This window comes from Lethenteron reissneri, chromosome 33, assembly GCF_015708825.2.
Source record: "Lethenteron reissneri isolate LAM-NWPU_2019-01 chromosome 33, ASM1570882v1, whole genome shotgun sequence".
NCBI lineage: Eukaryota > Metazoa > Chordata > Hyperoartia > Petromyzontiformes > Petromyzontidae > Lethenteron > Lethenteron reissneri.
This window is the reverse complement of record NC_083811.1, coordinates 11,755,722-11,827,810: the sequence shown is the minus strand read 5'-3', so window position 1 is coordinate 11,827,810 and position 72,089 is coordinate 11,755,722. Positions and strand designations below refer to the sequence as shown.

Here is a 72,089-nt window from a genome sequence, read left to right as displayed (position 1 = left end):
TTGCAGGGAATATAGCAGGCATGCTCGGAGTGTGGATAACACAAACGTCGAAAGTGATGTTATGCTTAAATGAGCATTGAGGCAGTACTTATCGATTGTTTACAGCCCTGAGTCAGTGTTGGAAATTCCACATTTATTTGGCAGATCGAGTATCTCGGTACAAAACTACTGTTTACCTCCCCACATATCGGTAGTGGGTTTATCGACCCAATATGGATGATTGGTCAAGTTAACCACCAACCAGGATTTCAACTCGTAACTTTCCTCCGGCAAGCCGCTCACTCACTCTACCGCTGAACCACTCGGGCAGCAGTGGCTCTATTAAGGTGACTTTAGAAGAAATTGTGGCATAATTTTCCTGGGCCACAAGGAGGTGCACTGCTAGCTGAGAATGCGTTTTCTTCTTCTTCGCGTCGTGAAATGACACCACTAACACAATTGCAATCCAACTGGAGGGAAGGCAGGAACCAATCAAATCAGTTTTGCCATGGGAATGTGACATTTCCATCTTCAGCTATGGGCAACCAAAGGAGGTTAGCACTGTCCTGTGCTCGATCGAGCAAGGGAAACACTTTGCTGAGGTCGTTGCCGGGTCCAGTGTCTGTCAATTCGATCAGCAGAGTGCGTTCCGTGTTGCTCTCCGTTGCGTGCAAAACTTGGCGACCAACATCCGAGAGAGACGGACAGCAGACAGGAATGAGACGACAGGGTTCAAATTGTGCCAAATGAAATCTTGCGACGATCCAAAGTCCTTGCCAAGACGTCAGTGTGAAGGCAGCTAGAATGAAGGCCTTCGGTGCTCGCTGCCAGCGCTGCTACTGTGCTGCCGTACGCTCCAGCCGTAGCTGCGATGTGGCCAGTTAACTGCAGGACACGTCAGCGCAAGAGAAATGCAACAACAAGGCAAAAGGATGCAGTTTGCTTTAACAAGTAGCAGGCGGATTACAAGGGACACCACGGTACGGCCAACAACTCGTTGGCCCTCGAGCGATGAGAACGGCGACAATGGCCAGTCTTATTCTTGGTTCTTTCGGTAAAGTCACGTAGAAGGGAAATAATAAAATAATAAAAATCAAACATAATAAAATAATTCTCACGACGTTTCGGCCACAACGCAAGCAGCCGTCCTCAGGTGAAGAACAGGTGAAGAACAGGTCTGTCTTTCCGACAGACCTGCTCTTCACCTGAGGACGGCTGCTTGCATTGTAGCCGAAACGTCGTGAGAATTATTTTATTATGTTTCATTTTTATTATTTTATTATTTCTCTTCTACGTGACTTTACCGAAAGAACCAAGAAGATGAATCCCTGCAGTCACGAAAGCTTTAAATCGAAATGGCCAGTCTTAATGACACGTTCATAGAGAGGCCAAAGAGATGGAGTGAGATAATAAGGTTGAAGACTGCAACATTGCCACCATAGGGCTTGATGACAATTAGGTAAAAAAAATTATGATGACAAGTTTTTTTAATTGGCATATGAATAGTTATATATTACAGTGGTAAGCGTCGAGTAACGGACAAACACAAGAATAAACAAAATAACACTGCTTGATAAACTCATTTATATGAAAAGTTATTTAAAAACATGTCATTCTCGTCAGGCCCCATGATGTTAATCGCTCTGTCCAACTCTCATTGTCTCAATTTAACACGTAGGCTTCCGCGACCAATATTATTCATGACAAAGGCTTTTGGGTTAGATTGCAGAAATTTAAATGCGTCGTTAACCTACCACGACCCGACAGCCAATTGGTAAGGTTTGTCACGTGAACAAAGCGCGTCTATTAGCTATTACTTCAGCACTTTGATGTGACAACGAGTAAGCCCACAACATTTACAATTGAATACGACGTTTTACTGGTGATTACAACCACCTTCATCATGCGATTTGCCAGAATTGTGAAGAAGTCTTCCTGCTTCCGGACTGAAATAAAACAAGATGACATGATCAATGTGAGCCTATCAGGTGCACAGATCCGGGGGGGTTTATTGTAATCATACAAATTGTTACGGATTGCATTCATCTAAAAATATGTAGTACATACTTCCAGATGTTTATCAATATACGATGCCTTGAATAGGCATGCGATTAAAAGGTGTTTTATTTAATGATAATATGATTTAATAATACACCTTAATAATGATCTTAAATCTCTCTCAACTTCCAATCTATGTGCTATGAAGAAGGGCTATGTCCTGCAATATGACCTGTTAGATCATTTATGTTTATGGTTACAGTGGTATTGATGCATTCGTTGAGGTTTTAATTTAAATATATAATCAATGTATGCATCAATATGGTTAGAATGAGTCAGAATTCCAAGATACAATTTCTATTCGGGGCAACTTTGCTCATAACCCCCCACATGTGTTGCAAAATGGGTACCACTTAGTGAGAAGTCAACAATCGTAAAATGTTCCACAAAGTCACGTGACTGGTTTCTATCATAGGAATGTGAAATTCCCACTGTTGGATTAGAGTCGCCAACAGAGATGAACAACCTCCCTCGTCTTCTTGGTTCTTTCGGTAAAGTCACGTAGAAGGGAAGTAATAAAATAATAAAAATAAAACATAACAAAACAATTCTCACGACGTTTCGGCCACAACGCAAGCAGCCGTCCTCAGGATGCGTTGTGGCCGAAACGTCGTGAGAATTGTTTTGAGAATTGTTTTGTTATCCTGAGGACGGCTGCTTGCGTTGTGGCCGAAACGTCGTGAGAATTGTTTTGTTATGTTTTATTTTTATTATTTTATTACTTCCCTTCTACGTGACTTTACCGAAAGAACCAAGAAGATGAATCCCTGCAGTCATGAAAGCTTTAAATCGAAATTTAACCTCCCTCGTGTTAATTTTATATGGGAGATACTTTGATGTGACTCGGTATGAGCAAGCGACGTTTGACCTGTGGCACACACCACGGGGAATGGGAGTCGAGTCAAGGATATACTGCATGGGGAACTAAAAAGGAACGGTCGAGGTAACAGAGGAGAGATAGATCGGGAAATGAGAGGAATGTGATGGAGAAAAGGGAGCAAAAGGGTCAGAAAAGATGAGGCTAGGGAGGAAGAGGCCGCATCAGGGCCTCGACGCGACAGCGTCTGTTCTCACAAGGGGAGGGCGGGGAAAGGGGAGGGATTGAGAGTGGGCGTGGCCACACCGAAGCCACGTGATGCACGGGAGAAATGGGAGCTGATCTAGATATATATCGAGAGAGATAAGTTCACGGCCAAAAGTGAAGGGATGTCTCATAAATTGTACCAAAGATCAAGAAGGAATGTAAACGGGTTGATCCACGGGAGACTTGGGAGTTTGTACGCAAACTTAAAATAAGTATAACCCGTAAAAACAAAGTTTTTCACTCTAAATCCTTTACATGCGTGGCGGCTAGAGTCCTCTCGTCCTCTGGCTTGAGATGGCTGCCACCTATGGGTCAGATGATTGTCTGCCAGTATTAAGCAATTGGTAATTAAATATTTAATTTGTTTTCCCTAAACAGTGTAAAATTTTGGAAACAAATTTTCACGAACATTAATTGTCTCGCACAACGAGTCTGTGTGCAAAATATCAACTCGATTGGATCACGGGAAGTGGGTTAAAAAACGACCGAAAGATTTGCACGGTCGTAAGCAAGCAAGCAAGCACGCAAGCAAGCAAGCAAGCGAACTTAATATAAAGGATTTAAAAAATAGTGGCGGGTTTGATTACAGGTGACGTCACCGAACAGAGCACATTTCTGTGAGTTATCTGCAATATGCGGCCCCCCTGCGACTTAGCTCAAAGGAAGGGCACAGACCAGCACAGCGTGACCAGTGTTTTAGTGACACAGACAGACGCAATCACACACACGCGTCGCACATCCTCCCTGTAGCCCTATAGACCAGGGGGGTAAGTGCTCTCAAACGACTGACCTCGTGAGGTTGCCATGTTACAGCACTACATCGGTGTGGACAGTACTGCGATGGCATGGCCATCTTTGTCACCGCAGTGTTGATGCTCATAAACAAACACTGCCGGGTACTGTTTTTCATTTTAATTAGGACTTGTAACGCGCACGGGATTCCCTTGCTCTCGGCGAGAGTGAATGAATCGTGGGAGTGTAGCAGCCAGGCGGTCATCCGGCTCCAACAATTGGCCAAGCTCTGCGGTCCTCTATATATGTCGATGTTTGCAGCTGATTGAGTGTGGATACGTGTGGGAGAAAACCGGGAGCACGTGCGTGCGTGCGAGGGGCAGATTACCGTCACCGCATCGCGCGCTTTCAGAATTGCTTCTGCGGCCGTCTGGAACGCTCTTCCTGCTGATATTAGGAAGCCACTTGAGCTATGCGCTTTTAAATCGTCTAGATTGGTTGGCTACGTATCGTGAGAATGAAGTTCAACATTCATAATAGCCAGGACTTTTCTGTACCGCCTTCTCCTGGCAAGCCAGGGTACGGCACCTCTACACCCAACGTAAGGGAGTTGTGCAACATTTGTGTGATCAACAAACCATCGTTTCCTCCACCGTGCGAGATTACAGACGTGCGCCGCCCGATCATTTACGGCTGAGTTAACCTAAAGGACATTGATTGACGGCAACGGCATGGGGAAACTTTCATCCACCAGTGGACAGACAGTATCTGATGATGATGATGAACCTATGGGAGGCGCAGAGCACGTTCAAATACCACGAATGGATAGGGGACGAACATTTGTTCTTGGGCTGAAATCCAACGCAATGTGCAACGCATTTCAAAGCTTCGTCGCTAAAGATGGGACATCACAGCCAGGGATCGAACCTGGAGAGGTTCTCTTCGGATGACGGCACAGAACGAGAATCACAACACCACAGCGACACACGCAGCACACGCATGCACACACACACACGTGCAACAACTGTTCACGCTCGCAGCAGTAACACATGTGCTCTTGCTGGGAGCGATCAAACGAATTCGGCCAGGAGGTGGTGGTGGGTGGGTGGGTGGAGGGAATCCTCCACGAGCATTAAACACAAAAAAAACCCTCAGAAAATGAGCCCCGACGCCGATTTGAAACTCGTATTAGTTCTCTCCAAGTCCCGGCAAAAACGAAAACAACAGTCACCATGGAGAGGCAACACAGAGAGAGAGAAAGGCGCAGAGGTTAAGAGCACTGTTTATTACCAACTCTTCTCTGCTCCTTCAGCGGGGAGGGTGGGAGACCCTGCAAGAGGGGAGCTTTTTAGGTGCCTTGGAGCGTGGCCATTTCGCGGTGTAAAAATGTTTCCATTTGTGCATCTCTCTGGGGGCTTTTGGCTGTATCTTTCATCGGAGAGGGAGAGAGAGAGAGAAAAAAATACTTCTGCCGACAGCTTCCTGGCATCCGAGCCCAAAGAATCCCCGGCACCGATAGACCTTCTTGCCACCAGACCACGCATCGCGCCCGAGCAGTCTCACATCGGTAGGAATCGCCTTGCTGCGTTTGATTACAAGTGTATTCATCCGAGATACGCAGTGATTCCTTAGGATGTGTGTGTATTTGTGTGTATTTGTGTGTGCAATTGTGTAGTGGGGAGCGGTAGTGTAGCGGTTAGCGCGCCGCGCTACGAACCCGGTGACCCGAGTTCGATTCCCGCTCACGGCCAACACCGGTGGCGATTATTTGAACCTTTCCTGGGCCTCTCCTAGGTCGACTCAGCCTAAAATGAGTACCTGGTGCGATGTGTAAACATCGCCACTCGGGAGACAAAGGCGGGTCGGGTGTGGTGTTCGCCCCCTGTTAAGGCTACACGGGGGATCTCTGTATTGTTTTGCGTGTGCAATTGTGTAGTGGGGAGCGGTAGTGCAGCGGTTAGCGCGCCGCGCTACGAGCCTGGTAAGCCGAGTTCGATGCCCGGCCCGTGGCTAACAATCTCTTTGGGCCTCAGCGAGGTCACCTCATCCCTGTAAACACCAGCACTGGGCCGGCAAAGGGAGCCTGTTGCACCACGAGTTCCAGCGAGCCGTGCTGGCGTCCATAGGTGCTCGCAAACAGCACCGAACTAATGAAACAAGGGGTGGTGCAGCTCACGTGACAATTTCCGACGAAGCCACAGACGCAGTTTTACCCGAATGAAGTTTGAAAACGAATTGCCATTCTGTAGAGCTTTGCGTTGTTGCTCACGCGGTGCAAAAAAAAAACCCCAGCGTGCCCCCTGGTCTTCAAGCGTGAGGCATCGTGACTCTTCAGTTGCGGTCGTAAAACACAGCGGTCGCAATTGTCATAGTCCCATGGAATATTCTCTACGTACCACTGCTCAGTGCCCACTTCTTACGAAGCAATCTAATCATGTCATTGATCCTCTCAATTTATTGGGCCGAGTCAAACCGGGGCTTCGATTTTAACTTCGATTTGAACTCGCAAACACCGATTTCACGAGTCAGGCCCCAACGCCACAGCTCCCCACGCGGTCAGGTTACACGGCACATTTTGAAATGCTTCTGCGTGGACATGCACCTATCCTGGCACAAGTGGCATCGTCACATCACTGGCCGCTGTTGCTTGCTGTTATTGTTGTTGATGTTGTTGCAGACCACGCATCATTGCATACTTCTTCTTCCTAGCGTTGTTCCCGCTGTGGCGCAGGGTCCGCTTTTCGGCATTGTCTTCTCCATTTGGCTCGGTCCAGGGCATCTTCAGGGGATGCGTTGACCGTCTTCATGTCTTCCTTTATTCGGTCCATCCATCGCTTCTTCGGACGTCCGCGTGGACGGCGGCCCTCTGGCTCAATACGCACGGCAGTCTTGGCCACTGATGACTCTTCACTTCGCATCACATGGCCGTACCACCGAAGCCTTGCCTCAAGCATCTTGTCCGCAATGGGGGCCACACCAAGTCGCTTCCGAACGTCTTCGTTCCTGACACAATCCCATCGAGTGAGCCCGAGGCTCCATCTGAGCATCCTCATCTCCATGGTGTGGAGAGCTTGTTCGTGTACAGTTGTGGCATCATTGCATACTATCTACAGTAATTAATGCGGAGTCAACTTAGGTTCGCCAGATTCAGCGAAAACTTGCCATTGGTATTCCTCGTGGCCAAGAATCAAACTTGGGTCACCAAAACGGTGGTCCAGTGCGCGAAGCACCATGCCACCGCTCCACATAAATACAAAGACACGGCTCCCCCGTGTAGCCTTGACAGACCGTTGGGGGCAAGGGCTGTTAGCGAGCACCTCTGAATGCCGGCAGGGGACACGAGGGGGTGGGTGGCCAACACCACGCGCGGCCGCCTTTGTCTCCCTAGCGGCGATGTTTACACATCGCACCAGGTACTCATTTGAGGCTGAGTCGACCTGGGAGAGGCACAGGACCGATTCAGATAACCATCACTGGTGTTGGCCATGAGTGGGAATTGAACTCGGGTCGCCGGGTTCGTAGTGCATCGCGCTAACCGCTACACTACCGCTCCCCACACACACACGCGCATGCATGCACAACCAATGCACTTTCAACCTATATTGAATGCAATAATAAGCGCATGCGATTGAATGGTGGAGCTAAGCAGAGCACTTTGACACCCGTAGCTTTTCATAAGAGCAACTCGACATCACATCAATCGCAATGTAGCATGTGTTTCTCTCTCTCTCGCTCGCTCGCCCTTCCACTCTCATTGTACAGTGCCGCTTCTTGACTCTTAGATGAGAAATATGGGCAGGTCTCAGCGGAGGTGTTGGTAGGTATGGGGCCCTGATTTTTTGACAGGAACAAGAGATGGCTGGGCGGCTGGAGCTGTATTTTCTCCAAAGAGGGGCATGTGTTCCTGCTTTCCAATTCCTCTGGCAATAGCACCGTAAAAGAGAGGAGATTTTTTTTCTTCCCCCCCCCCCCTCTTTCTCCCAAGGGCTGAGTAAGAACATTTTCTAAGAGCACATCAAAACGCTGCAATAATTATTTACGTGGCTTGCGCAGTGTAAAACTTTGCTCGCCTATTAACAGTACCATAAAATGCCAAATGCAGAATATTTTGCGAGAATTCTTTACCGTGCCTTTTATGTCTTTTTCTTAAAAAAAGAAAAAACTGTTGTTGATCACAACTGCAAAAGTACCAAAGTGTTGAAGATCCGCACTTTAAATAGCCCTGCAAATTGGTTCCCATGGCGCAAGATGCCGTGCGAACTAAACTGACTGAAGGAAGAGGAAGAGCCTTGCACTTGCTTGCTCACAACCCCTACCGACAGGCACGGCCTCTACCAGAGTGAGCCTCTGAAGAGCCTGGAGTACCACCACCCCTACACACGCACACACACGCGCGCTTGACCCCACCACACGCCGATAGACTAACTGTGGTGAGCGCATTTACACTGTTGGGTGAACAGAGGCACCCCAGGTATTTAATACACGTGCCGCCCATTGTCTCACTTTCCGTGCCGGAAGAACTAAACTAAGCCTAGCCGTAAACGCTTAATCGTTGACCATAGTTTATGTAACATAGCCGTTATATCTGTGCACAAAACGATCTATGAATGCAGCGACGGTCAGACAACAGCACATTCACATCCCGACGTAAATATGACAAGGACAAGGTCATGCAAATTCTCAAATATCTCAAATATCTCAAATATCTCAAATATGACTCACAGATGAGCAATGGCAGCACTCGGAAAAAAAGTGTAGGGCTCTAAGCAGCTTAAGCGGACCCACGATTCAAATACGGGTGCCCCAAACATCAGATAATTTTAAAATCTTTAAAAACATAAATCAATCAACGTAAAAAAAAGTCTGTATCTCTTCTCTCATCTCACCCCATCTGTTTCTTGTCGACGTTTTCCATCTTTAATACATTTTATCTCAACTATATAGGACTTGTCTTCTCTTCGATGCATTACACTTCTATCTTTCGTCCACGTGTCTCCCATCTCGCTACACCTCCATCTCGTGCCCATATCTTCTTTACCATCTCACTTGGAGTTGATACAATTTAAAGGGGGTAGGGGGGGGGTTCTGCTTCGAGACCCAAACGGGCCAACACAACCATCACTGAATACTAGCCTAAGAGGTACCACTTGCCAAATCCTTAAACCTGACCATATGCTCACCTCTTAAACACGAACATGATTCTTCAGTATGAATGGATGCAAAATCAGCCACAGATTTCTCAAGATATATACGCAACGGCATTCCACAGTTACGGGACAACAGACAAAAAACAAAGCATCCCGATGAAACAATAACAAGGATAGATACATTTAACCGCAGTAAATTAGCACGATGCTGCGGGGAGTCCGTGGTTGGTTGTCATTCGGATGGACTGGGCCCCGCCTCAGGAATGTGGAATTTCCAGTACATATCTTCGGGGCTGCAGGCACAGATTGCCGCTGCCCCGTGCAGTAGCAAACACAGTGTTGTGTTTCCTACTGCACGGGGGTTTCCGCGCCTGTGCTGCAGAGCGCACCACTCAGAAAACTGACTTTTTTTTGCCATCATAAATAGTCCACTTATTTTCACTCCATTGTCAAATATAATGACATTCTTAATTAAAGTTTGACATCAAAAGCAATTCCTAGCCGGCCATGGATATATACATATGTACGCACATGCATAGCGTGTGTGTGTCTGCGGGTGATTTTGAATGTTTTATCCAAAGTCCCCAATTCCAAACCCACCCCCCCCCCCCTTTCTGTCCGTTTTTTCACTTTTGAAAAAAACAAAACTCTGACTCGGAGTGCGCAGCAATTCGCTGTCTACAAAAGTCAGCGGACGGTTTTCTTTTTGCTCCCTCTTCTCCACAGGATTTTCTCTCCGCTGCTGCCGGAACGGGCCCAGCGACGCACGAGCCAAGAGCGAGCTAGAGAGAGGAGGAGGAGAGAGAGAGGTTCAACAGGAGGGGCCCAACGCATGGGGAACTCGAGCGAGCGGCTCACACCGCGCCGCTCGTTGCGCCGGACTGCGCCGTCACGTCGGGCTTGAAGCGAGGGCCGGAGGGCCGGCAGAAAGTGTCAAAAAACTAAAAAAAGCCCCACAGCGGGCTGAAAAACGACGCGCTTTTATGATGTGTCAGTACGCGCCGCGTTGGTATGTGCGCCTGTGGTATCTCAGGACGAGAGAGGTTTTTTTTTTTGGTTTTGCGAGGAGACTGCTGGGAAATATAATAATAATGTAAGAGCGATGTAGCGTTAACATAAGTGATGTGGCTCAGCGATGCCCACATTGGAGTGGAGGTCTCTGAGCTTTGGGGATGGAGGATCAGTGGCCTTCACCCTACGCCATAGCCCCAGCTCCAGCACTCACCCTGCCCATCAACGTCAACAGACGCCCAAGGCCAACTCCGGCCTTAGCGCCTCTCTCAAAAGAGTCTAAATTCAAAGTATCATCCTGCTCGTGCAAAAGTGTGGGGTGGTGCTCATCTCTTATTAGCTCGTGGTGTAGTAATTCCGCATTAGCATGGCAGAAGGCCGATTCTCTATAGGAGTTCCAATCTTGATTTGAAGCTTTCGTGACTGCAGGAATCCATACTCTTCGGTTCTTTCGGTAAAGTCACGTAGGTAGAAAATTTTTAATAGATCACGACGTTTCAATCGCCACACAAGCGATCGTCCTCGCGCTTGTGTGGCGATCGACACGTCGTGATCAATTATTATTTTTTTACGTGGCTTTACCGAAGGAACCAAAGAGTAGAGAGTTACAATGTTGACTTCCCACAGAGTGGAAGTTGTTTTAAACTCTCTGGATGGATGAGTGTCGACCCCTGACCAGGATTTTAATTCCAAGTCTTCGAAGTGGAAGTTGAGCATTAATGCCACATTGGCATCAGACCAAGTAACTGAAACTTTAGCCATAACCGTAACCCCAGTGCTAGCTGTTACACCAGTCAGAAATATAGACATGGCCATAACCCTAGCCGGTAGGGGAGGAATCGATGGATATCTATGATTAAGCTTACGATGTGAGTATCGAATATAATTTTAATAATTAATTATTTTTTTATCCATGAATGTTGAAGGCACTGGATTCGCATGCAATGGATTCTTGAATAGAATCGTCACCCTGAATCATGACAATGCATCACATTCGCTGGGGGTGGGGGGGTGGGTGGTGAACCGCTACATCTAAAATTCGCTCTAACGATGACCAGTGTGAACCCTGACACTGAGTGTAACCAACAATGGGCATGGCCACCAGCAGGAAACCCGGCGAGGAAGCAGCATCAGCAGCACCGTGGTTTGAGCACTCAACTCACAATTGATGGATGGTTCAATTAAATTCAGCATATCCCACACTTCTGGGGTTGATAAAGTGAGTACCTACTCTTAGGTTTTTTTGCTGTATCTAGTACTTGATACAGCAATCGTACTGTGACGGTTCCACCTGAAGACGGAAGCTTGTGTTGCCTCCGAAACGTCGTGATTTTTTTTATTTTACTTTTATTAATTTCTATTTTATTTATTACCTACGTGACTTTACCGAAAAAACCTAAGAGTATGAATCCTTGCAGTCACGAAAGCTTCAAATCTAGAATTAAAGTGAGTACCTCTCCACACGACTGCATTGGGAGTCATCCTTTGGAGAGAAAGGGCACTTCCATAGGAATGTGGAATTTCCCCCACTATTGTTGTGTTTAGTGGCCACCAATGCAGACGAGCACTGACACTGTCGTTTTTTATTTAAATCTAAGCAAACAGAAAACAAATTTCGATTTAAAGCTTTCGTGACTGCAGGGATTCATCTTCTTGGTTCTTTCGGTAAAGTCACGTAGAAGGGAAGTAATAAAATAATAAAAATAAAACATAATAAAATAATTATCACGACGTTTCGGCCACAACGCGAGCAGCCGTCACCTGAGGACGGCTGCTCGCGTTGTGGCCAAAACGCCGTGGGAATTATTTTATTATGTTTTATTTGTATTATTTTATTACTTCCCTTCTACGTGACTTTACCGAAAGAACCAAGAAGATGAAACAGAAAACAATCGTTGCAATTTCTTTTTCAGATACAATTGTTCCGAGTGATATATCGAGCTTGGGAGGCACTTTCACTTGACTTCATTTAACAACCAGAACGTAAATGTGAAGTGTCCGCGAGTCGATGGAAAAGTGATAAATGCCCGGAAGTGCATCGGAGGGCATTTTGACCACCGTTCCATTTTCAAAGACACACTGTCACTCTCAGCGCCACGTGCCACGACTGTGAGCGCTGTGGGCTTCGGCTGGGATGTGGCAACCGAAATGAGCCCTTTCGCAACGGAGTCTTCTAACTCACAGCACGGGCACAGACATTCATTACCAATGTGTGCGTCGTCCGTCGAAACTTGGGGCACATGGACCTGGGGGAGAAGACGGCAAAAGCGTAAATCTGCTCTCGAAAATAAAGATAAATGCACCCAGAATCCTAAATTCTCTTTTTGATGTTTGCCACTGCTCGTCCTTAAACAGGTTGCGCGTGAGTTGCGGTGTTTTTATTCATTCATTTGCAGTTCGGAGTGTTATTGTGAAGAGTGAAACTAAGAAAAAAAATCACTTGCAGTTAATACGAGAAAATATCAATGTACGAACGCGTTTATTTGGAAACCAGCTCAATGCACATGGGGGTGGCGCAGTGAATGCAGTGCTGAGTGGACTGAGGAATGCAGCTGGTGAACTCAGTTTGATTCCCAGCCATGGCGAACATCGAGTGGTAAATGATTCACGAACTGGTCTTGACACGCCCCATTCACCCTCCAGCCCCACATTATAAATAACTAACACTAATTACTATTTTTTTATTTTACCAGGTAAGGCCCACTGAGCCATTTAGCTCATTTTTAGAAGTGACTTGGCTATCACAAATGATAGCTCAAGGAAGTGGCTCATCACGTGGAAGTTTTTCGCAGCCAAATACAGCACTCTAAATGCACGTTTATAAACGTGGAGGGAAAAAAACGGAGGAACCAGATAAAAATCCATGCGACCACGGGAAGAGAGAGATCATGCCAACTCCAAATATACAAGAGGCGTTGGGATCATACCCACGACCTCCTGCATACCAGGCGAGGGACATGACATCTCTCCACTGCTGCCGCCCGAATATTCCCCCCCCCCCCTCTCCACACTTCACCAACACACACTGATCAGTGTGTTTGAGTACATCATGCGCTCTGAAATGTATAAGAGGACATTGGCAGTAATTGAAGTATTTGACTCCCCATTCAAACGAGGAATTGATGTGTTCATACATATACAAGGTGGCCCAAAAACCAGGACATATGGTTATTTCATTTATTTTTCCACGGACATTAACACATTTTAATAGTTTATTCTTCAAGTTATTATTTGTATTAATGTATATTTGTCTATTTTCTGCGGGATCACCTCAAATCCAAAGTCGATAAAGAGCCCCGAATTACTTAAGACAAAGCATCGTGGTTCAGTAAGTAAACCTGTAATCGTAAAAAAATATATAAATTCGTTTCAAAAGATAATTTATACATACATTCATATTATTGGAAGCCAACGTGAATGTGTTAATATAATTTAAACAACCGTGTGATTTGTTAAAATCAATATAATAACCCGATGTGTCCTGACCTGTGGGTTGCCGTGTATACAAAACATTACTGGTCGTGAGCAGATGAACCTTATGGCGGGACCCCGGGGTCCCGAATAAACGGAAGTCAAAATCGTAATTTTATATATTTTTTTTATTTTTGGCGACTCCGTCCCACCGCGCACATCAGCGCCGCGACCCGCCTGGCGCGGATCGGTCTGTTGTCGTGTCGTCCAAGCGCAGCAGCGAGGACGCATGCGCAGAAGAAACAAAACTTTGAAACTTTGATTAGCGCATCGTGCAGAGCTCGTCGAGAGGAATAGATCGCCGTATCGTTCGTCTTCAACAGACATACAATGACGTCGCAACGCAGTTTATGCGAGGGCCGGGGGGTGGGCTTATGGGACCCCGGGGTCCCGCCATATGGTTCGAATGGCGAACATTCTACACATCACATCGATTTGGGTCCGCTCCAGGGGCGGTTTCTTCATTAGGGCGATTGGGCGACGCACCACCAATGTCATTCAACCACAGAGTCACGCTAGCCGTCACTGCAGCCTCTGGATATAGTCCAATCAGCGTCATGTCACGTTCTGTGGAGTACCGCCTCTTTTGGGGCGATTTCACTACGGCTGAGAATCGCCCCGAGTGGTCCCATAGACTTACATTGAAAGATGTTTTTTTTCGAACGGGGGCGCTCCAATGCATTCTCTATGGCTTCCGGGAGGGCTTGCCCTAACGTGCTTACGTCATCATACGTGCTTACGTCATCAAACGTAAGCACGTTTCATCCAACAATATAATTTATCGCTACCTAGTGGAATCTTTAATAAAATAAACTTGAGTGGTTTGTTTTAATAGTGAGTATATAAACAAACAAGATTTATTGTAAGAGTCACTTTATTTTTCATTAATATTAAAGAAGTGAAGTTGCCTTTACATGCTTAAGCTGTTAATTTATCCATTGCATGGGTGGACCTTATCCTTATCAATCATCCAGACATTTGCCCCCCCTGAGAGATTTTGCAGGAGCCGCCACTGGTCCGCTCTCTCCATAACATAATCAGGGGTTGTGAACGCTCAAAGGGTGCTGCTTGCTCCAGCCGCCCGAACCACCTTGGCCAGACAAACGAGGCTGCACGCCTGCAGGGCCCACATGGAACTGAGCCAGTGGACCCTGCACGAGGATTCTAACCCGAGCAACTGGAACAAAGACGCCCACCGTATCGCGCGCTTTCAGATGAGCTGCCGTGGCCGTCTGGAACGCTCTCCCTCACGTTATTAGGAAACCGCCGGAGCTACGCACTTTTAAATCTAGATTGAGAACTAATTTCTTTACAACTGCGTTTCTTGTGTGTCTCTAGCTTATTGTCCTTCATCCCGCGCCTCCGACGAGCACGGTTTGGCTACGTGCGGTGTGAAAAGGAGTTCAACGCACGTACGCACTGGCTGCAGCGCGGGGGGAGCGGCAGAGTGAAGGAGCTATCGGGCGAGGTTTTGGGAGAAGACGCGGACATCGGCGCCCTCGCGGGAGTTGCGCGCGGAGTGACGGCAACGGCGCTCGCTGTGACCCCGCAAAACCGCGGTGCGGCGGTTGCTGTCAGCGCGGTGATTCCGAACGTAACCCTCCCCCCCACCCCCCGTCTCTCTCTCCCCTCTCCTGCACGCAACGCGGCCGCCGGTGTCAGCGTCAAGATTGGCTACGTCGGGTTACGGTACAGCCCGGGGGTTACGGCACATCCGTTCGGCTCGTGGAAAAGGAATAAGCAACGAGCACGCCCTGCAATGATTCACGGATGGACATCGACTCTTTCGCTCGTGCTACACGCATCGAGTCCCAGCTGCAGTGCCAGTGTCGGCTGCAGTGCCAGTGTCGGCTGCAGTGCCAGTGTCGGCTGCAGTGCCAGTGTCGGCTGCAGTGCCAGTGTCGCCTGCAGTGCCAGTGTCGGCTGCAGTGCCAGTGTCGGCTGCAGTGCCAGTGTCGGCTGCAGTGCCAGTGTCGGCTGCAGTGCCAGTATCGGCTGCAGTGCAAGTGTCGCCTGCAGTGCCAGTGTCGGCTGCAGTGCCAGTGTCGGCTGCAGTGCCAGTGTCGCCTGCAGTGCCAGTGTCGGCTGCAGTGCCAGTGTCGGCTGCAGTGCCAGTGTCGCCTGCAGTGCCAGTGTCGGCTGCAGTGCCAGTGTCGGCTGCAGTGCCAGTGTCGGCTGCAGTGCCAGTGTCAGCTGCAGTGCCAGTGTCGCCTGCAGTGCCAGTGTCGGCTGCAGTGCCAGTGTCGGCTGCAGTGCCAGTGTCGGCTGCAGTGCCAGTGTCGCCTGCAGTGCCAGTGTCGGCTGCAGTGCCAGTGTCGGCTGCAGTGCCAGTGTCGGCTGCAGTGCCAGTGTCAGCTGCAGTGCCAGTGTCGGCTGCAGTGCCAGTGTCAGCTGCAGTGCCAGTGTCGCCTGCAGTGCCAGTGTCGGCTGCAGTGCCAGTGTCGGCTGCAGTGCCAGTGTCAGCTGCAGTGCCAGTGTCGCCTGCAGTGCCAGTGTCGGCTGCAGTGCCAGTGTCGGCTGCAGTGCCAGTGTCGGCTGCAGGCTTTTACGATTCGTGTCGATGATGCACTCGTGTTCTCATTTTGGCTGTGAGTGAACAAGAAAGGGGTAGAGGTGCAGCCCTGAAATTGCTTGCTCACGCCACTGCTCTCGGATGGACCTCCACTTAGAGAGAGTTCAAGAGAGCCCCGATAGAGCAGCGTCATTTCGCGAATTTTCAGAGGGGGCACTTTCGCCGACAAGACATCTCTGGTGTGAGGGCTGCCACACATTTGAAACCATTGCGGGTGTGACAGCACGATGGGGGTGTGGTTACTCGTTGTGTATCGTCAGGGGCCGCGCTAAAGGCCACCAGGGGTGGCCAGTGGCCTTGCAATGACGAACACTTCTGTGGAAGGTATTAGAGCCAGTCCGTTATGTTGGCCAAGGTGTATTGGAACGCGGGAGAAGCCCCACGTTACCCCACCAACCCGCGAGAGGACGGGCAGATTGACTGACAGCTTCGTATCCAAAACACACTGCTGGGTGGACAGAGGCGAGCGAGGAGGGGGATTTTAAAAAAATCGCACAACTCGCGTTTCAATATTTTAACCGCCGCGCTCAGGGATCAAATCGAACCGGCTTGCAAGTCCGCTGCACCGAGGATTACACCAACACCACGGCTGCAAACCATGCGGACGAACAGGAAACTATGCAGGAAACGAGGAATGAAAACAAAACCAAGAATAATTATTCGCATTCTTGGTCTTGTTTTCATTCAATTCAAGCATAATCGATGCTGGAATTGAATCGTGACACTGTCTCATGGCAATTCCTGGGATTGCTGGGAGGGTGACTCGTTGCACTATATGAACAGAAGAAGACAAGAGTATTTTTTTCCAACATGAAAGAAATGTATATTTAACTCCATCAGCCTATGATCTTTCTGGACAAGTGGTTTCCATCAGCATGTGTTTAGCGATACTCTGGATTGCCTTTAACATCTTGTAAGTGAACAGCACCTCCCTCCTGTAACGGATAAGGGAGCATGTTATGTTGAACACCGATTAATTTATTTATATGGACAATTACTACCAACAAAGCTTTCACCCGGATGGAAATTTGGTGGTAAATCTCTTTTCTATTATTCCAACAAAAGTCTGCTCAAAGGAGCAGTAGGGGTTATGCTCACATCGGACGTGAGTTATGAACCAGTGGTGTAAATTCCACATTTTTATGGCAGAGGCCAGTCTTCCCATAAGACAAGAAAAAATCACGACTTGATTTGTATATTGTATAGTCAGTAACAACACTCGACGAACAATCAGAGCAGTGAGTTCTAATCCCGGTTCGGGGTGGATTCATCCTGTAATCCTCCGGTGCTGATAAATGATGTACCATTTTGTAGAAAGTAAATGTTATCCTCTGGAAAGCCTGGCCACTGCAACACCAATAGAATTGTTTTACTTCTGACTCTGGGTCACCAATTGAAATGAGGACAGCCAAACCCAAGCTGCAGCACGTTTTATTTCTTGATTGGTCTTAAACTAGTTAATTGTCTCCAAATCACTCACTAGTATGATAGAAAATGGTTCTGTTTTTCATTTGATTCGCTCAAATGAAGTGCGCACGAGGAAAGAGCAGTCTCAGGCACAGTTTAGAGTTTCACATTTGTCCATTTTCATTTGTTATACATATTGTCTAAACTGTACTCTATTGTAATTGTGCACTGCATTTGGTCGGCAATGCCTTCTTTGCTGAGTAATTATCTCAAATACCCCTTTGCTATGACGCCTCCAGATGGGGTGCATTGGCCACGCCATGTAATAAATGATGATGATGACAAGAGAAATTATTACACGTGAGATGTCACAATTGTAATATAAAGCAGGGACGCACCAAGACCAACAAGTTTAATCTCACTCACAAATGTGTTTGGTCTTATCTCTCTCTGTTGGCCATGGGTTCCCAGAGAGAAGGAAGATAATTACAAAACAAAACTCAGCCAATGCTGCTTGTGGCTCCAATTAGCCGGCTAAACCTAACCCAGGGTGCTAATTCCCACTAACACTCTAAGCTGGCTTAGGCTCCCTAACCCAACTCAGATGGGAGATGGAACTGCTAATGCTGACTCGGTCAATCCAGCCAGGGCCCCATTCATCGCTCTCCACCCCAGGAGGGGAGAGCTTGAGACAGATAAACCTTCGAGGTTTACATTCCCGAAAAGCCCCCCCCCCCTCCTCGCTTAAGGCGTCACTGCCGATCGGCCACTCACGATGATTTCACAACACCCCCTGCTGCACCGCTTCTGCGATTCCAACCCCTCCTCCGTTCCATCCGTCCTTTTTGTTGTTTTCGCTTGGCTTCGGTTTTCGCTACCAGTGGCCGAGCAGCGCAGCTGGACAGCGAGAGCCCCGCGGAGGGAGATGCGGTCTAAATTTGGAATGATGTCGAGGCGCCCTCGGTTCCGACCTCCTCAATAATTTCGGGCGGAGTCCTGCACGTGTTTTCCAGTTACAGAGCAGATAACCGTGTGTACTTAGCGCCCCTCGCTTAAGCGACCGCTTCCAATTGCTCATGCCCACGTGAGGGTGCGAGGGCGTGTCAGGCTGGCACGCGTGCTGTCGATTGTGTCCGAGTTTGAGAGAGTTGTGGAATGGCGTTAAAAAGTCGCAGCACACCTTGGGATTCATATTGCGTCTCATGCGACCATTTCTAAAGAAAGCCGTACAGGATCCGTGGGGGATTTTTATTTTCTAGAGAGAAAAAAACGGCAGCCGCAATTATAGGCAGAGCTCAAATAGGAGGGTCTTGATGCCACACTTGAACAGGGGCAGGGAGTCAACAGCACAGGAGGCTGGGGTAAGGACGTTCTGGACTGTGGGGACAGCAGAGTAGAATGAATGTCCTCTCACTCATGGGAGTGAATTTGTTTGTTAATCCATCGGATTGACAACGTACGATGAGCCATTGAAAAGGCTGGGCTCTGACACAGGAGTGGTTCTACTATAAATACCGGAAGTTGTGATCACGAACCATGGTTTTAAATAGGTATCAAATTTGATTTGCCATAGAATAACCACAAAATTGTTCTATGTTGTTTGAAATCATCTTGTTTGTTTACTGAAATATTCAGAGAACTGAATAATCCAAAATTTCATCCATAGAAATGTGGACAAAGTCAATACAGTACTTATTAAACATGATTTTTCCAGTGACTGCGCATTTTTTACACTTAAAAATAATAATTTGTGGGGAACACTTTTTTTCGAGTGATAATGAAGCGATTTTTGCCAGCGAACAAGCGGTGTGAGGAATACAACCTACGTCTAATCTGGTGGGCGCCACCGTGGCGAGATGTTAACTACCACGCCTGGTCTACAGAAGATCGTGGGTTCAATCCCGACCCTGACGCCTGCTGTATATTTAGAGTATGCATGTCCTCCCTGTGGTCGCGTGGACTTTTTTCCAGTTCCTCCGATTTTCCCCTACACATTTACAAACATGCGCTTAGATTATTTGGCTTGCTGTACATTTCCACGTGATGAGCCCGCTACGTTGAGCTATCATTTGTGGCCAGGTCGCTTCTGAAGAACAGCTATACAGCTGGGTTGGCCTTACCTGGTGAAATAAAAATAGTTTATAGTTTTTTTTATAGTTTGCAATCTCGCAGTGCCACTGCTATCGCATGTTGTGATGGGCAGTGCAACAGCACTTGAGGCACGTGGGCTGGAAGGGCCCAGGTGCCGGGGCTACAAAGGGGTTGTGTGGAAATCAGACGGGGAGGCCGCGTTTCATGCCATAGTTCATTGTCCATCTGCTGATGGATGAAAGCCTCCCCACGTGTCGCGCACCCCTCACCGACCTGTGGTACCACACTCCATCTCACTCCTGCACAGGAAGTGACCTCATCGCTCCATCTCCACGGTGGTCGTTCTGTCGGGAACTCCCTCTCATGTGGCCGCCGTTTTATCACTACACTTTTGTCCAATGACTCATAATTGATTCGTTGGGTCAGAGCGCGTGAGTGCAATGTGTGTTGTAAACCCTCCACCACCTGTCACAGCCGATTGATACAGTTGTCAGGTGAACGCGCGTTTAACAATTCGAAAAATGTTGTGGATTGCCCTCCAACACACCAATGTTTAGGTAAAGGTGCAGACCTGCAATGGTTTACTCAGTCCACTGCTGGTGGAAGGACCTCCACTTGGAGGCAGCTCTGGAGAGCCACTCTACAGGCAATCACCGGTCACTCCTCACAAATCACTACTCCATTATTCAACTAAACAATTGTTCTTCTATTTTACCAGGTAAGACCACTGAGCTATATTTTTGTCAGAAGAAACCTGGCCACAAATGACAGCTCAACGAACTGGCTTATAAAGTGGAAATTTAAGGTAAATGCTCAAAACCCGTTGATTCTAAATGTGGAGGGAAAAAACCAGAGGACCCAGAGAAATATAAACTCGACCACGGGGAGAGAGACACGCAAACTGAAAATATACACGCGTCAGGGTTGGGATCGAGCACCATGACCTCCTGTATACCAGGCGAGGTAGTTAACATCTCGCCACCATGGCGAGTAGCAATATATGTGTATGTATGTTGAACTTCTTTCACACCGTACGTAGCCAACCGTGCTGATCGGAGGTGCGGGGGGGTATACAACCAACCAAACTAAACGCTATTCTAACGAAACTAGTTTTCAATCCAGATGTAAAAGTGCATAGCTCCAGTGGCTTCCCAATATCGCACGAGCAGCGAGCGGTGTGCATAGCGAGCGTGCGCCGTGCGAAGAATGCCCTAATGGAGTTTGGTGACACCGCAGAGGATAAATGACTTCTCACAGATGCCGGGATTTTCAGCTACGAACGGCGGCGCTGGGTGCAGATTAATAATGTGGGAGACAGCTCTTTTATTTACTCTCCTCCCGCGTGCAGGTGTTCAATAATAAATCAAACTTTTTGAAAACATTTACATTTTTTCGTTATACATTTATTACGGGATCTACGATTCCCACATTTGCGCAGAAACCATCGACTCAACTGCAGCTATGATATTGTTTACATGCAACACGGTGAAATAAGGTAAAGGGGCAGCCCTGTAGTTGCTTGCTCACACCACTGCTGAAGAAAGGGTCTCTACTAGAGGCAACTCCGATCGGCACAGTTGGCTACGTACGGTGCGAAAGAAGTTCAACATACAAACATACGTAAATACATGATTTGGTGCTATTGCTGCAGCAGCTGCGTTGGTTGTGATGCACAATGACAAACAACAAAAAACTCAAAAACATGTGTCCGTAACTGTTTAAATAGATATATGTACTCGCTGACGTTTTGGACATTGGCCCTTCTTCATAGCACTTAAGTAGAGTGGCTAAGTGGATTACACGAATTGGAGACTGCCTTTACACCATGGAGCTTCGTGAGAATAAATAAAGCCAATGCTCTCTGATGGCGTATAAATAGTTACCTAATTAGTGGCTGCATAGTTCCGTAGGAGACAAAACCTTCAATATTGGTGCCGGCACGCGTTTTTATTTTTCCATAGCCAAGTGGTGAGAGTACAAAACGTGGCATTGGCCACATACAGAAAAACACAGCTGCCTACGCAGGGAAACAGCACCATCAACTGGGCAGGTAAAGCAGAGGAAAGTGGACGAGGATGGGAATGTGTCGTGGTCTGCGTTCACATGCACATGTAAGGCCCACTTGTGATTCCACTCCTGGATGAGGGCTTCGCTATGCCAGGGTGGCGAGATGTCACCGACCTCGCCTGGTCTACAAGAGGACGTGGGTTCGATTCCGACCCTGACACCTGCATATTTAGAGTTTGCTTGTTCTCCCCATGGCCACAGTGATTTTTCTCCGAGTCCTCCTGTTTTTACTTCCACATTAAGGAAAATGCGTTTGGAGTATGTATGTAGAACTTTCGCACCGTACAAGCTAATTGGACTACGTAGCCAACCATACTAATCGGAGGTGGCTGCTTTAAATATCCACGTAATAATCTTCTGATATCATTCGTGGCCAGGGCGCTTCTGAAAAAAAGCTAGAAAGCTCAAGTGGGCCTTACCTGGTAAAAAAAAATCGTTAACAAAAATGGTTTACTCTGCAGTCTAGGTCATGGGGATTCTACCATACTTCACCACACTGATCAATGGGGGGTGGTGGGTTGTCGAAAGGAGGACCCAGGACCGGTTCGGATATGTTAGTCCTCGTGGGTAATTGTGACTCAGGTTGTTAGATTCACAAACGCAGCATGCGAACAACTGCGCCACTGTTCAGCCTGAGTAGTTTCCCATGACAAAATGCTGTCCTGAGTGTCAAACAAGCCCTTGACACTGCCAGTGAATTTCCATTAGTTTTATTTCGGCAAAAAAATGTGGCTATAAAACGACTAATACATCAATGTATTTATTTGCACGAAACAAAATAAAACCCAGGCAGGTTAGAGATGCATGAACATAGAGGTATTCACTTTCACAGTCCCTGTTTGAAGCTCCAAGCCCTCAGGTTGCACGAGCCAATCAAGCCCAAAGCAGACCCAATGAATCCCTACTTCTGCTGGCTAACGTAATGCCCAGTGTTTTAAAAACACACTCCAACGTGCGTGGGGGTGCTGCCGCTGTATAATGGTCAGCACACTGGCCCAATTCGCGACGTAAATCTGCATGACATGTGATGAGAAAGTAGCTGGCTTGATCTCCCAGCCCTGGCAGTTGAATCAGTGGACACGTTTATAACATTCTAGATTTGAAGCTTTCGTGACTGCAAGGATTGATACTCTTTGGTTTTTTCGGTAAAGTCACGTAGGTAAAATAAATAAAATAAATGAAAACAACTACATTAAAATTAATTTAGTTGTTTTCATTTATTTGATTGTATTTTTTACCTACGTGACTTTACCGAAAAAACCAAAGAGTAAGTTTATAAAATGACCACACCTCATTCTGCCTAGCAGTATAAATGGGTGCGACAGTCGTTAAATCGGCAAGTGCCTTGTTGGTGGAGTAAAGTGTGGGTACTCTCGTCTTTTCCAAAGATCAGTTGAACACGTAGGCTTTCGCAACTAATTGTGTCCATAATAAAGGTGTATTTGGGGTTAGATCGTGTACATATAAAAGTTATCTGGCCAGCTTGGAAGAGTAGGCCAAATGCCCTCTAACGGGGGACTCAGGAGCCCACTCTAATGGAGGCCCTTGTGCCAGCAGTGGTGACAGCAAGACATTGCAGGCTGCACCTTCACCTTGAGTGTACACGGGTGTTGATTTTGCCCCCACACTCACACCCATGCCTACGGACTTTAGAATGCGTTCTTGTAGAAGTCTTTTCATTCTCAAGGTGACATGGATCGGGGTATTATTATATTGATTTCCCAACGTTGTGTTTTTCTGATCCACTTTCCATGCGCTGATGACCTCAGTCCTCATGGTATTTGAATTATATGGGCCACTTCAACACATCTTCTTTATAGCGCAGATGGTGGAGTCCGAATGGTACTTAAGTATAGTAAAATGTTAGGAGAGCAGTAAAACACTAAATACAGCTCGTAAATGTAAAATGATACATAACGCAGCATGTGAATGGCAAGATCATTGGAACCGCAATGGCGTTCTGTTTCGAATGTCCCATTCTCTAGTTGTGTACATGTCGGTCAACATTTTAAGAACAATGACTACAACATGTACCATCGGACTGGCATTTGAAAGCGTTTCTCTGAGTGCGCTATAAATAAGGCATTGTGAGGGATCATTGTTTAAATAAAGCCAACGTTTAGACATGTAACAAGTGTGCGCACGACTCACTCGGGATGGCGTATCGCTTTTGTCGATATTGCGAGAACATTGGGTGTCGGGTCAGAGTCGACACATTTTCACTCTGTCATTTAGGTGCTTGGAACAAACCACTGCGCTCATTATAACGCGCGTAGATCTCTCCGGGGCTTCAACGGGGAAACACGAGACGTCGTTTTTGTCCTGACATGCCATTAACAGCTGAGTGGGGATTCGTGCACGTGAAGTCTGCGTGTGAGACAGGCGGCAGAGCAAAGATGGTTTTGCTTCTCGCCCCTGAAGGCGGAAGAACGCCCCACGATATTCCGTACCAGTAAACGGCATATCGCTGTCAGTCGATGATTATTGAAGGTGGACGGGCTTTGCCTACTTTAACGTCGGTTTTAGTGGCACATTCTTACAAAAAGGTACCCGCAAAATAAAAATGTAGCTATTGGGAAGTATGATATCACAGTTGCTCTCAGCTCTTAAAAAAAACGTCTGAAGGTCAACCTTAAAAACCAAAGTAGTAAATAACAAACAAAAATTGAGTCTTCAACGTTTGTGCGGTGTGAGGGAGGGAGGTGTGGACGGTGCGGCAAATTTGAAAATCAGGCTTTTTTTTAAATCATGTTTTGTGTGTTGATTCAATAGCCTTACAAACCTCCAGATGCAACCTTCTGTCGGGCTCGGTCACGAAAATGTGCATTCAATGTTTAGGGGCCAAACAATCGGGAATTGTTAGTCAAACTTCAAAACCCGATGTCATCTTGGTTCAGTACCTTTGCAATCTGGGGTTGTGCGTAAATATCCTCGCTGCAAACTTACCCTTACCATCGAACAAAGACGGTCACCGCATCGTGCGCTTTCAGATGCGCTTTTGCGGCCGTCTGGAATGCTCTTCCTTCCGATATTAGGAAGCCACTGGAGCTATGCACTTTTAAATCTAGATCGAATACTCATTTATGTAGAACTGTATTTTGTGTTTAGTGTGTTGTCCTTCTCCCGCACCTCCAATTAGCATGGTTGGCTGCGTACGGTGTGAAATAAAGTCAACATACATATAGCAGACGCACCACCATCCGCTGGCGTGACACAGCCGATGCATCGACACCGAGTGCAACTTTTGCAAGTGCACAAGTTGCAATATCTTGCCCTCGCACGCATGGTCCGTGGTCCATCTCACGCGTGTAATAAAATGTCAGCGCGTCTCCTTTGCTTGAGCCTCTTGACCTTGGGGGTGGTGATCATCTCATTTTCTGGCACGGACTTTTGGCCATTCCCATGTAGGGAGACAGTCTTTGCATCAGAATTTTTTTTTTAATAAAAAAATTGACTTCCCACAGTGTGGTGTGCATTTTCTCAACTCTGGTGGGATGATGGGAAAAGTATAAACGCACAACATTCCGATTCGCACACCACATGGCTGGATTGACATTGAAGTGCCATGCCTCTTATCTGAACAGCTGTTTGTCATGCGCCTCCTATCACAGTACCTATACCCCCAAATAGGTCCAAGCATAAATTCATACGCAACTTTTTGGAGTGCTCTTGCCAATAACATCTGATAAGCCAGCAGCATTTTTTACTGACGGGTACCAAGATGCACGAAACTGGTGCAGGATTTACTTGCGTTAAACCAACGCTGCTTGTTAATATTAGTCCAGAAAGCCAAGAGGACACTGGGCCGAACACGCTCGTGTTTATATGTACGTATGTTGAACTTCTTTCGTGCATAGCCAACCTTGATAATCGTAGGCGTGTAGCCAACCGTGATAAAATGTGTAAACAGAACGACGTACTCCTCACATTTGGTTTTTGCAACACAAAACCTTAATATCGGTGCCTCAATTCTTCCCATTGTCCACGTTTAACCGTGGATGGGTCCATACTCTTTTGTTCTTTCGGTAAAGTCACGTAGGTAGAAATAAAATTAAATTAAACAAATCACGACGTTTCGATCGCAACACAGGCAATCTTTATCAGGTGGAACAACCAACAGCAAGAAAACTGCTGAAGTAGGCGAAAAAGCTGCCGTGGCAAGAGGTTATATAGGCAAGAAACGGGGGAGGCAAGGGGGGAGAGAGGATGGGTCATCTGACAAATAAAAGGAAGGTCCACTTTAAGCAACCACACTCAAATTAGAGGAATAAATGAGAGAAATCTCTCACGTATTTAAAATCCTCTAAGTCGATCTACATGTCGCGCTACACGCATGCCACACGAGGACCAGTCGGTGGTATCGAGATTGCGTGAGGAACGGTCCACTCCATACAACAGGAACCACTTGCTAATCGCCGACCCCACTGTTCATCTACCGGGCGAGGTCCTGCCGCACCAGCCACGGGGCCTGCTCTAGAGGTTCCACACCGGCCTGCAGGGACTGTGTGCAGGAAACCTCCATGCCCAGGGGCACACGTGACCACAGCCCACTGTGGATGTGGTCACGCCTGGACCGGCCAAAGGGCAGACCGGGCAAATGCATCGGTGGGCCGGTATATTCAGAAGACTGGTGGGCCGGTCTGTGTAAGTAAAAAAAAAAGTTATTTTTTAGTATTCAAATATTTGACTACCTCTAATGTGCACGCTTCATTGCTTATTTACGCTCTCAGTTGGCATTAAGTCCCATATTTGGCAACCTCAAATATTGCACCTGAACGTCCCATTTGTTTTTTTGGACCAAATTGGCCAATGAGATCGCAAGACAATTTGGGCCGGTTTGTTGACGAATGCCTGAGCCGATTTTTAGTCCCAGTCCGTCCACTGGATGTGGTCAGCGACAGGCCGTGTCACACATTGTCGACGAGTGGCCCCTGATTGGGCATGATGGTGGACTCCTCAGGTGGACTTCTCAGATGGACGACTCAGGGGTTCCTTCCTCCACACTGCTGATGAAGCGCCTATCATCTGGCTCCGAAAGCCACGCCTAAATATTCAAATTCTCTCCTCCCTCTGCAAACGTATGGAGCCATCGATTTATTTATAACTGCATTCAATTGTCCGTTGTGGAGAGGGGAATCAGAAATCAGTGGGGAAATATAGCCAAATAAGCACGTTGAGATATTTTCAAAAAGCCCAACATACTAAACATAGGCTCACTCAAACATGAACGAGTCGCGAATACTTAGCAGCGTTTTCCCGGCTACATTGGTGACAAATAATGTTTAGTGTCATTCGCTTATCAATGCGTTTGATGGATAATGCTGACTGTCGACCAATTTTAATACCCGTGCTAGTCCAATGAAAGAGAAACCCCCATTGCAACAGAAGGCAATGCGGGCTGCATACTTAATAGCACCCTGCAGAACAAAGTCCGCAATATTTGTTACCGAAATGCCACGGCGTGAGTGGAGACAGAGTGCCCCCCATTGGCCACAATTCTGTTCCACCGAACGGCGCGTGGAGAAGCCGCTGTGCGTGCATGAACCTTGCAGACGGTTGGGACCTATGAGGCCATGACCAGGGGTGGGCAATCAAACTAACAAGTAGAGACATTTATTTTTTCGAATTCGGTACGAACAAAAAAAAATCAAGGTGCTTCAAAAAAGTGTTAACGCTTCCGAAAATTTACAACGATGCCCACGGGAAATGTGCTGCCTTTGGGCTCTGGAGACCACCTGGAGAAGATTCCTGGCACGCGTTGACAACGACGGCGAACAAGTGGAGACTCATACTCTTAGGTTTTGTCGGTAAAGTCACGTAGGTAAAGAATACAGTAAATTTTGCTGTGACGGTCCCACCTGAAGACGGAGACTTGTGTTGCCTCCGAAACGTCGTGATTTATTATTTTATTTCTATTATAATTTTTATTATTATTTTTCCCTACGTGACTTTACCGAAAAAACCTGAGAGTATGAATCCTTGCAGTCACGAAAGCTTCAAATCTAGAATCAAGTGGAGACTCTTTGACTTTGAAAAGCTATTAGCATACATTTATCATGTTACAGTGTATTAGCCGTTCTTTTTGCATTAAAAACAATAGTCCCATATAAGTGTTAACATTCTTTTTTTAAGCACCCTGTTTATGTTTCAAAAGGCACCAATCCGCGTGAATACGCAACGGTGTTCCTTCATAAATAACGGAACGAAGCGGTCCTTAAAGAGCCGAATGCAGACACCCGATGCCGCAGGTTGCGTCAGTCCATGGCAATCAGTGTGGGCCCACGATTCTGGATTTTTATTTGACATTTCATGATTCTGCCCCACTGCGATTCGATTAATCTGTCACGAATCTGGGTCCCAATTCGATTGAAAAAATCATTTTGAGATCGAAAGCTTTCGGTACAGTCACGTAGCAGGGAAATAAAAAAAAATACAACATAATAATAGTACGCTGTCTTTCCGACAGCTCTGTTTCTTCACCTGCTTGCGTTGTGGCCGAAACGTCGTGAGAATTTTTATTACGTTTTATTTTAATTTCTTTCTTTTTTCCCTTCTACGTGACTTTACCGATAGAACCAATAATATGAAAAAAATCATACTTGTTAACAGAAAGTCACATTCGTCAACAACGATGTGACCAACAAATAAATATAGGTATATATTTACTTGGTGACGTTTCAGGCACTAGCCCTTGTTCACGGCATATAAAATCAAATGCCTGTGTATATTGCGGTGAAAATAGCGCCTCCAGTGACTGCAGCGATCACACGAGCCAATGTCCACGCAAGTCAAACACCTTTGGACCATTGATTCTCACATAATCCAGTGAACGTACAGTATGTCTGATTACGTGTCCACAGTTAAAGTAATGAAAGCAAACCTCAACACCACCGCCAGCGTACGTTCGTCAATAGCTACCCCACAAACGCGTCGCAATTCAACGCATTCAAAGACTATGAAGAGTAAGAAGAAAATGGAGACACGGGTAATCGTAATGTTTTAAGTGCACCTCTTCCTTTCATGTTAACAAAGCGCACATGTGCCGTGATGGACAACGCTGATGAATAATGCCACCTCACTCAGCGGCAGGCAGCACTGTGGTCAAAAATGCACCGCCCCCTGTAACATCCCACCTGTTTTCAAGTATTCTTTAATATCGCATTTTTTTCATACAATATCCAGACCATCCCCCGTGGTGATGAATTGTAAGCATGTGTGGCTCTCACAGTTTCGGTCCATGTGAATTTCATGATAAATGTACGACTTGAGTATTCAGACTTTTAAAGTTTTAGCAACATTAAAAAATATACTTTTCCAATTTTCCCTTACACCTTATTTTAAATCTTTAGATTCTTATTTTAATTCCGCGATTGGCATTACGTCATGAGATCGAATATCGATCTGGGACTCGATTTGGTGAACGACCCGCAGGACGAGAGATTACAGAATTTCTTTCGAAACCTCTTCCAGTGACCTCAAGTGCACACTCGGGGTGATGTACTTACCCACGCCTTGCTGTGGATATCTCTTGGTGACTACATTCACACACACACACACATTGATGACTGCGCTGCACTGATGGGTCTTAATGAGGATGAAACCGGACCAGTTGTATTTATCTGTCTCACTGCTGCCTGTGTTGATGGCGTTTGCACAATGCACGAATTCCGCCTGTTTACGTACGCGCTTTTGAGTTGTTTGAAACGTGTACAGATGTTTGTAGTTAAATTGTTTTTTTTTATTCTCAGCGCTGCATTTTTTGCGTGTGAAAAATTAATTGAACAGCCGCACTTTAATACAATTTCGCATAACTGTACACATTTATAGTGAGCTTAAGAATTATGTTTAATTCATGAATCGGTACATTGTTACATGTTTACTATTTCATGCAATTAAAGTCATCTTAAAAGTTAGCAATGACGGGAAGAGGGAAGGATCTGACGAATTGGCAATTAATTATGCATCGATTCAATGCATAAGCGATCGTCTTCCTGAAGCGATCGCTTGTGTTGTGATCGAAACGTCGTGGTTTTTATTTTTATTTTATTTTTATTCACTTTATTATTATTTTCCATCTACATGACTTAACCGAAAGAACCAAAGAATATGAATTCCTGCAGTCACGAAAGTTTTCAGTCAAAATTGAGGAAATCTATTGTTCGAAATTCTAATCATCAGCCATGGTCAACACCCCTCCTCCCGCCCTCCCAAAGACAATGCCACATCTCACGATTGTGCCACGTGGTAAAACACCTGCACACAACCGGATGGTGGCGTGGCATCTCCTCGGTGCACGTCCTCTCGGGAGCCTTCAAATACTTTGGCTGCCACTAACCATCATCCCGTTGTTTTGTGTCAATTTGTGAAATATACACACACACACTGCTTCGTCAATCTCTCTTGGCGCAAAGCCTGCCCGCGTAGTATCAGTCGTGCACGTTGTTTGTGCATACTTCACCACGCTGACCAATGGGTGTTGGTGAATGGGGTGGGCGTCCAGGACTGATTGAGATACCACTGAGGGGTGATGTTAGCCGTGGGCGGGAATCAAACTCAGGTAGTGATGAATATATAATCTCCACTTATGCACAATGGTGGACAAAAAAAACTGCGAAACAAAAGCGGAAGTTCACCAAAGCCAGCAGTGCAAAATTGTATTGGGTGCGTACACTGACCATGGCCTTTACAAAGCGCGTGTGTGTGTGTGCATTGCAGCAGGACCAATTGTCGTTTGTTGATAGGAACCCAACATTTCCCATAAATATGCTAAATTCCTCTTGATATGCAAATTCCTTTGTCAAGGCGCTCTTCCCCCTCCAACCCAGGTTAAATATACGCTGCCAAGCCTGGTGGTGTTCATTCAGACGCTGTCTTTCCGACAGACCTGTTCTTCACTCGAGGACGGCTGCTTGCGTTGTGGCCGAAACGTCGTGAGAATTGTATTTTATTATGTTTTATTTTTATTATTTTATTATTTCCCTTCCACGTGGCTTTACCGAAAGAACCAAGAAGAGGAACCCAACAATCGGTGACATTCGTGCCCAAAGACGACGTGGCCTGGTACCGCTCCGTTTATTGTAAATGTGGAAACCGAACTGACTTTCCACTGTTCGTTTTCCAAGACCAACACGATCAACTGCATGGAGCCCATTCACAATGTCGTGTCTGCTGACGGTTATTTATCTACTTGCCAACTTCGTCGTGGCCTCATAAAATAATTTATGGTTGGGTGGCCCTGCGGTTGTGGCATTTGGCTCACGCCTGGAAGCATGCAAGTTCATTCCCGGGTTGGAATTAAACTTGTTTCACCCCTTAAAACTCATCTCTTCTACCTAGACCATCCGACTGTCCCCTCTCCCAGCTACGACCGGGCCTACCCCTATAGCTACCACTAACCCTACCCTCTACCTAACTCTACCCCGATCTAGTCTCAAACGGTGTTAGACCAGAGGACGCCAAAAGGAGACCAGGCTCGAAAGAAAGCTGTCTCTGGTGTGGACCAATCCGTTTCAAAGACAATGCATCTATTATCAGAGGATGTTTTTGGTTTGCATTCTGACCACAGGTATTGTGGTTAATGCAGACATGATTCCTTGTAAAATGCTTCTGTTTGGCGTTTTAACATCTTAACACCTGTTTTGTTGACAAATAAAAAGGGGAATCCTATTTTCATATACGAATTCACTTTGCCATAGTTGCCATAGTTGGGGCCCCTATCTCTTCTATATACAATGACGTGGTAGCAGTGGTAGCAGTAGCAGTTTTATTGAACCCGAGGAGGGATGATGTGATGAGTCAACATCCAAGCAATATTTACTTTGTCATTGTGAGGCGAACGATGTGGAGTCAGATTTCCCATGAAAGGTTTTGTTTTTGTCGCAATTAAAATTGCCATTCCTGCCAATGACACTTGGCGGCACTCGTAGCTATCACAGCAGAAGGACTTGCATAAGAAACACATTGTCCTGCGGAGGGAGCTGGTAGGAACGTTGGGTTGCTCGGTCAATGGCCAGGATCAACGGCGGCGTGGTGTATTCCGCAAATATGCCCGACTGTGAGGGCGGGCACAAGCCGGCGTGAGTAGGTTAAACGTTGAGTTTTATAAGGGCACCACGGGGTGACCAGCCCCTCCCCACCCAGCCCCACCCCTCCCACCCCCCACCCAGCCCCATCCTCCCCACTCAGCCCCTCCCCACTTTCCCCACCCAGCCCCTCCCCACCCAGGCCCACCCTCCCCACCCAGCCCCTCCCCACCCTCCCCTCCCCACCCAGCCCCTCTCTCCCCACCCAGCCACTCCCTGCACGACGGACGGAAACAATAATCCCCTGTGGGCTGGTGTAACCAGGAGGTTCCTACCAGTATAATGTCCGACACTGATGGCGGAACAGCTCATGAGAAATAATTTTCACATCAGAACAATGGGCAGACACTACTGCGAGAATTGATCGTTTCGGCCCAGTAGAAATAAAATCAACGACAATTTGGGTTTCAGTTAATCGTCCATTTCCCAGCATTGAATATTAAATATGCAGATGTGATTATAATGCACAAAATTCCTTTGCAATGCGTTTCAGGGTGCAGTGAATGATATTTAAGGGATTAAAGAGATGAAATAACATGATGGCGTTTCTGGTTATGATAAAAAGGCGATGATGATTATGATGAAAATTAAGGCAATATTGATGCATGTGTGTTGAATGTATCTTTGGGTGTTTGTGTATATACGTTAAGTAGATATTACGCACATGTACCCACGGCTGTTGGCTCATTTCAGTACATATATAAGAAGTAAAAAGATCCCCCGTATAGCATTTAATAGACTATCGGGGTAAGTCCTGTTAGCCGGAACGGCACACGAGGAGGTGGGTGGCCAGCACCACGCGATGTTTAAACTTCGCACAAGATACTCATTTGAGGATGAGTCGACATAGGGAAGGCCCATGACCTGTTTTGATAAGCGTCACTGGTGTTGCCGTGATTGGGGATCGAAACCAGGGTCGTCGGGTTCAAAACGCTGCACGCTACCCACTGCACCATCGCTCCCCACGAACTAAAACGAGACTCATAGAAGGTGTAAATACGCGTGGATATATTTCGCCACAGGGTGGCAGAGTGTACGTACTGATATCGGCAAGAAAGGCCCTATGTTGTACGGAGTGCATACGCAGCCTGCACCGCCACGCGCTCTCTGCTGCCGCAGCTGGGAGATCAACGCCAAAGACGCTCCATCACGCAGGCCGCGGTGTGGCACGATGTGGTGTGCCGAGAGTGGACGCCGCAGCTTCGCGAAATGCAAACGGTGGAATCCGTATTCCATCCCGTGAATATCCTGGAATTAGCCAAACATTTGAATGAAGCTCTTGGGTGGTGTGAAGTTTTCCAAAAATCGCAGTTCAAATAATATTTTCTATATAATTCACGTCAAATTAAGTATCATTTTTACACGTTTACCAAATAATTAATATATTACTCGGAATATTTTTTTCCCCACGAAATGACCAATGGCTTACGTAAACCTCAAACTCGACCTTTGGCCCGCACCAATCAAAAATTACCAACTCATGCCAAAACTAGACATCTGCCCGAAGAGCATCATCTCCAGATGACGACAGCACACAACGAGCACTGGACATAACCTCCAAGACTGCACGACTGGAAGTCCATCGTCTCAAAATCCAGCATCGTCCGTCCTTTCTCGTATCCATCGCCTCGGCCGCGGCCTCCACCCCTACCGCGTAAGCTGCTTTGATTCAAGTCGTTTCGATATCCGTCGCGCCTTTCAGGAACGCATCCCACGATGTATTCACTCAGTCTGTCTTCTCGTCATTTAAAATATATATTCTTGGTTCTTTCGGTAAAGTCACGTAGATAAAAAATTATAATAATAAACATTTTAAAGTAAAAATAATAAAAGCTTTTATTATTTAAAATGTATTCTTTTTATTTAAAAAATAAAATGTATTTTAATTTATTATTTTCATTTGTTTTATTTATTTTCTATCTACGTGACTTTACCGAAAGAACCAAGAACATAAATTCCTGCAGTCACGAAAGTTTTAAGACGAAACTATATACAAACTGCTAAATTCACTCCCGTTCAAGTGTCAAACATGCACGTCATCATCCCAAGTAGCACGCGTGCTTCACAAGGCATGTACGTCTAAGTGTTTGCGTGCACGCGTTTGTCTTTGCCAAGTCGAAATACCCGGACGAAATGGATCCTTACTTAAGAGACTGCGTTTGCCAGCTTATTTATAGGTTCATAAAACAAAAGGTTTGCGTGGCAAAGAAAGACTCACGAATGGTAAAAAGAAGAGTCGACAAATTCTGGAGGGAATTCAAAGGATAATCAAAGCTGCATGAGCAGGGAACGGTTGCCACAATCATGAAAAATGTTGTCCTCCCATTACATAAGTAGGATAGTGGTATAATTTTTTTTTACTTTTTTTTGCAGTTCCCTGGAATGTAAGGTTGCACCAATTCCATTTGAGTGTTTGGCTTGTGGGGTGCTGCAGTGCCGATATGTTAACTGCCTTGCCTGGTGTACAGGTAGTCGTGGGTATACAGGAAATCAATCCCAACCCTGACGCCTGTATATTTGAAGTTTGCATGTTCTCCCCAAGGGCGCGTGGATTTTCCTTCCGTTCTCCGTTTGTTCCCTCCACATTTAGAAACTTGCGCTTAGTTTTAATAATTTAGTTTAGTACCAGAGAAAACCAGTTCACGTTACAGGATAACACTGAAAGTTTTGCAGAAATAGATTTAATCCATTTATGTCCGAGCATGCTATCCTGCTCCATATATACAGTACACGGTAGACATCTAATGATGCATCTATTCAGAATAAAAAACAATTATTATTATCTGCGGGATGTATTCGTCAATCGTTCAAATTCGTATCTGCACCGATATGAAGGGAATATCGATCCTGCATCCATCACATGTTCCCTCCATAGCATAATAATAATCGCATGTAGTTTTGGAAATTGGATGCTTATTTCGGTAATATCTTCATTCTACACGCGTGTTGCCCACCACGACCTGAGGATTGCATTCACACTTGCCATGTGTGTGTGCGTTTCAATCAGCGCATATTGATTTTGGTGTTTGCAAGGTAAACAACCACTGCTGACGTCTCTCAAAATGGAGCTGCTTTTATTGTCATAACGGACGAATTTTCTGCATTCTAATCGTATCTAACAGATCAAGCCTCCCGTAATTCAAGTGCCAATGTAGCGATCCCTCCCCTCTCCTTCCCCAATGAAAACAAGCTCCTTGCAGCTCACATCTGCTTGCTCCTCCCTCCCTCCCTCTCATCACCCTCTCATCACCGACTTCTTGGCCGAGTCATTCCTTCACCACCTCCGCCCCTTCCTGCACGGCGCTCCTCACGTATTCCCGCAGCCCGTCTTGTGAGACGTGCCCTCGGAATCTGTCTTGGACTTTCGTCCTTGAGTCCCTTGCGTTTTCCACTACTCTTGCCCGGTCCACCCATTCATTCTTTGCCATAATTTATAAATTCTTCACTTCACGTGGTGTGCCTTGTGGGTAAACGTTTCATATCTTGATTTGAAGCTTTCGTGACTGCAGGAATTACTCCTTGGTTCTTTCGGTAAAGTCACGTAGAAAGAAAATAAATGAAATAATATAATAGGACGTTTCGATTGCAACACAAGCAATCGTCATAAGGTAGACCTAGTGAACTTCTAAATTTGACAGAGAGAGACAAAACACAGACACGGAGACACACAGACAGACACACAAGCAGAAAGTGTGTCTCTCTCTGTGTGTTTCTGTGTTGTCTCTCTCTGCTTGTGTGTCTGTCTGTGTGTCTCCGTGTTTGTGTTTTGTCTCTCTCTCAAATTTAGTTCTACCTGATGACGACTGCTTGTGTCGCAATTGAAACGTCGTATTATATTACTTAATTTATTTTCTTTCTACGTGACTTTACCGAAAGAACCAAAGAGTTTCATATCTTCCTTAATTTTAAATGTAACAAAATGTGAACGCAATGACACGCCATTTGTACTCGTAATATGAAGGGGGCTCAATCTTCACACCCCTGCATTTGAACGTTTTAATGTACGTCTCGAATTCTTGTTTTATATATATGGCTGGAGATATTTTATGATTATGAATAAATCTAGTAATGAGCGAGTCATGGTGCCTTTGAAGAACAAGACACATTTTGGAGCAAGGCAATGATTTGAGTGGAGATAAATTAATTGATTCATTAATGGTGACTTTGAAGGCCGTCGTGGGTACTTAATAATTGATCCTGGAACAGCATGCCCCTTGCTAGCGATGGTTCTAGCGATACTGGTGGTAGTGGTGTGCTGTTTTCTTATTTTTTCTAAATCGATGGTCACTTCACATGGCCTCAACACAAAGTGTATCTCGCCCAGGGCTCCGCAATCCTGCGGCTCTGTGGCTTCCCTCTTGTAAATCTTCAATGTAGTTTTACGTCAAGATAATTTATTAAATATCGCAGAGAATGTGTCACCAGTATGGGATGTCTTGGTGACAACAAAATGTACAAACTGTAGTGTTATAGAATATCTAAGGTGGGGGGGGGGGACTAAATAGACGCAGTTTACCCCATCACCGATTTTGTTTGTCAGAATGTTTTTGCCATCTTCTGCTGTGTTTGTGTAGAAGTAGCTTTGCGTGTGATGCTGCCCTCGAATTATTTTTGTCAAAATACATGTTTTATCTTCTTCTTTGAAAGGTTGCCGATCCCTGGTCCAGCCTGTTTCCAGGCTTGTTGCCGAGGCTGGGTGCACTTGTCCAAGCCGCTACGGCGACAAGGTCACAAGGAACACTCAGCCCAGAGAGCGCTCTGCCAGGCAGGGCCGCCGTGAGCAGAGCTCTGGGGTGGGCCGCAAATCGCTGACACAACTGCTCTTACTGGGCATGAAGGTCCACTATAAAGAAGGGCCATTGACTGAAACGTCGCCTTCCTTTAATTTGTTTTCCTTTTAAGGCCACAGTGATATTGACGTTCATGTTGAGTTTGTTTTAATAAATGTAATTCACCAATTAAACAAAGAAGCTAACATGTTGTAGCGCGCAATGACCACGTGGCGGCACACTCAGCTGCTAAATGAACGTTTGCAAAAGCGTGGAGCTCACGCGCGAAGAGTGCAATAATAAATAATAATAAATGTAGAAATTACAGCAACAGATGGATGATTTACGGATGCGAGTGTGTGGGGAGTGGGCGTTTACACATCCCAATGGCCCCACGATAAAAAAGGACCAGAACATTGACCACCCCAGTAGCGCGCTCGACAACACGCAGACAAAAACACTTCGCAAACGACGCGTCTCCTAAAGGCTTCAGATTGCAAAGCAAATAGCGCAGCGCACGTAAACCGACAGCCGATGCCCTCCCTACATTACCATACACACCATCACGAGGTGCAAGGGCAGCAAGGGAGTCCGACACACTTGGAACCAAGGTGACAAAAACATCAGGCGTGCGCGCGGTCGCGTCTACGCAGCGACGTTTGTGAAATCCTCAGCGGTGAAAGTCAGGAAAGGTCAGAAACAACTCTGACGCCGGTGGGAAACCCGTCAGAGCCGAGAGCAAATCCGCGAACGCTCGTCTCTGCGACAGGAGCTGACATCGTCGGCAAGGCGGTGTCGGCGTCAGACGCCGACAATGAGCAGGTACACGGTGACCGGTGCGCTTCTGCTCCTGTGCGCCCTCGAGTCGTCTCTGACCGCGGTGGAGGCTGGCGTCTTCGACAACATCTACCCGGAGGTGATCAACAACACGCTGCACTACTACTTCGTGCCGGACGGCGTCTACGACGACGAGGAGGGCATCGACAAGTGCCTCGTCGAGTTCGACCTCAGCGGACGCAGGCTGGACCTCGACGATCGGCGGAGGAGTTCGTGGAGCGGCTCCGACTTCGATGGCTTCAGGCGTGAGACGAAGGACGACTCACGCGTCCTTGAGAGTCTGCTCAAGGCAAGGGGAGGGCAGGGGGGCACAACCTGGTGGTGGGTGGAGATGTTAACTACCTCGCCCGGTGTACGGGAGGTCCGGGGTTCGATTACCTGAGCCCTGACGCCTGTCGTGTATTTGTTCATGCAGTTGACACTTCTTCGCTTGTTTCGATAATCGACCCGATGAAGCTGGCTGTAGTCACCGGCGAAACGTCGTACTCGAATTGTAAGTGTTGTGTGTTTACTCTCCAACACACCGGTGTGCTGAAGTAGTAACTAATCGGCACGTTTTGCTTACGTGACAAAGCTTACTAATTGGCTGTGTCGGTTCGTGGCATGCAGGTTTAACAACACATTTATATTTACGCGATGTGACAAACAAAAAACCTTATTATGGATTATTATGTATTTCTTTTAATTCGCGTTTCTCTCTCTCTCTCCCCGTGGTCTGGTGGATCTTTCTCCGAGTCCTCCGGTTTAGAATCAACATCACGCGTTTAGAGTGCTTGGCTGATATACATCTCCACATGCTAAGCGACCTCGCTGAGCAATCATTTGTGGCCAGGTCGCTTCTGAAAAAGAACTATACAGCTCAGTGGCTCCTACCTGATTTAGTTGAGTTTGATTTAGAGCACAGCATTTAGCAAGGCTAGAGGCCAGCATGAGTAGTAAATCATTCAGGGGTCGGAAATCTGCGGCCCCAGCCTACAAGTGCGGCTCTTTAAATAAGGACTGTCTCATATTCACATGCATTGTGGATCATGAACTACTGGTTTTACAGATTTCGAAATAAAATCTCTTCTTTTGATAGCCGAACCCTAATGTCTATACAGCACTGCGTATCTTCAGTCTATTTAGAGTACAGTATATCTCGAGGCAAGCGAATGAGCAGTAAGATTGAACAATCTTCTTGTGTGTAGACTGTTTTTCAGGGTGGCTCAAAACCCTGCTTAGCTTCCCAGATCTCAGAAGATCGTGATCACACGCATGTCCTTACATCACTTCTTCTGGGACGTCTGGCAAAGGTGGAAGAGTAGGCCAAATACCCTCTAGACAAGCTCTCTAGAGCTCCCCCTACTGGAGGTCCCTTCCGCCAGCAGTGGCGCGAGCAGGGAATTGCAGGGCTGCCCCTTGTTCACATTTCTATACAGAAGACACCAACACGCATAAACCATCACGCAAACTCCGGTCATCCTCGCAGCGGCTTTTGGCTAAGCATCGAACAAAGACGGTCAGTGCATCGTGTGCTTTCAGATGTGCTTCTGCGGCCCTCTGGAACGCACTTCCTTCCGATATTAGAAAACCACTGGAGCTATGCACTTTAAATCATCTCGATTGACAACGTACAACTCCTTTTTTGTGTTGAGTTTGCTGTCCTTCCCAACATCCTCCGATTAGCACGGCTGGCTTCGTACAGTGCAACAGAAGTTCAACATACCTACACGTGATATAGAGATGTGTATCGCAAGGCTAGGGGCCACGCCAGTGGGATGGACGCCTTGGGTGACACTTTGTACATCTGAAACGGTGTTTAGTCGGCTTCTAATGACGATGCGACTTGACGAAAACGTCCACGGTTTTTTTGTCAACTAGACTCTGTCGAGATATCGATTAATGATTGCGACACACATTCCATCCATATGAAAGAAGACGAAAGACTAGACGAAGACTAAACATATTTGAATCCTGACTAAATAAACACCAATCTCAAGCCCGTGGTCTCACCAACACCACATGGACCTCCGTGTTGCAGAGGTGCATGCGGTTCCTACAGCGTCCCATTGAACATGGAACGTTGGGGTCAACGTTGGCGTCGGTCCAGTTCTAACCACGTGCCAATGTTGGCCCCACGTTGCATGCGTATTGGGTTTGTCCTTGTGGTTCGGTATAAGGCAAGGGGCTATCGACGAGGTGGGCATCTTAGCTGTGTTGTCTAAAGTGTGATTGATGGCACCAATGAATTCTGAAATATAAATGTCACGGGAACTTTGTCATTCCACTGCTGGATGAAGCCTGCTTTCCATGCCGTGCTATTTCTTGGGGACGGGTTTCTTGCCAGAATTGGTTCACATATCACCTGTGCCACTGATGTGAGCCGTGGCCGGGAATCCACATCAGGTGGCCGGGCTCGTACTTATTCATAGCCCAGCGCACTCACTGTTGTTATGTATGTATGTTGAACTTCTTTCGCACCGTACGTAGCCGACCGTGCTTATCGGAGGTGCGGGGAAGGACAACAAACTAAACACAAAAAGCAGTTCTAATGAAATATGTTTTACATTTATATTTAAAAGCGAACAGCCCCAGCGGCTTCCTAATATTGGAAGAGCGTTCCAGACGGCCGCAAAAGCGCATCTGAAAGCGCGCGGTACGGTGACCGTTTTTGTTCCATGGCCAGCCAAAAGCCGCTGCGAGGGTGACCGGAGTTCGCGTGATGGTTCATGCTCTTGGACGAGATCAGCAAAGTATTGTGCTGCATTTGTGGCACGAACTTTGTGTATAACACTGGTCAACAAAAAAAACATTTTTTTTCTGGCCTGGACTTTTGCAGCTGTTGTAGACTAATTTCAGGGTGCTGACTCCAAATCTGATCTCAGATTTGCTCTATCACATCTCATTTTTATGCTATCTGCTTACCCCATTTTCATTGATTTTACCCGAAATTAACTCTGTCACTTATGATTGCAAGTTGTTGCAAGTCAGTGACTGCTTTAGTGTTAAAATATGGTGCTGTATTTTAAGGATAGTCTGTTTATAATGTCTTTTTATGTAGATATCCACATTTATTTAATATTTTTCTTCTGCAGTTTTTATTGAAAATGCAATATTTGATATCTCAAAAACCTGATGTGATAGACAAAAACTGATGCCAGATTTGGAATCAGCACCCCAAAAATTACCTTACAACCGTTGGAATACCTTATGCCAGAAAAAGTGTGTTGACCAGTGTGATGAGTGTGACGGCTCCACTTCCATCGCTGTGCATGGTGAAGCATGGTCAAACACCTCGTGCACCAACACAGCGTGCGGAGCCGTTCATCCAGCAGTGGACGGTTGACATCGTGGTTACCTTATATACAGTTGTGATTGTGATCTCCATCAACATCGTCGACGTCATCATCTCTGTAGCATAGTCCAGTAACACTATCTCTAGAAGCTTGGGCGTCTTGGCGAAATTCACCTCTGTATCGTTGCAGTACAGAGTTACATCTCAATGTAAGGTGGCTCCAATTGAGATTAATACATTTATACATTTTTATAAATGTACTATAGTATACTACATCAGTATAGACCACCAGACGCAATATTTGTCTCTCTGCCTCTAAAATCAGGGAGAAAGCAGGAACATTAATCTCTGCCTCTATGTGTGTAAATACAGTATATAGTTCGTATGGTATATAGTTCGAACGTTATATGTGAAGGCAACGAGACCATCATTGAGGCTGATCAGGTCAACTCTGTCTACGTAGTCCAACTCAAATCATGGCGTTATCGTGTGATATATATGTCCAGTGCTGTATATTGTTGGATGCGGCCAAACATCAGCAGTAATGTGGGGATGGGTTTCCATGGATCCTATAATACTGTGTAACAATTTCTTTGGTTCCTAGGTAGTAATTGTTATTTCCTAATTGCTTATGCCTCAAAAGTACAGAAAATAGCTATTATTCTACACAAACTTTGCTTTTGTAACCAGAACATTGATATTTTGAAATGTATCTATTTTCTATGAGAAAACGGGCGAATTCGTGTCTTTTCGCTCACATAAAGTCCGAAAACAACTACATATGAATCAAAATTAACATGTTTTTATACTAAAGTAATACAAATTTACTACAAAAGATTTCGACACCAAGGTGCACTACCACAGGCGGGACTGGCCACAGCGGACCGAGTTCTCTGTGGGGAGGAACAATGTCAAGTGGGAGCCACTGGTGGACCCCCTGAAGGTGCTGAAGCCACCACTGCACATCAAATTGGGCATGATGAAACAATTTGTCAGAGCTGTAGATAAGGAGTCGGCAGCCTTCAAGTACCTTCAAGACTTCTTCCCTAAGCTGTCTGAGGCAAAGGTCAAAGCCGGTGTCTTCGTCAGACCACAGATGAAGAAGATCCTGGAGTGCAATGAATTCCCCAAGAAGCTCACTAGTAAGGAGAAAGCGGCTTGGAACAGCTTTGTCGCAGTGGTTCGTGGCTTCCTGGGCAATCACAAGGTCGAAAACTATGTGGAGCTGGTTGAAACTCTGGTGAAAAACTACGGCACAATGGGCTGTAGGATGTCCCTCAAAGTCCATATCCTTGACGCTCATCTTGATAAATTCAAGGAGAACATGGGAGCGTACTCGGAGGAGCAAGGCGAGCGCTTCCACCAGGATATAGTGGACTTTGAACGCCGCTATCAAGGACAGTATAATGAGAACATGATGGGAGACTGCATTTGGGGGCTGATTCGTGAAAGTGATTTACAGTATAATCTTACATCTCGAATAACTACTAAATTCTAAATCTTTTGTAGTCATTTTTGTATTACTTCAGCATAAATACATGTACATTTTGATTCATATGTTGTTTTTTTCTGGCTTTATGTGAACGAAAAGACACACATTCTCCCGTTTTCTCATTGAAAATAGGTACATTTTAAAATATCACTGTCCTGGTCACAAAAGCAAAGTTTATGGAGAATAATAGCCATTTTCTATACTTTGAAGGCATAAGCAATTACGAATAACACTTACTACCCAGGAACAAAAATTGTGTGACGTAGTGTAATCCGCAAGCAGCCGTAATTTTACTCCAAAATTCCGCGTGAAAAAATCACGGATATTCGCGGATTTAAGAGATTCCAACCCCCACTCCACTGCAGTTTTTTGAATTGCCGGAAACCATAAAAGTGCTGCAATTTTTAGGATCCACTGATCTTTCGAGAACGATTGTAGTTCGACTGTGTATACATGTACAATATCTATATTTATACAATGAGTCACCAGTGAGATTAACCTCGCTATCCATTTAACCTGCCACAGACCCCATTTAAAACAAGATTAAAGGTAAATGAGCTTGAGAACTTATTTTAAAACGTTACTTCAAAGGCACGACTCGAGAGTAAATATTAATGAGTCGGGCTCGGAAGGAAAGGGGGACGCTGAGCTGGCTCGAGTGAAATGTTTATGCCACCCGGCAGGAATGTTCTCATTTACAACAGACAATGATTTACAACCCTTTCTCATTGCAGTGCTAGGTGAAGGCCTCCCCCGTGCCATGTAGGCCACAGGAGGTGTTTGACCATGCTTCACCACTCTCGTTAGTGGGCTGGTGAAGATGAGCCCAGGATTCGGTTGAGTGATGTTGGCCATGGCCAGGAGTCAAACTCAGGTTGCCAGAGTTCGTAACTTTGTGCGTCAGCCGATGCGTTACCGGTCCCCGACGAATCTACGTGGCAAGAGCTTAATTTAAACCACCTATTATCGTGCAGAGCAGTGGTATGAATGAAACTGTTCATACCATAGCAAGACATACGTTAAAAAAACATCGTCATTGTAACCTAAGTGTTGTATTATACTCCTGGAATGTGGTAATTTTCGTAAATTGCTTTGAGATTCACAATTGCTTTGAGATTCACAATTACAAAATCCAAAAAGTATATTCGAAGTACTATCAAGGCCTTCTGCAGACATGCACTGTCGTGTACTCTCAGTCATTCACCCCATTGTCTATGCCTCTTTGCTTTGCAATTTTCCAATGGAAGTTAGGCAGTGGTCAATGTGTTATACCTGCTCTCCTGGTCAGTTAACACCTCAAAACACAGAGTTGCATTTTCTAATTATGCACGAGTTAGAGGCAGAATGCTAAACATAATTTAGTATATCAATAGCAGCGGTGATGATGCTGATTTGTACAGGTAGAAAATACTTTGTTTACATACTGGCACATCAAAATGTGTTAATTGTAGCAAAAAAGTACGTAACACATGCATCAACAACGCTGCCATCTTAAACATAAACTGTGTATAATAGGTGGCGTTTTGTGCACTGGTCCTTTCTTCACCGCACACAGAGATGCCAGTGTGTTTGAGTGGATAAGAGTTGGTGGAGACGGCACTTGATACACAATGGGGCCTGGTGAGAGTTAAACTATTAAAAAAACGTATTCATATTCTTAGGTTTTTTCGGTAAAGTCACGTAGGTAAAAACATTAAAAAGTAAAATAAAATAAAAATAAAAATCACGACGTTTACCTACGTGACTTTACCGAAAAAACATAAGAATATGAATCATTGCAGTCACGAAAGCTTCAAATCTAGTATTAAAAAAACTGTTTCCTGGTTAACAGAGTTTTACACAATCCACTTAGCGATGCATTCCTAGGTTATGTTCTCATTTTAATAGAATTATAACAAGCATATTGCACTTGGTGATGTATTGTCTGGGCTCAGATAATTTGTTCAATTATAGCAAATTAATCAACCATCCCTCTGGAATCAGTAGCATGTATACCACCTTGTGGGAGGTTGACATTTGTCATCCGAGATAGAGGCTGGACCCTAGCATGGGAATACAGGGACTCCTCTACTTACGAACATTCGACATGCAAACTTTCATAGATACGAACACACCTGTCCGTATGTTCAGTTGACTTTTCAGACCAAAAGTGGCATGTTCAACTGCTGCACAATAGGTGGTGGCACCTACATCTGCAGAACATGAAGAACCAGTGGCATTTTAATCTACAGGAGATGATACAATGTTTAAAGGCATTCACCCGTGTTTAGTGTACAAGCCATACGACATGTTTGTAATCGACAGGAGTAAAGTTGGACGTACGAACAAATCGACTTACAAACAGACCTCTGGAACCTAGCTCGTCCGTAAGTAGGGGAGCCCTGTATGGAATTTCCTCCCATGGCTCGGAGCCACGAACGTGGATTCACATCTAAACAATTTGACTATAATGCGGTGATATTTAAAGTATTCCTTGTCCGTAATTGGTCATTCCTTTCAAAGGAATACAAATACGTGAATCCCATTAGCGATGCCTTGTGGAGCAGGCTATCCAAGGCACTGCAATGCTGATACTCCTCCAATCGCAAACGTTGTGCAGGCCATGTTATTGGAGCAATGTGAGCTCTGTAGCAACTCTCACGGGGTGATTCCCCAGGTAGTTACAGGGATACAGTCTTAGAAGAAAACAAATGATGTGGTGCTTACTAATTTGGCATTGGTGCAGGAGCACAAATAATAAAAAAGCACATTCGTCAGTAATTACATTGCTGTAAAAGGAAGAGAATATATAGTGGTCCAAAGTCAGGGCACATGGGGTTTTTTCATTTATTTTAACATTGAGATAAAAACATTTTTAATTGTTTAATTGAGTTACTATGGTATCGACTATCATTATTAATATTTAAGTTTGCTTATTCCTGTGGGGTCACCTCAAATCCGTTGTTTACAAAACTCGAACAAGACCCCTGAATGAATTGAGACAAAATACCTGTCATCTTAAACACACAGTCCTAAATTAATCGCAAAAGAGAATTCATGCACGCATGGATAAATATGGAAGTCAGTTTGAACATTTGTTTAAAACAAATTAAATAACCCCATTGTGATTTGTTTTGAATAAATATAATATAACTAGCTGTACTACCCGGCTTCGCCCGGGACTTGTATCCACGACGGCCGGCCGCCTTTGTCTCCCCAGTGGCGATGTTAATACGCCACACCAGTTACTCGTTTTGCGGCTGAGTCCCTCCCTCACCACTCTACCTCCCTCACCACTGTCCCTCCCTCACCACTCTCCCTCCTTCACCACTCTCCCTCCCTCACCACTCTCCCTCCCTCACCACTCTCCCTCCCTCACCACTCTCCCTCCCTCACCACTCTCCCTCCCTCACCACTCTCCCTCCCTCACCACTATCCCTCCCTCACCACTCTCCCTCCCTCACCACTCTCCCTCCCTCACCACTCACGCACGGCCGCCTTTGTCTCCCCAGTGGCGATGTTAATACGCCACACCAGTTACTCGTTTGAGGCTGAGTCGACCTAGGGGAGGTTCAAATAATCGTCACCGGTGGTGGCCGTGAGCGGAAATGGAACTCGGTTCGCCGGGTTTGTAGCGCAGCGTAGCGTTAACCACTACACCCACCGCTCCTCACACACCACACACGCACAGACACACACACAGACACCCACACAGACACACGCAGACACACACAAACAGACACACACACAGACACACAGACAGCACGCTAACCACTACACTACTGCTCCCCACACACCACACACGCACACACACACGCACACACACAGACACACACACACAGACACACACACACAGACAGCACGCTAAACACTACCGTTCCCCCTACACAACACACGCGCGCGCGTCCATAGGTACACATACACGCGCTTGCTGCAGACACACACGACTGTCAGGGTGCGTACGGCAGTAAACGACTGAAATAATAAAGCGGCAATGCTGCGCGAGGAACGCCTTAGACCTGCAACACATTTGTGTAATGCGAGCGTAAACACACAAACACATACAAACACATACACACACATACACACACACACATACACACATACACACAAACACATACACACACATACACACACATACATACACATACACACAAACACACACATACATACACACAAAAACATAGACAATACACACACACATACATGCAGACACACAGACAGACACATAACACACATACATACACACAGATACATACACAGAAACACATACACACAATACATAGACACACACATACATACACACAAACACATCCACAGACGTACATACACACATACATACAGATACGCAGACATACACATAAACACATACAAAAAAACCCACATACATACACACACACATACATACACACAAACACATACACACACATACATACACAGATGCATACAGACACACAGACATACACAAACATATACACACATACACATGACCCGGCTTCGCCCGGGACTTGGATCCACCACGCCCGGCCGCCTTTGTCTCCCCAGTGCCGATGTTAATACGCCACACCAGTTACTCGTTTGAGGCTGAGTCGACCTAGGGGAGGTTCAAATAATCGTCACCGGTGGTGGCCGTGAGCGGGAATCGAACTCGGTTCGCCGGGTTGGTAGCGCAGCGTAGCGTTAAGCACTACACCCACCGCTCCTCACACACCACACACGCACAGACACACACACAGACACAAACACAGACACACGCAGACACACACAGACAGACACAGACAGACACACACACACAGACAGCACGCTAAGCACTACACTACCGCTCCCCACACACCACACACAGACACACACACAGACACACACACACAGACACACACACAGACACAGACAGCACGTTAAGCACTACACTACCGTTCCCCCTACACAACACACGCGCGCGCGTCCATAGGTACACATACACGCGCTTGCTGCAGACACACACGACTTTCAGGGTGCGTACGGCAGTAAACGACTGAAATAATAAAGCGGCAATGCTGCGCGAGGAACGCCTTAGACCTGCAACACATTTGTGTAATGCGAGCGTAAACACACAAACACATACACACACATACACACACATACACACAAACACATACACACAGACATACACATACACACAAACACACACATACATACACACAAACACATACACAATACACACAGACATACATGCAGACACACAGAGACACACATAACACACATACATACACACACATACATACACAGAAACACATACACACACATACATACACACACATACATACACACAAACACATACACACACGTACATACACACATACATACAGACACACAGACATAGACATAAACACATACAAAAAAACCCACATACATACACACACAGACATACACACAAACACATACACACAACAACAACAACAACCGCCATTCGCCACTAAGTGGCGGTGACGTCACCACGATGCTTGTGCCAGGCCAAGTGCACCTTGAGGCCACGTGAAGTGTCGAAAGCCCGCTGGCAGGAGGTCACGGGGCAGACCCAGGTGCCACGGGTCGACTGACCGAGATGACCGAGATGACTGGCTGATGCACCACCTGTGCCCCCTACTGTGCCAACTTGCTGTGCTTTAGCCACCCGGCGCTCCGCTCGTTGTTGTGAGCGTCGCTCCTCCGCCCTCCGTTGTTGTTGGAGGGCGACTGCCTCCAACTGCCCAGTAGCGTCCTTCACGAGCCTCCTCCACTGAGGCCGATCTTGACACCGCTGGTACCAGTCATCGGCAAGTCCACTCAGCTCCACGTCCTCCTGTACCACATCACTCCATCTCTTCTCCAGCCCGTGCCGCGCCCGTCTAGCCCCCTCGATCCGGCCGAACAAAAGCTGTTTAGGCATGCGGTGGCTGGGCATGCGGGCTACATGACCCAGCCAACGCAGCCTTGCCTGCCGGAGGGGCTCACTGATGGGACTTTGCCCAGATCTTTCAAGGATTTGTGAGCTCCTCACACAATCCAGCCTGGTTAAACCCAGGATGGATCGTAGGCAGGCCAGCCTAAATGTTTCCAACCGGCGAAGATGCTCCACCAGGGGGGTCCACGTCTCGCAAGCGTAGAGAAGGGAGGGAATGACCGTGGCCGAGAAGACCTGAAGCTTCGTGCGGAGCGACAGACCAGGTAGCTTCCACACAGCGTTACGCAACCGATGAAAAGATATTGCCGCTCGACTGATTCGGAGTGAGACCTCTGCTGATAGACTGGAGCCGGTCATAAGCACACTGCCCAGGTATGGGAAACTCTCCACTCTCTCCACAACTGCCCCATCACCAATTGGGAGTTGTGGGGGTGGAGTGTCCGATGGTACAAAATACCCAGGCAGGTGCTTGGTTTTGGTGGGGCTGATGGTAAGGCCCCACCTCTTAGTGGCACGCTCCAGTCTCAGCAGCAGCGCCTCCAACTCCTCTTCTGAATGAGCAGCTATTACCAAATCATCGGCATACATAACGTGGTTGACCAATAGGGAGCCATCCCTTGATCGCACCCGGGCGTCGATCAGCCTCCCATTATATCTGTACCAAACGGAAATTCCCCCGGTACAGCTATTGAAGGCTTCACGAACTACGCGGTCAAAATAGATGTTAAATAATGTGGGAGCCAGAGGACATCCCTGTCGCACCCCAAGGTGTACAGGGAAAGGCTCCGACTCCCGGCCACGTAGTTTTACCCGGGCCCGCTCACCATCATGAAGGTCCTTAATGATCGTGAGCAGAGGGTCAGGGACTCCGAAAGCACGAAGAACAACCCAGAGTCCAGTCCTACTGATGGTATCATAGGCCTTGACCAGGTCAATAAAGCAGAGATGTAGGTCTTTTTGGAATTCCCTACACCTCTGCTGTAGCAGACGGACAGAAAATATGGCATCTGTGCAGGACCGCCCTTTCCTGAAACCGCATTGGGGCTCCGCAAGCCCCTCCTCAGCGTGCCTAGCAAGGCGATGTTGAATAATCCTTGCCAGGACCTTACCCGGCACACTGAGGAGTGAGATGCCCCTGTAGTTGTTACAGTCTGTGCGGTCCCCCTTCTTAAAGAGGGGGACCACCAGGGCATCCTTCCAGTCCTGCGGAACCCGTCCAGTGGTCCAGACTGTTGTTATGATGTCATATAGGGCAGTCTGTGCACAAACGCCACCCTCCCTCAGCATTTCGCTTGGGAGATCATCTCTGCCCGGTGCCTTCCCTGGTCTCAGACTCCGGATCGCCCTCAGTACTTCCTCAACAGCTGGAACCTCAGCCAGCCACTCACAGGGGGTGACCTCTTCCAATATTTGAGGCACCGCAGCCTCAGCAGGGTTATCCCCACTTTGTGCCATGATGTTTTCCTGGCTGAGAGAATTTCCCTCCCCCAGGACCTCACAGAAATGCTCAGCAAATCTGCAAACCTGTTCCTGGGGGTCGGAGATTGGATCACCGTTTTTTCCTCTAATGATGGTAATAGGTGTGGCGCTGCAGGTTACTTTTTTGATGGAGTTAAATAGTGATTTGTGATCACGGGCCACTGAGGCAGACTCCATCTCCTCAGCAACCCGCGACCACCACCCATCCTTACAACGCCTTACGGCTCTCCGAACTTCCGAGCGAAGGCTGCGGTAAACCTCCCCATTCTCTGACGTGGGATGCTGTAGGCGATGAGAGTGGGCCTGTCGCTTTTTCTCAATTAACCTGAACACCTCCTCTGTCAGCCAGGGTTTCTGGGGAGGTCTGGACCGCGTACCCAAAGCAGCCATTGCAGCTGCATGAGTCACAGTCCTAAACCTCGCCCATTTACCCTCGACATCAGGTGGAGTGGGGGACGATGCCAACCCCAGCTGCAAGCGATGATGAAATTCTCGCTTGCAACTTTCATCAGCTAACTGAGACCAGGCCACTTTTGGTTGGAATGGGATCCTGGGTGTACACCCACCACCGGAGTGGAAGAAAGGCAGGCGCATCTTACAGATGACTAGTCGATGGTCAGAGGACAGATCAGCTCCACGGTAGGTCCTGGTGTCAAGGACATGGGTTCGCATCCGCTGGTCCGTCACTATGTAGTCCAGCAGATGTTCTTGCTTGGACCCGGCATGTATCCATGATGTTGTGTGGATGCGCCGATGCCGTCCGGCAAAACAACCTCCTACCTCCTCGCGGTGCCGGACGGGCAACACTGTCGTGGGCAGTGCTGTGGGGGGAGGGCCAATGCCCATTGGCCTCTCCCCTCATGGCGTCTGTGACCACCACAGTGGCTAAACGGGGGCTCTGGACGGGTGTGAGGGGCTGGTAACCCCTCCACCTTCAATTCATTACCACTAAACCACATACACACACATACATACACACATACATACACAGAAACAAACACATACACACAAACACACACATACATACACACAAACACATACACAATACACACACACATACATGCAGACACACAGACACACACATAACACACATACATACACACGCATACATACACAGAAACACATACACACATACATACACACACACATACATGCACACAAACACATGCACACACGTACATACACACATACATACAGACACGCAGACATACACATAAAGACATACAAAAAAACCGACATACATACACACACACATACACACAAACACATACACACACATACATACACACATACATAGAGACACACAGACATACACATAAACACATACACACATACACATGACCCGGCTTCGCCCGGGACTTGGATCCACGATGGCCGGCCGCCTTTGTCTCCCCAGTGACGATGTTCACACACGACAGCAGTTACGCGTTTGAGGCTGAGTCGACCTAGGGGAGGCCCAGGTCCGTTTCAAATAATCGTCAGCGGTGGTGGGCGTGAGTTGGAATGGAACTGGGGTCGCTCAACCAGCTTAATGACTATTTGTACAAAGAACATATAAAGAATCGATTATAATAACCAGGCTACAGTCCACATTATATACTGGCAGTACACGCACTCAGCTTCATAAGCAGGCTAGAGTGTACATGATAGAGTGGCAGTACGCTCACCGAGTTTAATAAGCAGGCTACAGTCTACATGATAGACTGGCAGTACGCTGACCCAGCTTAATGACTATTTGTACAGTGAACATTTAAGTAATCGATTGTTGGCGCGTTGGGTTTAAAAGTAATATAAATTGCACACATTGTGGTGGGGGTGGAGTGAAGAGTTGGAAAAACTTTGATGAATTTACCTCAGAGTGGCGTGGTGGGTGTCGAGGCCTAGTAGCGTGCAGAGCCTGCGGCCTCGCCAAAATTGTCCAGCCGGCAGAGGCAGGGTACGGGTGGCGTGCCTTCCCCCCCACCTCAGCGCTCGAACAATACTGTGTAATGGCTATTATTTAATTATTTACGGAGCCTATGAAAGTGGCGAAGGCGTGGCTAGCCGTTGGCAGGGGCAACCGCCGTCCAATGAAACTGCAGCCCTTGGCGAAGGCGTCGCTAGCCGTTGCCAGGTCCAATGAAAGCGGCGAAGGCGTCGCTAGCCGTTGCCAGGGGCAACCGCCGTCCAATGAAAGTGCGTATGGTCCGAAATCCACACACACACACACAGACAGACATGCACGATTTTATATATATAGATAACCACGTTTGTCCTGACTCTTTGGCTGCCCTGTACAACAGGCAACGGCCCTTCTTCATGGAACAAAGAGAAAACGATGTGCTCAGACATTTTGCCCCCCCCCCCGCCCCCCTGGGTGATTCAACGACTCGTTGTAAATCAGGGTTGTGATTATTAATATTTTTTTATTTAATATGTGGCCTCGAGCGGCTTGAGAGGTCTTGTGAAACCATTCCAAGCAAATACAAAAAACCCACATTCTTACACACTCGATACGATGCACATATTGCGAGCAAACAGATTTGCATGAATCGATACATTGATGCATCGTAACATTCCTTTTGGATGTTGATCGTACAATTCTGATATATGTCATACAAAACTAATAGGTACGACATATAAAGCATGCACTACACTGTATAATTTGTTTGAAAAGGTTTTTTTTTTTCTAACAGCTCCTCGACGTGGGAATATGCAAAATAACTTTCTAGAGTTATATACACACACAGTACCTGGCATTTAGGCACATGACCAAATGCTTGGTGTGAAAAGTAGAATTATGCCCTTGATTTAATGGTGTATTACGGCACATGCAGACAGAGGGCCCTTTAACCCAATCACCCTTTGCTTCACGTCTTCTGGCTGTGTGACCACATGTGGAGCTTTTTCCAAGAGAAAACGTTTGAGTTATGGAAATTTCAACAGACGTAATTCACGCAAAAAAAAATCATTCCGAGCTTTACACAAAATCCTTGACTTTCAAAAATGATGCAATACTGTGCTTCCATATCGAAACTCTTAAATGTCCTTCTGGTGTGCATAAAGTGTATGACGACGCTCTAAGCTGTTTAAACGTTGTTTTAGATATACGGTATCTGACAAAGGATGTGTTTAAAATGTGTAAATTACTTCTTGCTAATATTTTATTGGGACGGCAGACAATTGGGCTATTGTAAAGGACTTGCCTGATGCCCATATATTCGGGATGAATATTGTTTTCCACGTTTGTAATTGAAAGATGTGTATATATATTACGTATTATTATGCATTAATCCTCACTGAGTCTCAAGGCTCTTTTTCAGGAGGGTCCTGTCACGTTTTCACCGTAGCGGGCGATATTTACTGCTGTGTGTGTAATCCCGAATGAGAAATTTGCAGGTAATTTTTCAGCATTGGGATGTTTGGCCAATAGCACTGGCGTAGTACGTGTTGTTTTAGCGATGGGAGGAAACCGGAAACCCTGGAGTAAATCCATGCAGAACAGGGGGAGAACATAAAACTCTGCACAGAAAGTCAGCAATCGAATCCAGGCCTTTCTTCCTGTGAGACTCAAGTGCTACCACGATGCCACCTCGCTGCCCAATAATGCCTTAATGAAAAAAAAAAGCGAACACATTTTCAGGCAATCGGGGTTTTAAGAGCATAGAGAGAAAATAATGAATATTGACATTTGGAATAATTTATATTGGCAAAAAGTGAAAGTGGGGTGGTGCTTCTCCTCATTAGGATCCCAAGCCAGTCTCAATTGGACATACACTTCTGAGTTCCTACAACATCGTGCTCATGTTACTGATCCCAGTTGGATGATGTTCTGAGCCAAACTCTGAGCAGGATTTTAACTCCTTCCGATTGTGAGTTAATCGCTCTACCAACAGTCACACTGCGGTGTTGAGTTCAAATACTTTTTCAAATAGAGACCTTATTTAAGATGTTTGGCCAATATCTTTTTAAACAATCAACTCTCTTGTTCAGGAGAAGTATTATGTCCCACACTTTAGACTGATTTACGTAGCGTTCATGATGACATTTGTAAAGAAGTTATGACAATATGGGCTTCTTGACGCGACGCGGCATTGATGGGAAATAAATAATAATTTTAAGAAAGCTATCTGGCTGGGTGGTTTGAGAGTACTCATCTTCCCACCGGCAGGTTCCGAGATTAACTCCCAGTGGCGAGGGGGTGGGGTGTACTGACTTCTTCTTCCTAGCGTTGTTCCCGCTGTGGCGCAGGGTCCGCTTTTCGGCATTGTCTTCTCCATTTGGCTCGGTCCAGGGCATCTTCAGGGGATGCGTTGACCGTCTTCATGTCTTCCTTTATTCGGTCCATCCATCGCTTCTTCGGACGTCCGCGTGGACGGCGGCCCTCTGGCTCAATACGCACGGCAGTCTTGGCCACTGATGACTCGTGGGGTGTACTGACTGTACTCGGCTAATCATCCTTCTGGGGTCCACAAAATCAGTACCACTTTGTGAGTAGTTAACATTGGTTCATTGGTTGCCTCATGGTCTTTGCCGTGGAAACTCTTGGTCACGATTGCCAATAAAGATGTGCACAGCCACACTGCTCATTCGAGCAGGGCTTGGGTGGGTTGTTCGTACCCTACATTCTATCTTGAGATGCTGCTGTCGTGTAATGGTTGTCACGTCGGATTCCTAATCCGAAGGTTGTCGGTTAGATCTCCCGGCGCGGCAGTCGAAACAACGGTGCACGTTTCTTAAATATCCACAACTCTGTCCACCCGGCAGCACACATGCCTTAGCAGATTCGAAGGTCGCGTGTGGTGGAGTAAAGTGTGGGTAATCCCATCTCTCCCGAGACGTCTGGCCAGCATGGAAAAGTAGGCCAAGTGCCCTCTGAATGGAGTCTCTCTCTAAAGATCCTTCTTAGTGGAGGGCCTTTCACTGGCAGTGGTATGAGCAGGTGGCAGGTGGGCACAGGCTTCTGCGTGGATACAGTGCAGGAAAAAAACATTCTAATTTGCGTGGGAAAATTAAAGGGCCATGTTTCGGGAACAAAACAAACGAATACGCTGCATTAAAGCAATGCCTTGTTCACAAAAACACTGACGCATGAAATGAAACGAATACCTCACGAACAGCGCGTTGTCGAGACGCCGTGGGGGGTAAGGACGGGGGGGGGGTCCGCTCTCTCTAGGATGAGGGGGGGGGGTCTTGTTTGGGGGGGGGGGATGCCCCCGACCAAAAAGGTATGTTCCTTGAACTTCTTTCGCACCGTACGTGGCCAACCGTGCTCATCAGAGGTGCTGCTGCTGTTGCCCCGTCTCTCTCCCCCCTCCGCCCGTCTCCCCGGGGGGTCGCAGGTCATCCAGCACGACACGGACGGCGCGGAGAGCTACAGCAAGTACCTGCGCAGCGAGCTGGGCACACTGGGCCAGGCGTTCGGCGACGCGGCCACGTCCCTGCAGGAGCTCGAGTCCAAGCTGCAGGCCCAGAAGGAGGCACTGAACGCCGTGGTGGTGGAGGAGCTCCTGCACCTGGGCGCCGACTCTACGGATCTGCTCAGCGAGGTGCTGGGCGCGTCGGCGAGCTCGCACGAATCGAGCAGATACGTCGAGTCCTTGGTGAATCTCAACGACGCGCGGCTCACCACCATCTTCCACAAGTACATTGAGGCGTGGCAGGTCTACTACGCCGTCTGACGGGGCGGCCGTGGCGCGTCGTGGCGATGGGTCGTGCGTGCGGTATCCGTCTCCGAGAGGGATGCGTTGCCGAGTTTTAGGATGAATCTGGAGAGGGGGGAAAAAGTTACGAACGAAAAATCGGGCCTTGGGTGTGAACATTTTTTGGGATGGTTCAGATGTTTTTTGTTGCGGATTGATCCGAAGGTGAGATGATGATGCAGCAGGGAGTGGCGTCGATTCCGCGCTTAGCCCCACAAAAGTGCCCTCATGCGATGTCATTTTGACGATGCGTGACGTCGCTTTTTGTTTAAATTATTAAAGTAGTGTTTACATATAAATTATTTCTTCATTGACGGGACTACGTTAAAATTGTGCATTCAATTATTAATGTTTACAACGATTAAAAAGGGTAAAATTTAGTGGTAATTATGAAACATATTAAGCTAATTACAGTGAATCTAAGTAGAATCCGAATATGGGCCAAAGAAATCTGAAAATGTCTAAAAAAAATGAAATCTGAAACTAATCTCGAGTGTCTACCATGAGCGAACCCTGGCAACTACTCCAAAAAACGCCAAAAGATAACATCTTACGGAAAAATATTCACACGAAAAAATGCCCTCAGTAATTTTCGAAAAAGACAACTCACGGATTGTTTGCGTAGACCGGCGATACAATTTGCGGCCAAGTTATGTTTAAGTGGTACTTTTGCTGACGGCCGTCACTGAAATAACAACGCGTGCTCACCAGACGAACATCAGTGACGAAGCCACTTCCAGGGCAACTTGTGACCATGTGGCTGCAGTTAGTGATTACGTAATTATTATTATAATAACACAGGGTATTAATGTGTAAAATAAAAAGTGTTATTTTTTGGTTACTAGTTCACGTCTGCTATAGAATTTCAAACGTTTGGTCATCATTCACATTGCACTTTTAAAAGTGTGTAAAATGTACCTTTTGCTAAGCCAGCAGGCGTTTGGGATCAAATATAATGTTTATGGAAAGTGGATTTTTTTGGGCGAGATTTTTGGTCTATTGGTCATTTTTGTACTAATTTTATTTCTCGGGTTATAAGCAGATTGATGGATATAGTACAGAAGAAATCCTCTTATCCTCGACCCTATTAGTTGCAACTCATTATCTTGCGGTGGTTGCAGGCTCCGCAATAATCCTATTATCAATGCCCCTATTTCTTCCTACTATCCGTGGTTATCCACAATTTTGCCTGCCATGCATAGCAAAGCGACTTCCTATTACTCGCGATTTTTCACAGATAAGGGTCTAGCGGCTAATAATTCACCGATTATCCGCAAGGGGTTTCCATAAATTAGTTTTCTATATTGCAGATAATCCCGTGAATTATAGGATCCGCCGATATTGGCCCTCCACATCACCGTGAATGAGACGAGTTCTCCCGTATGATAATCATTCTCAAAAGTAGACCTGTGTGTGTGTGTGAAACTCCGAGTGCTGGCCACCGCCCATGCTGCCCCCAGCCCACTGCCTTTGTTTGTTATATTTGGCTGAATTGTTACGACGCTGATGACATCAATGCTTAAACGGAGGCTGCATGCTCCCCAGTGTCAATGTATTCTTAACGAGAAGCAGAGCTTTGGGCAGTCTGTGAAGCACACAGCACCAACCGCTACACTAATTTACTTAAGCTTATTTGAAGAAAAAAAACGGGGATTTGTTTTTGATATATATATAAGAATGAATCGTATGTGCAGTTAAGTTTACTTGACTGAGAGCTACGCTGTCCTGGCATTATTTACCCAACGCAATCAGCTGTTTAAAAGTATATATTTAAATGTATTTAATGTTTGTTTAAGTGTGGAACAATAGTTACAATTATTGCGTAGTTCCATTTGCAATAGTTTTCACTTACAGGCTTTCGCTCAAATTGACAGTTTTAAATCTTTCAAAAAATTTGAAGGGGCCAGTGGCCAGTTCTATAAGTTGTTTGTTTTTCAAGCTCAGAGACATTCATTTTCTTTGGACACAATTATTAGCTAAGTCGTAGAGCGAGGCTTAGGCTGCCATCACAGATGTCATAACAATTTGCTCTCTCAGCTGCAATGCTCTGAGGGTTGTGAAACATGTTAACTCAATGCAGTGTCATTTTTAAATGGCGGTAAATTCTTGTACATAGAGAGTTGCAATAAATATATTATTTTAAGTGCTTCAATATATTGGGGTATTTCTAAAGCAAATATTTAATGATTGTACACGAATACAATGAGTATTAATTTCAATGCAATATGTAATCGCTCAAAAATCTTGGCAATACTGTTGCTGAATTAATCTCTTCATCAACATGTTATCTGTTTGCAATAACACTTTGTATTATTATATGTACATTTTAATATACGTTGCAATGCTTTGTCAGTGTTAGTTTTTGACACGTGTTTTGTTTATATTTTCCGTTGAAATTATTCAACTTCATTACATACAGAAGGAAATAAAACCCCCAAACCAAATCTGAATCAAATCTACAAATTAATTTTAAGTATCGTTTAACAATGAAATGAGCACACCCTTATAAAATTACAGGGCTGCATTGGTGTACCGGTTAGCACACTGGCCGTTATGCGACCCATGCAGCCAATGGTGGTGCTGCATTCACCACAATGGAAATACAAATCAATAATCATTGAATCGGATCTTGTCCACCAATCATGATAATCGATTACATTTATGGTGTTTTTCGGGGGAGCTGTCGTTATACGCTTTATATATATATATATTTAATACAGGAAAGTAGCGATGTGGTCCCGTTTAGAAGAGTCACATGGACCCATGGATGACGGCATGCATATTGGTTGCCCTCCTGTACATACGTTGAGGGGGTGGGTAGCTCCCCGCATAGATCACATTTTCACATTCATGTTTACATCCATCCTCTACAAAACGCATTCTTCACAATACACATTCTGTTCTGCAATGTAAAAAAATACTCTTTGAAGTCAAAATACATTGGAAACGTTTTCATGAATCGTTTCGTGTTATTCCTATACTGGACCGTAACTAATATGACCTTTTTGACTCGTATATTATTTGTTTTTATTTCTATTTTAAGGTAGGACATTGCATTAATGTTAACTGCATTTAGCAATGTTGCATTTTGTTGTCAATTTCGGAAACATTAAAAGCTACATTTACTTCAGCTTTGTCAGATCCACTGCTGGATGATGGTCTCGTTGTGCCATGATGGGATACAGCAATCGTTTCACCATACTTCACCACGCTGATGTTTACCCGTTTGAAAGTCATTTTGTAGTGGATTGATGGAAGTTGGGGGGGTGACACCGGTTTAGATATCATTCCCTACTGATTTTATAAAACCTATACATATAATGAATGGGTAACATTCAAAACCGATGTTAAGCTGCATGTGTGTGTGTGTCACTGGTACGGATTCAATTACAAATCAAGATTTGCATTGCATTTATTATTTTATTTTACAAAAGCCGTGCTTCCATCAACCATGGTCCGTTGCAGAGGTAAACACGTGGCATGTGTTGTCATTGCAGATGATATACGAGATTGCCGATCTGGTCTATGCAGCGAATGCTCTGAATGTCAAGACTGTAATATCCCCCACAAAAAAGGCATGATGGTATCATCCCATATTGTGTGATGGTATCATCACACAACGTAGTATGGGGTTTTTGGTCCCGTGTTGCCCTGTATTGCTTAAAACGTCCAATTCAATCGTGCTCGAGTAGATTTTAAAGGTTGACAAGGACGAACTTCGCACATGGTAGAGTCACGCTGACATCTGTGAGTTTGGCTGCAGCGGTAAGAAGGCCAACGCTTATCCACAGCAACTTCAACACGATGGCACATGACATGGTTCATGTTCACTGTGTTGTCAGTTGAAGGCCATGGATCACCGATGGGGAAGGCTATGATTTTGTCACGGTCATTGTTTGTAAAATTCATGGCCGAGGTGCAGGAAAAAATCTATAATTTCACAGCAAGGTCATGGAATACGGTGGCACAGTGGCCCACCTATAACTCTGTTTGAACTTTTTTTTCTTCTTAAACATAGTTATGTCTTGAGGACATTGCATTAATGTTAACTACATTTAGCAATGTTGAATTTTGTTGTCAAGTATATAAAAACATACCTTTACAAATAATAGCTTTTGCACGAAATAATGTGTGATGGAGTGCAATGAAAATACTTCGTACAATTTTTTGGAAACAAACTAATGCATAGGAGGTATAACAATTCACCCACCCAATAGTGGAATTAATCACAGTGATAAAACCATTACATCGATGAAAATACATGCTTACTTCCACCATACATGCAATTAATTATCTATTTATGAAGAGAACATATACAATATCGCGTGTTATAAGTAATGGTTCATGCACGTATTATAACCGTATAAAAAATATGAAATTCTTCAATTGTTAAACAAAATGAATTTATCATGGATTAAGACCCCCCCCCCCCCACCCCCTGCTTTGGCGTGTTCATTAATGTGGGTTTTTTTGTCCATACATCGCTGCTCAGTGCAGATTGGGTGAAGGGGTGGTTAAGCGCCGATTCAAATATTACTCGCTGCTGGTGTTAGCCGTGGCCGGGAATCGAATTCGGGTTGCTGGCTTCACAGCGAAATGCGCTGACCACAGAGGAATTCTTCTTGCATCGATAACAAAAAACGCACGTGGATATCTTGGTGACCTGTGGCATTGCTTTATTGTGCAAGTATAACAACCAATATGGCTCCGTATTATTTCACTTACAGAGAGTTGTTTGGAAAAAAATATATATATTACACGGTGTTTTGTATTTTGTGAACAGTTGATCTGTTGAATTCGTACGACCGATTGAAGTTGGTCTCCAAGTACGATGTCTTAAATGAAAGCTTTCGTTTGTTTCATGCATTGAACTTTTTTTACGCTGCATCAATATGAATAAACAAATGTATAAAAGTGGTTAGAATTGTCTTGTTTATTTTATTACGCGTGATATATATTTGTATTGCTATCTATAGCCAAATTTATCCACCATGGTATGGAGCGAGGAGATTGGTTCATGTTCAAGTGCTGGGTGGATTGTTAGATAGCAGGACCATGGGGGGGGAGGGTGGGGGTGACGACCAGCTGTGGTTAATGCAGCATTTGAACCTCATGGCAGGAACCCGGGGTCCCGAATAAACGGAAGTCAAAATCGCAATTTAATCATTTATTTTTGGCGACTTCGTCCCACCGCGGACATAAACGCTGCGACTCACCTGGCGCGGATCATTCTGTAAAAACACGTAAATGCCTACATGTGGCACTCGCTGAGCTGCTGACTCACAATCGGAGCGCTACTGGTTCAATTTCTGGTCAGAGGTCAATTCATCCCATCATTGTGGGCTCATGAAAGTGGTCAACATATGGCGAGTTTGACCAGGAATGTGGAATTTCCACAGCATGTACCCTCTTCGAATATGTACATATTTATGACAACTGAAATGGTAAATTCTTGGGAATTTACTTAGCTAAATAAAGAACATTCATTTTGAAATCTCAATATAAATCGTCATATATGTGCTAATGCGGGGGTTGATAAAGTAGATTACACTGATCAACAAAAAAAAAAAATTCTGGCCTGGACTTTTGCAGCTGTTTTAGACTAATGTCAGGGTGCTGATTCCAAATCTCATCTCAGATTTGCTCTATCACATCTCATTTTTATGCTTTCGGCATACCCCATTTTCATTGATTTTACCCGAAATTAATTCTGTCACTTATGATTGCAAGTTGTTGCGAGTCAGTGACTGCTTTAGTGTTAAAATATGGTGCTGTATTTTTAAGATAGTGTGTTTATAATATAATTTTATGTAGATATCCACATTTATTTCATATTTTTCTTCTGCAATTTTTATTGAAAATGCAATATTTGATATCTCAAAAACCTGATGTGATAGACAAAAATTGATGCCAGATTTGGAATCAGCACCCCAAAGTTACCTTAAAACCGTTGAAATACCTTATGCCAGAAAAAGTGTGTTGACCAGTGATTTATCCATGCTTATGATAATTGGAAGAGTATATGGATTGAAATGGATACGGATCATATAAATACTGTACTACATAATTAGAAGGCAGATATTAGGAATATCGCTGTACATGCTTAATTACATTCTTGCTTATGTCAATATGTTCAGGAGCTCAATTCTATTGTCGAGGTCTGCTCGCCACAAGCAGGCTTCAGGAGAGAGTTTGTATTGCTTTACTCCTCCATTGAAAGAGCTCAGACCACAGTTGCTTACGATGCGATCGATAGTTTGGGTTGCATGTAGGCCTCGGCAAGGTAAGGTGAAAGTGTCAAAACAACGAGCCTACCTTTACCCTACCTTTTGCCTTACCACAATACAATCACTCTACCCTACCTTTTACCCTTTAGCAGGTAAGGTAAAAGGATAAAAGCAACGAGCCTACCTTTACCCTACCCTTTACCCTTACCCCTTGGCATGTCGGTAAAAAGGGTAAATTACCTTACCCTACCGAGGCCTAGTTGCATGGCCACCGTCGCACTGTGGCTCGTTTTTAAATTCCCATTTTATATTGAACGCACGTGCAGTAAGAGCACACACGTGTGGTACGGCTCTGTCACTGCGCGGAGGATTTGAACATCTGGTAGCTAGACACCCATGGGTTACTAACCTCTACACTCTCAATTACCCGGACCCTTTGTCAAGGGAGTCTTGAATATGTCGTCATACAATTTGTGATTTGTTTTTTTATGGCTGAAGCACTCGCATACGGCATCTCTTATTTTCACACGCAAGTACATCACGCGACTACACTGCTAAATGTTAGCACCGCTACTCTTTGCCATCTACAGACTTCGCACCTCCGATTAGCACTGTTTGCTACGTGTGGTGCGAAATAAGTTCAACGTACATACATGATACATACTTGGAAGGTTTTTAATTAAAACCATGGCCCGAATTTGTCTGAAACTATCATCCTGCGCAGGTCTATAAAACTCGTACCACTTTGTGGGAGGATGATGGTTGGCTGATGCATAAACTGGTCCCCACCATGCAAACGTGGAATATCTTCCATGAACTCAGAGAAGCAAAAGAGTGGTGCGCACTTGGAAACTGTTGTTTGAACCTGAAGACACTTTAAAGTTGACAGCATCTGCCGTTATTGTTAATCGAACTGCATCCACTTCTAAACACATTTTTCCTTCATTAAGAATCCTAATTTGATGTTACATTAATGTAGATTTTCTTCAGAATTTGACATCTTTTCAAAATATCCTTTATCATCTCCTGAAATTGACTAATCCAACAACATTATTGGCTGCGTTTTGACCTGAAGATTAAGTCAAGTAAAGTAGATTTTAGTTTTGCTTTTCTGCGACAAAATCTACCAAACAGAAACGCAACATAACATTGGAAAGCTTCTGTACCATCAGAAAAATATATTTATAAACTATCGACACTTGTTAAAATATAAATAATAATAATATCAAGTTGTAGTGCTGAATTGGCTCTTGTATGCAAGTGCCAAGGTTTTTGGTTTTCTATTTTTATTATTTTATTATTTCCGTTCTACGTGACTTTACCGAAAGAACCAAGAATAAGTCCAAAGATGTGTTGTTGAGTTGTGACTTGAATGCAGCGATGGAGACGATCGTGTGGATTGCTTCGGGAGGATGTGGTGGTACAACTGGGAAAGACCTCTTGCTCCATATTTATATGTCCGGTTCAGGACTCAGCTTACGGACTATGTGTTATGGAGCAGTCTGCTGAATGTTTGAAGTTTAGCAGGTTCGACGCATTGTAGAAGAAACTGCCACGCTAGGAGTGGAAAATGTTGCATGAAAACTGTTATAAGCACGCTGGCAAAGGTAGATTTCATAACTTGAATAATGAAAGTACATGTGTACTTTTCTCCCCCAATGGTCAGGCAAGGTTACGTTTCTTGTAACATGCGATTCGAGAAGAACACTGCTCTCCTGCGCAGAAATTCAGGCAGCGGTTCAACATTCTTCTTTTCAGACCACATTTCAGTAATGTATAATGCTCTGTCGAATGGTGCATGCATGCAAACTGCAATAACTGTGTGCGCATTCACACAGAAGAGACAGATTCCCGATTTAACACTGGAAAACGATGCCTCGAATAATCGATTAGCGCCGATTATTAAGCTCGTGATACAAGCATCGACTCGCATAAGTAAGAAATAATATTTTCCCGATTCGTTCTGTGCTCATGTATGCATGTATGTTGAACTTCTTTCGCACTGTACGTAGCCAACCATAAGCTAACGCCAGCCTTGCAGCCACTAGAGGCATTCCCATTCACCAAAGTCAAGAGACTCAAGAGAATCATTGAATTTCGACACTTCACCAATCGAGGGGGGGGGGGCACGGGTTGAATCGTTCTACCCAACACCACGTGGGTGGAACACGTGGCTCGCATTACAGCATTGCCACCTCACCAGCGCTGATGTTTACACATCGCGTTCGGTACTCACACAAGGCGACGTCTACCCAGGGGGGACTCCAGGACAGGTTCGAATACAACTTGCCTCTGATAGGCACCGTGGATTACCGAACCGACACTGCAGGAATCATAGTAACAAACACAGGAGACATTCCTAGCAAAGTCGATGAATTCACCACTTTTATTTGAGTTTAATCACAGTCCTATTGCCACCCGAAGCTTGATGTAAAATGGTATCAAGGAACCAGGCATCGACTCACGGTGTTTTCCACACAAAACCATGAGTTGAAACTCGATACCGCGTTGCAGGCTACACAGACTTCGAATAAGGAATGCAGACATTTTATTAGAGCATAATTTTTTTCCCCCATTTGGGAATACGGCTCGAGTATGTGTATATAGAATGTGCAGGTTATTACGCATTTGTATGAAAAAATATCCCCGCAAAGCCTAAACAGATTGTAGGAGCAAGTGCTGTTAGCGAGCACCTATGAAGGCCAGTAAGGCACACGCGTGAGTGGGAGGCCAACACCACGCCCGGCCGTCCTTTGTCTCCCTGTGGCGATGTTTACACACCGCACCAGATACTCAATTAAGGCTGAGTCGACCTAGAGAAGAGCCAGCACCGGTTCAGATAATTGTCACTGGTGTTTGCCGTGAGCAGGAATTGAACTCGGGTGGCCAGGTTCGTAGTGCAGCGCGCTAACCGCTACACTACCACCCCCCCCCATCCTCTCCCACATATGTAATGCATATGTAGCTACATATCTAGATACACACGCACATTTGCACAGGTATGTTAAACTTCTTTTTCACAGTACGCAGCCAACCGTGATGATTAATCGGAGGTGCGGTACTGGCTGTCACATTGTATCCTGCTACGCCTTCCACTGCCAAGGTGAGGGCCCATCAGTTGGCACATATTAAAGAGACACTGAAACACAAACAGATGGGGATGAGCAGCATCACGCCTGGCCGCATCTGACTCCTACCCCTGCATTGGTGTTGACCAAACCGCACTCGGCATGCATCTTAAACGGAGTCAACTGGGAGGAGGCGTGGGCCATTTTTCTAAAGTGGCCAACTTTCAAAAGTGGCCAAAAACAAAAAGTGTCCAACTTTCAAAAGTGGCAAACTTTCAAAAGTGGCCAACAACTGCGGCTCGTGTTCTAACCACGGGGCCGGCGACTTTGCTGCGCGAACAGGAACAAAAAAACCGACGACGACTTCTTTTCGAGACGTTTTCCTTTGGCCACGACCGTGATTGTTAACGCGTTCGCCGCGGGGCTCTCGAAAGCGTGAAGCGCGATCGCGTCGCGTGAGAGTGAGAACCCCACACGCTGCTCGCTGCGATCTCCTCTCCCTCTCGGGGGGCACGCTGCTCGTTCACCAGTTGGCAGAGGCGAGGCAAGGCTGGTATACGCCGTGACTCCAACTCTCTCCGGTTGCGTGCCGGGAGGCGACGCGGCCGAGCGGTTCCACGTATCCTTGTTGTTGCAGAGGGCGGACGTGTTAACCACACAAATACGACGCGCCGTCCGGTTCGCGGAGGATATTAGAGATCCCCGTGACGTTATTTGAATAAGAGTGGCCCATGCGTTGGCCGATGTCACAGTCAAACTTTGACACATTTGAAAATGTACTTGCAAATTGATTAATTTGAATTAACCAAGAGCAACCCGCCCCCGACAGCCCCTAAGATTAATAAAACAAAAACTCTATCTGTACATCGGAATGACTGAGATGAGATGTGACGTCAGGCGCTTTGAGATGCTGAACTATTTATGATGCCAAGAAACGCAAATCCTTATCCCTGCAGCTCTGCTCAAGATCAACAGGGTTTAGCGCAACCCAAATCAATGATGCCACCTTTCCTTACCGTATGTGTCAGATCCCACAACATATGGACAGGTGACATCCAATCTCACACAGCAGGCCGCAGACCGAACACGGCCACGACTCCTGTTCACGCGGTCAGTGGCCACACGAGACCTACCACTTTGAAACGGCCCACAAACGATATCTATTCATATGTATCACTGGAGGCATCTTTGCCGTACTAATTCGGGCACGGAAAGAGAATGTTTTCAATCTGGCCGCACTTTCTGATTTGATCGTTCCCAATCTCTTCTGTCACCGCAAGGGCTGGGGGCAGTGGTACCGCATGCGGCTCTCTAAGTAATTGCTTCGTGACGTTATTTATTAAGGACCGTCTCGTAATCACACGCATCGCGGCGAATTGAAATATTGAGTTTTTTTGTTTTACCGAATTCGAAAAAAATCGCTCTTCTTGTTATTTCGGTTGCTGACCCCTGGGCTGGAGCATTCGCTACCATGAGGGTGATACGTATATCTATGTATATTTTATGAATGTGGTTTTGAAATAGAATAAAATTAATACATTACCTGGACGAAATGATCCGTATGTTTTATATAAATATGGATTTGAATGTGTTGTGGCTATATTATTTGTAAAGAAGAAAAAAATACCACGCGAACACTTGCTTTCACCAAAAAGTATTCCTCGGCAGACCTTTGAGAGGGTTTTGTGCAATGGGCAGGAGCAGAGAGTTCAAGTTCAAGTTTCATTTATTAGGTATAGCCCTGTGAGCCATTCGGCTCTTGAATCGGGTGCAACCGCAACAAACAAAAAACAAAAACATGAACAAGAAAACATCTTGTAGTGACTATGTGACTAAGTGCAAACAGAAAATCCAAGAAAAGACAGCAAAATATTGCAGAAAAAACTGCGTACACCAACGCTGTGAGAGAGAGAGAGTGAGAAAGGATGGGTGGTACGGTGTGTGTGAGCAGGAGAATATTAAACGAAATGTGTTTTTTTTCATCCGTCAATACCAACCATAACTCACGTTGGGCCTCACTGTTTGTATTGCTCTCTTGCTCCTGTTTTTATACTCTTTAGCTGTTTTCCCCCTTCTCGATGTATTTGTTTTCAACGCAAATCTCCCTTGAAAGAGAGACACCTTTGGGTAGCAATGGACACTTACCTGGATGTAAACAAAATAAATCAAATTAATTCGGTGATGCTGCGCCGGCAGTGGTGTACAAGCACAAATGGATAAAAAACAAACTCGACACATTCGTCATCAAAAGTGTGGCCGTAAAAAGTAAAAAATGAAATCGGTGACTTTTCGGTGAATGGTCTTTCTTCACTCGCCCTTCATAGCACATAAAGCAGGGCCATTGCTTAAACCGTCGTCGATCATATATTTTCCCTTTGAAGGTCACAGTGGTATTGATGAATGTGTTGAGTTTTTAGGTTATAAACAAACGACTCATACCAATGCAGATAAAAATTACTTATACGGTATGACAATCATAACACTGCACACAGAATGCATTCGACCAGATGGAACTGTGGCAGTTTGCTTGACCCACAATGGGAAGGTTACCAGTTGATAACCTGGGTAGAAGTTTTAATCAACCCATCATCCCTATTGGGGTTACATAAACAGGTACCTCTTTGCCAGATCAACGGTGATCGTCCAATGGGAACACTGACCTGGGCTATTGCCAAGTGGAATCTCCACTACCGGATCAGGACTTAGCACCACCCCACTCTCATAAAAAATTTAGACGCTTTGACGTTTGTTGATTTGATGCACGGGATATTTGGTATTTGCTTGTATACTGTTTAGGCTGCCAACCCCGCACTTTGTGTGCTATTTGCGTCACCGCTGATACGATAGCCCGCGCAACTGCGCACAATTATGTGCATTCCACCGTTGATTCGCACAGGAAGGTCGCTGTTTGTTTTGGTGTCTGGTGAAGAGCGCTCCTCTCCTTTCGCTCAAATTTGCCATTTAATGGGTTACAGTTGCTGTCGGCCGCAGACTTTTGCGTCATTAGCCACCCGTGCGCAGTTGGCGAATGCCTGCGTTCGTGCTCCGATAGGCAAAGACGAAGTGTCCCCGTGGGTCAAAGTTCGGCGTGGGATGGCGCTCACCATCTGCTGGTGGCCACGAGTCAGCGGTGAAAATTCTACGAACATGGCACGAACGGAGGCAGTCTCCCCCCCCCCCCCGCTCACATCACAGCCACTTTCAAATTGCCACACGTTTTGTGCCTCTTCTTATCGGCCCTGAAAGGACGATAGACCGAGTTGGCCATCATCCAGGATTTAAAGCTACAGACTTCCCATGGTTCTTGGTTAATTGGCAAAACAAATAGCGACGTCACGTCCGACTGAATCTACTGCGCTATACTCGCCTGCGAAACAGCGCCAATGTGATTGCCCTTCGCTATGAGAATGGGGCGAATGTCAAATGTACGAATGATGATGCTAACTCAAACGCTCACTGAAGCCAACTCTATCTAAATAGGAGTTTGGTATTTGTTTTTTTAACTATCTATTTATTTACCTCTTGCTGGTCGTCAGTTCAGCGAGGTTTATTTCGCTAGGCCAGAGTGCACGTGTTGCACGTACAATTGAACAACCGGCAATTTAGAGGCTAACCAACTATAATAAAAAAAACCTGGTGTTAGAAACGTTTTTTTCCAACCATTGCCATCATATTTTCTCTTAGAGAAATGATGAATAAATACCATTATGATTCACCTTTTGTAGACAATGAAACGGCTGTTTATTCCTTGGAAACGGAAACAAAGCAAGAACGCAAGCAGAATAAGTTAATAATTAAAACAATTTACAAAGGCTGGAACTGCTACGCTGAGATTACATACAATAACAAAATACAACTCAGAAGATGATATTCAAACCAACACTGGAAGGGTTTTTTTTCTTCCAACAATTGTATTGCAGAAATATAAGCACACACAGATAAATGGTTTAAAAAGTCTGTGCACCATTCACGCTGCACTGACGACACAGTCATGATAACAATCAGTGGTAATGGACTACAGGAAATGATTTAATAAGTTACCAGAGAGGACTTCAAGGGGGGCTAAAGATGCACTTGAACAAAACAAGGCAGGTACCCCACCAGAACACCCTTACACAAATACACAGATCCCCCATATAGCCTTATCGACTGTTGGGGCAAGTACTGTTCATGAGAACCGATTGAAGCCAACATAGTACAACCCAATCTGGTGGCGCCGCCAGCACTATGCCCAGCTAAGCGTTGGTCTGCACATTTGATGCTGATATTTACAACCATCACCAGGATGAAGTGACCTGGGGAAGGCCCACTAGAAGTGAAACTGCCACTTGTCACTGCTGCGATCCATGCGAGGCAATTGAAACCAGGTGGCTGGGTCAATACGTGCGCTATGCACGATGCAATCGCCATATTTACGTAAATGCATACACACACGACTGATTTGTTTTACTAAGGAAGGCCCAATGAGCTGTAAGGCTTTCTTTGAGAAGCGACCTGGACACAAATTATAGCTCAAAGAATTGGCTTATCACGTGGACATTTATCGCAGCCAAATACTGTAAACGCATGTTTCTAAATGTGGAGAGGAAAAACGGAGGACGCGGAGAGAAATCCACGCGACCCGTGGAAAGAGACGTGCAAACTCCAAATATACAGCAGGCATCAGGGTCGGGATCGAACTCACGACCTCCTGCATACTAGGCGAGGTAGTTAACATCTCATAGCCACCGTGGCGCCCCCACTAAGTCTGCTTTTTCCACAACACTGGAAAATACCGGGGCAGGTGCTTTGAGACCGATGCATGAGCCCATTGAAAATTCCATAGAAAATGTGGTCAATTGCACGTCCCAGCGGAATAAAGAAACGAATGCAAACGTAACTCGATAATTATTCCTGTTTCACACTCTGGGCCAAACTTAGAGAAACCATAAAAGTACTGACTTCGGTTATTTACCCAAACCGCATTCTCGCATTCTTGTTTAAAAATTAACTCATCCAACACTGCGTGTGCGTCACAGCGGAGGAGCACTGAAATCACGATCGTTGCGAGTTGGAATCCTTGCCGGAGGCTCGACTCAGCTCACCGCATTGTAGAATGAGCGCCACTTTGCCACGAGTGGTTGTCTCACTCGTACAGATTAGCCACCTGTGTTTTTCTCTCTCTCTCTCCCACACAATTTTGTGGAATTGTTGGCTACAGGCCGAACGCTCACCCTTAGGTGCGCACTTTGGGTCATTATGCAATTGCGGCATGAGCAGAGCAGTGGAATGAGTGCGTTTTTGTGTGTAATCGGCCAAAATTGATTTGCAGACAAAACATCTACTTTAATTGGGCCCTTGGCTTCATAGTTTTTTGACAAAGCTCATTGCATTTCTTTCTTTGTATAGTCAGATACCTATACCCACTGATGTGTGTGCGGTCAGCTATCAAATGGGGGCAACTGGCCCCTCTGAAAATGATAATTATATTGACATTGACCACAGAAAATACACAGAATATCTTTACAAAAAATAATTTAACGATAATAATTTTTGGACCAACTCCCATGGGATAATAGTGGAGCGTGCTACCCATATGACCGTTGCACTTTAGCAGAAAAGCCCAAAACAGACAAAGATTCTCTGTGTAGCCTTCAACAATCGTTGGGGCAAGTGCTGTTCGTGAGCACTTACGAAAGCCAAGCAGGACTCAACTATGGGGGGGTGTTGTGGTCAGTACCACATCGAGCTGCATTTGTCTCCCTAGCGCTGATGTTAATACATCACGCCAGGTACTCATTTAAGGAAGAATCGACTTCGGGGGAAGCCCAGCACTGGCTGAGATGTTCATCACTGATGTTGGCCGTGAAGTCCAACTCGAGTCACAGGGTCCGAGGCGCAGCACACTAACCGCTGTACTACCACACACAGGCACACAGGCACCTAATTGCTCCTTGGGAAGCATATTGAGCCTTAGCAACCACTTCTCGGTTTGTGAATTTGAACAGTGAAAAAGCAATGCTCCCTGCAGTGTTTCATTCTGATTGATGGGTAGCTTTTTATTTTCCAAAAGCGATTCCAAAAAGGAGCAGCGTTTATTTTCAGCGAAGTGCTTCTCATTATTGTTATTGGAACAGGAAAGAAGCTGGATATAGGACTGTTTTGAATGCAATTACATTGACACACATACACCTACGACTTATCCACACATAGACACGCACATGTTTACGGATGTAAATAACTGAATGTGCTTTATTTAAACAAGCGGGCGACCATTACCATGTATTGGTTCTTTTTGCAAGATGATAACAGAGTCGAGGTACAGGGAAAAGTGTTGAAATTTGTTCAATTTGTAACGACTCTATTGAAATATCAATTTTTTTACTTTAGAATTTAAACTGGGACCGCAATGCACAATGGCCTCGTCCCCACAATGCAATGCAGAAATGACAAGATGGACGTTGGAATCAAAGCATCAAGTCTATGGAGGCTGGCTCAATGACAAACCCCACCAATGACGAAGATACCCACACAATATATCAAGGGAACAAAAGGTGCAATTGCAAGACATTTTCCAGAATATATTCTGCTATCTAGAAATTATTTAATTATATCTAATATATTTCGATTTAAAGCTTTCGTGACTGCAGGGATTCATCTTCTTGGTTCTTTCGGTAAAGTCACGTAGAAGGGAAATAATAAAATTATAAAGATAAAACATAATAAAATAATTCTCACGACGTTTCGGCCACAACGCAAGCAGCCATCCTCAGGTGAAGAACAGGTCGCTGTCTTCCCAACAGACCTGTTCTTCACCTGAGGACGGCTGCTTGCGTTGTGGCCGAAACGTCGTGAGAATTGTATTTTATTATGTTTTATTTGTATTATTTTTGTATTTCCCTTCTACATGACTTTACCGAAAGAACAAAGAAGATATATCTAATATACCCTATGGTACGCCTCCTTGTGGCGTGTTACGAATTCAAGAGCCTCTCTGCTCAAGTGAGCACTGGGTGATACTCGTACCCATTGGCATCCCTGAGCCTGTGGTGGAAATTCCACATTACCATGGAGGGAACCAGTGCAATCCCCTGTAATGGTTCTCATTTAAGCAAACCTGAAAGAGATCGCTCCTACTTCTCTGGTTGAACACCACTCCGGCCTCTCTATGTGTCATGAAGAAGGACCATTGCCCAAAAAATTCGCCCTATTATATTTTGGGACGTATTTTTTGCAACCCCCGCTTGGGACAACGGGTTGTTTAAACCTCTACCCATGATTTCAACGGGTAAACTTTTCCGTTGTGAATCAAGCACTCTGTCGCAGTGCCGCCTGGCCGAATGCTACGTGCGGTATTATGGTCATTGTACTATGCAAGTAGCAGTCCTTTGTTTATGACCAAAAAATAAAAAAAAACACGACCGTCAAAGGAAAATAAAATAGGCGATGTGTCAGGCAATTGCCCTTCATCGTGTGCTATGAGGGCGGTGTTGTTGTCGACCGTGGTGAGTTTGTATGTTGGCTGCGCTCGTGCACCACTGCCAGTGATGAAGCAGCATCACCCAAATAACTTGTTCAATGTATCCTGGTCACTGCAAGTCAACCAAGTCGCACCAGATCCTACAATAACCGTAGCGGAAAAGCCATTCTGCAGGGTGCCTTTGTTTTCGTGGCCGCTGTTAA

The 72,089-nt window shown here is 45.7% G+C and overlaps 1 protein-coding gene across 2 annotated transcripts; it reads left to right on the top strand.

The window, feature by feature from the left end:
- The first annotated feature begins 36,812 nt into the window (after positions 1-36,812).
- Positions 36,813-60,011, top strand: FIBIN (fin bud initiation factor homolog). 2 transcript variants are annotated; one of them, XM_061564626.1, is made up of 3 exons: positions 36,813-37,596; positions 54,773-55,033; positions 58,630-60,011. In XM_061564626.1, exons 1-3 carry the CDS (start codon positions 37,285-37,287, stop codon positions 58,711-58,713), a joined length of 657 nt encoding a protein of 218 aa, XP_061420610.1. In that variant the 5' UTR covers positions 36,813-37,284; the 3' UTR covers positions 58,714-60,011. The 2 variants fall into 2 exon arrangements, with proteins under 2 accessions (XP_061420610.1, XP_061420611.1); XM_061564627.1 differs by lacking the exon at positions 58,630-60,011 and having other exon boundaries at positions 54,773-57,014.
- Positions 60,012-72,089: the final 12,078 nt, after the last annotated feature.

What these genes read in the sequence shown, in the direction of transcription:
- FIBIN (XM_061564626.1), top strand. Translation starts at nt 37,285, where the DNA reads ATGAGCAGGTACACGGTGACCGGTGCGCTTCTGCTCCTGTGCGCCCTC. An exon ending in TCCTTGAGAGTCTGCTCAAG is followed by an intron (nt 37,597 to 54,772) that starts GCAAGGGGAGGG and finishes GGGGGGTCGCAG; the next exon opens with GTCATCCAGCACGACACGGA. An exon ending in GCAGATACGTCGAGTCCTTG is followed by an intron (nt 55,034 to 58,629) that starts GTGAATCTCAAC and finishes TTGTCATTGCAG; the next exon opens with ATGATATACGAGATTGCCGA.